Raw genomic sequence first — 72,089 nt, 5'->3', positions numbered from 1 at the left:
TGAAAAGCATTTTTGCGTTGCTCTTTTCTCAACTCTGTTAATCGCCTCATCACAAGACATTGTAAGTGTAAAGTTACAACATTAAACAAGCTGCAGAGTATTGAGCTAAGAAGTATTTTTTAATAACAAAAAACTAAAATATATTAAAATAATAAATATATATACATATATGTATATATATATATATATATATATATATATATATATATATATATATATATATATATATATATATGTGTATATATGTATATATATATATATGTGTATATATGTATATATATATAAATGTGTATATATGTATATATATATAAATGTGTATATATGTATATATATATAAATGTGTATATATGTATATATATATAAATGTGTATATATGTATATATATATAAATGTGTATATATGTATATATATATATATGTGTATATATGTATATATATATATATATATATATATATATATATATATATGTATATATATATATATATATATATATATATATATATATATATATATATATATATATATATATATATATATATATATATATATATATATATATATATATATATATATACACTGCTCAAAAAAATAAAGGGAACACTTAAACAACACAATGTAACTCCAAGTCAATCACACTTCTGTGAAATCAAACTGTCCACTTAGGAAGCAACACTGATTGACAATAAATTTCACATGATGTTGTGCAAATGGAATAGACAGGTGGAAATTATAGGCAATTAGCAAGACACCCCCAATAAAGGAGTGGTTCTGTAGGTGGTAACCACAGACCAATTCTCAGTTCCTATGCTTCCTGGCTGATGTTTTGGTCACTTTTGAATGCTGGCGGTGCTTTCACGCTAGTGGTAGCATGAGACGGAGTCTACAACCCACACAAGTGGCTCAGGTAGTGCAGCTCATCAATGCGGTAGATGGCACATCAATGCGAGCTGTGGCAAGAAGGTTTGCTGTGTCTGTCAGCGTAGTCTCCAGAGCATGGAGGCGCTACCAGGAGACAGGCCAGTACATCAGGAGATGTGGAGGAGGCCGTAGGAGGGCAACAACCCAGCAGCAGGACCGCTACCTCTGCCTTTGTGCAAGGAGGAGCAGGAGGAGCACTGCCAGAGCCCTGCAAAATTACATTCAGCAGGCCACAAATGTGCATGTGTCTGCTCAAACGGTCATAAACAGACTCCATGAGGGTGGTATGAGGGCCCGACGTCCACAGGTGGGGGTTGTACTTACAGCCCAACACCGTGCAGGACGTTTGGCATTTGCCAGAGAACACCAACATCGGCAAATTCACCACTGGCGCCCTGTGCTCTTCACAGATGAAAGCAGGTTCACACTGAGCACATGACAGACGTGACAGAGTCTGGAGACGCCGTGGAGAACGTTCTGCTGCCTGCAACATCCTCCAGCATGACCGGTTTGGCAGTGGGTCAGTCATGGTGTTGGGTGGCATTTCTTTGGGGGGCCGCACAGCCCTCCATGTGCTCGCCAGAGGTAGCCTGACTGCCATTAGGTACCGAGATGAGATCCTCAGACCCCTTGTGAGACCATATGCTTTTGCGGTTGGCCCTGGGTTCTTCCTAATGCAAGACAATGCTAGACCTCATGTGGCTGGAGTGTGTCAGCAGTTCCTGCAAGAGGAAGGCATTGATGCTATGGACTGGCCCTCCAATTCCCCAGACCTGAATCCAATTGAGCACATCTGGGACATCATGTCTCACTCCATCCACCAACGCTACGTTGCACCACAGACTGTCCAGGAGTTGGCGCCTCATCAGGAGCATGCCCAGGCGATGTAGGGAGGTCATACATGCACGTGGAGGCCACACTGAGCCCCATTTGACTTGTTTTAAGGACATTACATCAAAGTTGGATCAGCCTGTAGTGTGGTTTTCCACTTTAATTTTGAGTGTCATTCCAAATCCAGACCTCCATGAGTTGATACATTTGATTTCCATTGATCATTTTTGTGTGATTTTGTTGTCAGCACATTCAACTATGTAAAGAAAAAAGTATTTAATAAGAACATTTCATTCATTCAGATCTAGGATGTGTTATTTTAGTGTTCCCTTTATTTTTTTAGCAGTGTATATACAGTTGAAGTCAGAAGTTTTACAGTGGGGCAAAAAAGTATTTAGTCAGCCACCAATTGTGCAAGTACTCCCGCTTAAAAAGATGAGAGAGGCCTGTAATTTTCATCATAGGTACACTTCAACTATGACAGACAAAATTAGAAAAAAATATATCCAGAAAATCACACTGTAGGATATTTAATGAATTTATTTGCAAATTATGGTGGAAAATAAGTATTTGGTCAATAACAAAAGTTTCTCTCAATACTTTGTTATATACCCTTGGTTGGCAATGACAGGGGTCAAATGTTTTCTGTAAGTCTTCACAAGGTTTTCACACACTGTTGCTGGTATTTTGGCCCATTCCTCCATGCAGATCTCCTCTAGAGCAGTGATGTTTTGGGGCTGTTGCTGGGCAACACGGACTTTCAACTCCCTCCAAAGATTTTCTATGGGGTTGAGATCTGGAGACTGGCTAGGCCACTCCAGGACCTTGAAATGCTTCTTACGAAGCCACTCCTTCGTTGCCCGGGCGGTGTGTTTGGGATCATTGTCATGCTGAAAGACCAAGCCACATTTCATCTTCAATGCCTCCTTGCAAGGAGGTTTTCACTCAAAATCTAATACATGGCCCCATTCATTCTTTCCTTTACACGGATCAGTCGTCATGGTCCCTTTGCAAAAAAAAACAGCCCCAAAGCATGATGTTTCCACCCCCATGCTTCACAGTAGGTATGGTGTTCTTTGGATGCAACTCAGCATTCTTTGTCCTCCAAACACGACGAGTTGAGTTTTTACCAAAAAGTTATATTTTGGTGTTCTTTGGATGCAACTCAGCATTCTTTGTCCTCCAAACACGACGAGTTGAGTTTTTACCAAAAAGTTATATTTTGGTTTCATCTGACCATATGACATTCTCCCAATCTTCTTCTGGATCATCCAAATGCTCTCTAGCAAACTTCAGATGGGCCTGGACATGTACTGGCTTAAGCAGGGGGACACGTCTGGCACTGCAGGATTTGAGTCCCTGGCGGCGTAGTGTGTTACTGATGGTAGGCTTTGTTACTTTGGTCCCAGCTCTCTGCAGGTCATTCACTAGGTCCCCCCGTGTGGTTCTGGGATTTTTGCTCACCGTTCTTGTGATCATTTTGACCCCACGGGGTGAGATCTTGCGTGGAGCCCCAGATCGAGGGAGATTATCAGTGGTCTTGTATGTCTTCCATTTCCTAATAATTGCTCCCACAGTTGATTTCTTCAAACCAAGCTGCTTACCTATTGCAGATTCAGTCCTCCCAGCCTGGTGCAGGTCTACAATTTTGTTTCTGGTGTCCTTTGACAGCTCTTTGGTCTTGGCCATAGTGGAGTTTGGAGTGTGACTGTTTGAGGTTGTGGACAGGTGTCTTTTATACTGATAACAAGTTCAAACAGGTGCCATTAATACAGGTAACGAGTGGAGGACAGAGGAGCCTCTTAAAGAAGAAGTTACAGATCTGTGAGAGCCAGAAATCGTGCTTGTTTGTAGGTAACCAAATACTTATTTTCCACCATAATTTGCAAATAAATTCATTAAAAATCTTACAATGTGATTTTCTGGATTTTTTTTCTCATTTTGTCTGTCATAGTTGAAGTGTACATATGATGAAAATTACAGGCCTCTCTAATCTTTTTAAGTGGGAGAACTTGCACAATTGATGGTTGACTAAATACTTTTTTGCCCCACTGTACATACACCTTAGCCAAATACATTTCAACTCAGTTTTTCACAACTACTGACATTTAATCCTCGTAAAAATTCTTTGTCTAATGTCAGGTAGGATCACCACTTCATTTTAAGAATGTGAAATATCAGAATAATAGAGATAATTATTTCTTTCAGCTTTTATTTCTTTCATCACAGTCCCAGTAGGTCAAAAGTTTACATACACTCAATTCGTATTTGGTAGCATTGCCTTTAAATTGATTAACCTTGGTCAAACATTTCGGGTAGCCTTCCACAAGTTTCCCACAATAATTTGGGTGAATTTTTGGTCCATTCCTCCTGACTGAGCTGGTGTAAATGAGTCAGGTCTGTAGGCCTCCATGCTCGCACACACTTTCTTTAGTTCTACCCACAAATTGTCTATGGGATTGAGGTCAGGGCTTTGAGATGGCCACTCCAATACCTTGACTTTGTTGTCCTTAAGCCATTTTGCCACAGCTTTGGAAATACGCTTGGGAACATTGTCCATTTGGAAGACCCATTTCTGACCAAGCTTTAACTTCTTGACTGATGTCTTGAGATGTTGCTTCAATATATCCACATAATTTTCTTTCCTCATGACACCATCTATTTTGTGAAGTGCACCAGTCCCTCTTGCAGCAAAGCACCCATCCAACATGATGCTGCCATCCCCTTGTTTCACGGTTGGGATGGTGTTCTTCGGCTTGCAAGCCTCCTCCATTTTCCTCCAAACATAACGATGGTTATTATGGCCAAACAGTTCTATTTTTGTTTCATCAGATCAGAGCACATTTCTCCAAAAAGTACGATATTTGTCCCCGTGTGTAGTTTCACACAGTGGCTTCTTCCTTGGTGAGCGGCCTTTCAGGTTATGTTGATATAGGACTCGTTTTACTGTGGATATAGATACTTTTGTACCTGTTTCTTCTTCACACACCTTTGATTTGCACTTTTCGCGCCAAAGTACGTTCATCTTTAGGAGACAGAACGGGGTATGATGGCTGCATGGTCCCATGGTGTTTATACTTGCATACTATTGTTTGTACAGATGCACGTGGTACCTTCAGGCATTTAGAAATTGCTCCCAAGATTGAACCAGACTTGTGGAGGTCTACAATTGTTTTTATGAGGTCTTGGCTGATTTGTGGGTTTTTGTTTGTCCACCCGCCTCTTGAGGAATGACCACAAGTTCTCATTGGGATTAAGGTCTGGGGAGTTTCCTGGCCATGGACCCAAAATATCAATGTTTTCTTCCCCGAGCCACTTAGTTATCACTTTTGCCTTATGGCAAGGTGATCCATCATGCTGTAAAAGGTATTGTACATCACCAAACTGTTCCTGGATGGTTGGGAGAAGTTGCTCTCGTAGGATGTGTTTGTACCATTCTGTATTCATGGCTGTGTTCTTAGGCAAAATTGTGAGTGAGCCCACTCCCTTGGCTGAGAAGAAACCCCACACATGAATGGTCTCAGGATGCTTTACTGTTGGCATGACACAGGACTGATTGTAGTGCTCACCTTATCTTCTCCGGATAAGCTTTTTTTCCGGATGACCCAAACAATCGGAAAGGGGATTCATCAGAGAAAATTACTTTACCCCAGTCCTCAGCAGTCCAATCCCTGTACCTTTTTCAGAACATCAGTCTGTCCCTGATGTTTTTCCTGGAGTGAAGTGGCTTCTTTGCTGCCCTTCTTGAAACCAGGCCATCCTCCAAAAGTCTTCGCCTCACTGTGTGTGTAGATGCACTCACACCTGCCTGCTGTCTCTCCTGAGCAAGCTCTGTACTGTTGGTGCCCCGATCCCGCAGCTGAATCAACTTTAGGAGACGGTCCTGGCGCTTGCTGGACTTTCTTTGGCACCCTGAATCCTTCTTCACAACAATTGAACTGCTCCCCTTGAAGTTCTTGATGATCTGATAAATGGTTGATTGAGGTACAATCTTACTGGCAGCAATATCCTTGCCTGTGAAGCCCTTTTTATGCAAAGCAATGATGACGGCACGTGTTTCCTTGCAGGTAACCATGGTTGACAGAGGAAGAACAATGATTCCAAGCACCACCCTCCTTTTGAAACTTCCAGTCTGTTATTCGAACTCAATCAGTATGACAGAGTGATCTCCAGCCCTGTCCTCGTTAACACTCACACCTGTGTTAACGAGAGAATCATTGACATGATGTCAGCTGGTCCTTTTGTGACAGGGCTGAAATGCCTTAGAAATGTTTTTTGGGGATTCAGTTTATTTTCATGGCAAAGAGGGACGGTGCAATTAATTGCAATTCATCTGATCACTCTTCATAACATTCTGGAGTATATGCAAATTGCCATCATACAAACTGAGGCAGCAGATGTTGTGAAAATGTATATTTGTGTCATTCTCAAACCTTTTGGCCACTACTGTACACAAAGCACTAGTCAAAGGTTTGGACACACCTACTCATTCAACGGTTTTGTAGAATAGTAGTGATGACATCAAAACTATGAAATAACACATATGGAATCATGTAGTATCCAAAAAAGTGTTAAGACCTGAAGGTTAGTCTCGCCAGAAAATGTCAAGAACTTTTAAGGTTTCTTCAAGTGAAGTCGCAGAAACTATCAAGCATTATGATGAAACTAGCTCTCAATATGAATTTGTTCTTAACTGACTTGCCCAGTTAAATAAAGGTTAAATAATAAATAAAAATAAAGAGCTTCACAGAGTTCAAGTAACAGACATGTTTCAACGTCAACTGTTCAGAGGAGACTTCGTGAATCAGGCCTTCATGGTCGAATTTCTGCTAAGGAACCACTACTAAAAGACACCAATAAGAAGAAGAGACTTGCTTGGGCCAAGAAACACAAGCAATATACATTAGATGGGTAGAAATATGTCCTTTGGATTAATGAGTGAACATTTGAGATTTTTGGTTCCAACCACTGTGTCTTTGTAAGACGCAGAGTAGGTGAACGGATGATCTCCGCATGTGTGGTTTCCACCATGAAGCATGGAGGAGGAGATGTGAAGGTGTGGGGTGCTTTGCTGGTGACACTGTCAGTGATTTATATAGAATTCAAGGCACACTTAACCAGCATGGCTACCACATCGATACGCCATCCCATCTGGTTTGCGCTTTGTGGGACTATCATTTGTTTTTCAACAGGACAATGACCAAACACACCTCCAGGCTGTGTAAGTGCTATTTGATCAAGAAGTACAGTGATGAAGTGCTGCATCAGATGACCTGGCCTGCACAATCACCCAAACTCAACCCAATTGAGATATTTTGTATTTGTTTAACAATATTTGGGTTACTACATGATTCCATATGTTTCATTTCATAGTTTTTATGTCTTCACCATCATTCCACAATGTAGAGAAAGTAAAAAGAACATTAAAAATGTACCAAATAATGTACCAAATAATATATGCGGAATTGGAAATTACATTGTTGGAAACCACATTCTATCTACAATATTTACTGTATATACCAAAAACCTATTTGGGTTAATGGAGATTACATTACTTTTTTTTCACCGTTCAGTGCTGTTTTATGAGTGGAAAATGTTTAAACAAAAAATATCTTGCAATGTTTTAAAATATCGCTTTGCTCTGTAATTGTTCAACTTAGCACTTTTAGCAGTGAGCCTGCCTTCCCTGCGATGACATGATTTAAAGCTAGGGATGATTGCTGTTGGTTGTTGCTCCCCAAGAGGAAATAAAACGACTTGATCCAAATTGCCTCAAAAAACTATTCAGATGAGTGATTGACAGTGGGGCCAATTCATCAAAATGAGATAGTCTCAGATATATGACACTGAGAAAACATTGGAAAATAGACAGACATTCACACACTCGCACACAGACACAAACAATCACAAAAGCAGCAAAGTGGAAAAAAATAATAATTCAATAGCCATTAACGTTACATTGTACCTTTATAGAAATTCTGAGGCGAATGATTTGTTGCGAGAGTGGTTGTGCAGCAGGAAAATAAGGAAGGGAGGGAGTAGCAGTTGTATGAGCATGTGTGGAGCCCTACTCTCTCTCTCTCTCCTCTCCTCTCCTCCTCCTTTCTTCACGTCTGTGGCCATTAGCGAGGCGGCCGTTGAGGCTGGCGGGTTTTGACAGATGCTCTCTCTGTCCAAATGCATCTCTGAGGACGTTATGGTGCTTGTCACGCTCCTCCTCCTTCCTGTCTTGTCCCGCTCTTGTTTTATTTTCTCTTTCGCTCTCTCTCTCTTTCTCTTGCTCTCTCTCTCGTGCTCTCTCTCTCTCTCTCTCTCTCTGAGCTTGCATGCATTACTCTCAGGGTTTCTCATGCCATGGCACAAACAAGCACAATGCCATGGAATAAACACACACACACACACCAGCAGTTAGGAGGATGGGAGACCCACGGTACAGACATGGACGGCATGGAGTCTACAAAGCATGTTTCAAAAATCATCAAGATAAATAATCTTTACCTAAAACATTTAATAAAGTCTTATGGGTAATGGGAATGAGGGGGCTACTTACACAGTGTAGGGAAGGGATCACAGCAGTGATTGAATGAGGGTGTAAGGCATGAGTTGAGGTGTTCAGAGGCTTGAATTCCGTGCAGAACAGGGATCGAGGTGTTCAGAGCCTTCACTGCAGGTCACACAGAACCCAAACTGGCTGCGCGTGTGCGCCATCGTGCATTAATTTATTTTGTCCCCCCACACCAATCCCGATCACGATACGACACATGTTTTCAAATGTCAAAACAAACTCTGAACCATTTACATTAATTTGGGGACAGGTCGAAAAACATGAAACATTTATGGCAATTTAGCTAGATAGCTTGCACTTGCTAGCTAATTTGTCCTATTTAGCTATCTTGTTGTTGCTAGCTAATTTGTCCTGGGATATAACATTGAGTTTTTATTTTCCCTGAAATGTACAAGGTCCTCTACACCGACAGTTAATCCACACATAAAACGGTCAACCAAATCGTTTCTAGTCATCTCTCCTCCTTCTAGGCTTTTTCTTCTCTTGACTTTATATTGCGATTGGCAACTTTCATAAATTAGGTGCATTACCGCGGTGCAAATGTGTAGTCAGCCTGTCAGGCTCTTCATAGATGGATGGTGTTGGAGAAGTGCTCAACTCTTCTACTGAGGGCAGGACAGGATTGGACTGGGAAAACAATACCACAACACAATTAAACAGAATGAGTCAGTCCAAGCAAGGATTACAATCACATTGATGTGGAATAATTTGAAAAATGAAGGTAATGTGATTGTGTTTGTGTCTCCTCAAAAAGTTATACAACAGTATCATCGAGAGCATCTTGACTGGCTGGATCACCGCTTGGTATGTCAAATGCACCGCCCTTGACCTCAAAGCGCTACAGAGGGTGGTGCGGACAGCCCAGTACATTACTGAGGCCGAGCTCCCTGCGATCCAGGACCTCTATATCAAGTGGTGTCAGAGGAATGCCCCATAAATTGCCAAAGACTCCAGCCACCCAAGCCATAGACTGCTCACTCTGCTTCCATCCAGAAAGAGTTACTGGAATATCGGCTCTCGGACCAAAAGGCTCCGAGACAGCTTCTACCCCAAGCCATTCGACTGCTAAATAGCCAGACACCTAAATCGTCAATAAAATGGTATCCAAACTATCTGCCCTGACTATATCTTGCACTGACCCTAGCCACACTCACTAGACAATATACAATACCAGTCAAAAGTTTGGACACACCTACTCATTCAAGGGTTTATCTTTATTTTACTATTTTCTACATTGCAGAAAATTGTGGAAAACATTAAATCTATGAAGTAACACATATGGAATCATGTAGTAACCAAAAAAACATTAAATACATCAAAATATATGATCTATTTGAGATTCTTCAAAGTAGACACCTTTTGCCTTGATGACAGCTTTGCACACTCTTGGCATTCTCTCAAACAGCTTCACCCAGAATGTTTTTCCAACAGTCTTGATGGAGTTCCCACATATGCTGAGCACTTGCTGGCTTGCTTTCCCTTCACTCTTTGGTCCAATTCATCCCAAACCATCTCAATTGGGTTGAGGTTGGGGCATTCTGGAGGCCAGGTCATCTGATGCAGCACTCCATCATTCTCCTTTTTAATCAAACAGCCCTTGCACATCCTGGAGGTGTGTTAGGTCATTGTCCTGTTGGAAAACAAATGATAGTACCACTAAGCGCAAACAACACAGGAATGCATATCTCTGAAGAATGCTGTGGTAGCCATGCTGGTTAAGTGTGCCTTGATTTCTAAATAAATCATCTCAACATCAACTGACTGTCACCAGCAACATCCACTGAGTGTCCCCAGCAATGCACCCCCACACCATCACACCACCTCCTCCATGCCTCATGGAGTGAACCGGGAATCTGTTCACCTACTCTGCATCTCCCCAAAATCTCAAATTTGGACTCATCAGACCAAAGAACAGTTTTCCATTGGTCTAATGTCCATTGCTCATATTTATTGACCCAAGCAAGTCTCTTTTTATTATTGGTGTCCTTTAGTATTGGTTTCTTGGCAACAATTTGACCATGAAGGCCTGATTCACGCGGTCTCCTCTGAACAGTTGATGTTGAGATGTGTCTGTTACTTGAACTGTGAAGCATTTATTTGGGCTGCAAGTTGAGGTGCAGTTATTAACTTATCCTCTGCAGCAGAGGTAACTCTGGGTCTTCCTTTCCTGTGGCGGTCCCCATGGGAGCCAGTTTCATCATAGAGATTTATGGTTTTTGCGATTGCACTTGAAGAAACTTCTTGAAATTTTCCAGATTGACTGACCATCATGTCTTTAAAAGTATTGATGGAGTGTCGTTTGTCATTGCTTATTTGAGCTGTTCTTGCCATAATATGGACTTGGTCTTTTACCAAATAGGGCTATAATCTGTATATACCACCCCTACCTTGTCACAACACAACTGATTGGCTAAAACGCCTTAAGAAATGTACTTTTAACAAGGCACACCTGTTAATTGAAATGCCTTGCAGGTGGCTACCTCATGAAGCTGGTTGAGAGAATGCCAAGAGTGTGCAAAGCTGTCATCAAGGCAAAGGACAGTTATTTTGAAGAATCTCAAATATAAAATATATTTTTTATTTGTTTTACACTTTTTTGGTTACTACATAATTTCAAATGTGTTATTTCAAAGTTTTGATGTCTTCACCATTATTCTACAATGTAGAACATAGTACAAATAAATAAAAGGGTTTGTCCAAGCTTTTGACTGGTACAGTATATAGTCACTTTACCCTGCCTTCATATACGCACAGTATCTACCCTTAAATACCTCTTATCTCTGCACATTCATCTGGTAATGGTTCTCCCTATATATAGCTCCATTCTTGCGTATTTTATTTGATTCCTTGTGTTACTATTTTAGTTGTATTAATATCTTTAAGCTTTGCACCATTGGAAAGGGCTCGTAAGCAAGCATTTCACAGTAAAGTCGGCATCAATTGTATTCGGCGCATGTGACAAATAAAATGTTATTTGATTTGTATTTGACTATACAGACAGTAATGAGAGAACATTGACAGGGCTACTTACAGTGCTTGAAATGGAGATATTCAATGTGCCAGTGGATAAGAGGATACATTAGACATGGCTTCAGTTCACATCAGGTTGAGAGTTGGCACTGGTAGTGGTGTGGAGGGGTCATCCCCTCTTAATCAGGGCACAGGAGGGGATTTAGATGTAAATACAAATAGTAGATGCATTCTATTACAGCAGCGCCATCAGAGGTTTGGGCAATATCCCTGAAGTTAAACTCAGACATCTCAGAATTCACAAAGTCAAACACAGACTACACATCTCACCCACTTGATACGTCAAAGTAGCCCAAGAAACATTCCTGAATAAAGCCCTGATCATCCACATACCTGACGTTAACTGACAACTGTGAGCGACAGCTGATGTCTGTGGTTTCATCCATTTGCCATGCGAAAGAATGTGCTGCATCAACGTCTATTTTAATCTAATTTTAATTGATGATGTGATGGAAGCTCTCAAATCACTCTGAAATGATGATCACAGAGAAGGCAGTAGAAACTTCCATATGCATAGAAAGTAAAGCATTCCATACTCCTCTCATCCCCTCCCTCACCTCCCTTCCCTCTGACCATCTCCTCCAATTGGTTCTGAGAAAGAGGCGAGGAGAGAGGACGCGAGGAGTATGCAATTGAGATTCTCCCACTGTTGAGACTACTGTAGTCCATTGCAAAACAGTGGGTTTAAACAGGCATTTGGTGATATGTGAGTATACTGTAATTAGTATAGTTTTATCTAAAAGGGATAATTTTTTAGCTTTTCATTACTTTGTATTATTCTGAAATTTACTGAGTAGGATGGTCCTCCCCTTCCCCCTCTGATAAGCTTTCACTGACACACACACGCACACACAGTTAAAGTTCAGAACAGTTGACCTGTTTGCATGTGTCCTCACACGCAAATGACAGGATTCACATGGTCTGCTCAATGCAGGTGCCTTAGAAGGACACGCCAGCGTAGAGGGACATGAGCACAGAGTATGTCTGGAGGTCACCCCAGGTGTCTGTCACAACTGATACATCATGGAGACGCTAACTTACCTGGACACAATGGGGCCAACTGTAGAAGGTTATGTAGTTCACATACCATGATGTGCCTTGTGAGGACATAAGATGGATATGACCTACTGCCAGATCTTTATAAATTGAGATAATGGAATTGTTGGCTAAGTAGATCCTCTTAATGTTTGACTTTTCAACTGTTTTTGTATTCCAGGTGAAATCATGCTACAATGCCCGTTATAATATTAAGCATAACAGGCATTATCTAACTTATCAACATCATGTTGTCAAAGTAGCTAATACTTGTAGTAATTTATCAAAGTATTGTTCAATTATGTTTCCTGTTGCAAGATTTAGGCCATGATTCAATCTTATTGCGGGTTATCAGCAATGCAGCTTTTAAAGGCACTATTACCGCATTCGCAGCGAATACATTCACAGTAAAATGCTGCAGATGTCAGCTCAATCTAAATAGAATCCTGTACACAGAAGGTTACCAACTTAGTATTGATGTTATGCCACAGACAGCAATAACATTGATATGTAATCACACTGAAATTGTAGTCTTGGGACACATTGTTACATCGGAATTACGACGTATACCTGTTTGCTGCATTACTGCAATACGCAGATTTCCTAATACGCCTCCATCATATACAACACCAAGGTTGTAATTCTGTACTTATACATGACCACGACTCTTGCATAAATCATGCATGCATATGTTTAAAAAGGTTGGAGTTACATACACGTATCTCAATATAGAACTTGACCCTGAAGGAACAACCCCTTTTCCTGTGAAGTTTGACAGGAGTACGAATAACCCTTAATCCCCACCCCTCACCCTCTACGCTCACCACCCCTTCACCCTTCACACCCCTTCCCATGGCCCTCCTGGATGGTACATGCCAGGCTAAGGTCACCTTGCCCTGGGTTTGAGCACCAGAGAGCCCCCCCCGACACACATACACCATCTCCACCACTACAGACCACCCTGCCCTCCTCCTGTGTGGTCTCACTGGGGTGACGAGAGAGAGAGAGAGAGAGAGAGAGAGAGAGAGAGAGAGAGAGAGAGAGAGAGAGAGAGAGAGAGAGAGAGAGAGAGAGAGATGGATAGAAGGGCAGAGTGAGTGAATTAATGAGTGATAGGGGAAAGAGAGATAGAGAAAAAGGGAGAGTGTATGTGTGTGTGCGAGGGGCAGAGAGAGTGAGCGAGAGTTGGCTGGGCTTCAGAAGAGCTGAATCACACCGTCTGGACTACCGTTGGACGGACGGGGCCTGTCCAGGGGCGCAGAGGGTCCTTTACACCTCAACACACACTCATACCCACCCCTCCTTATACTCATCTGTATCTCCAGTCCACAAACTCCTCTATATCTCCAGTCTACACACTCCTGTATATATCCAGTCCACACACTCTTCAATATCTCCGGTCACACACTCCTCAATATCTCCAGTCCACACACTCCGCAATATCTCCAGTCCACACACACCTCAATATCTCCAGTCCACACACTCCTCTATATCTCCAGTCCACACACTCCTCTATATCTCCAGTCCACACACTCCTCTATATCTCCAGTCCACATACTTGTCAATATCTCCAGTCTACACACTCCTCAATATCTCCAGTCCACACACTCCTCTATATCTCCAGTCCACACACTCCTCTATATCTCCAGTCCACACACTCCTCTATATCTCCAGTCCACACACTCCTCTATATCTCCAGTCCACACACTCCTCTATATCTCCAGTCCACACACTTCTTTCTATCTCCAGTCCACACACTCGTCTATATCTCCAGCCTCCAAATGTCAGTAGAGAGTTTAAGGCCTGCCAAGACATCCGAGAATTGGACATTGACAGATAGAGAGAGAGAAAGTTGCAGGAAAGATGAGTGGGTGTGAATAAAAAGAAAGATGGGAGTTTTCCACAGTTAAGTACATTTTCTTCTCTGCCATAGAAGTGGATGTTAGATTGGGAGGGGGTGGTGGGGAGGGGAAGGTTGTGGTGGGTAGGGAAGGGGAGGGGAGGGACAAAAAAGAAAAGGTTGAGGTCAACTTCATCTCTCTGTTCATATTCCAACTGCATCTCGGTTCAATCTGGTTCCAATTCCGACTCGGACCGCCGAGAAAGTTCCATTCAAATTCTAAAAACCAATTGTGAACTCCATTTCCGTTTGAAACAGCTGACCACCAATAGCTCTCTAGGTCAGACTAGATCAAACGTGTAGACACCACATCAATGCATTGTTTGTGAAAGACTGAGCACTGTGAAAATAAACAAGACCTTTTCAAAGATTTCCTATATGAACTCCATCATGTCAGTAACAATATAGTTATGCTGTCTATCACTGTGTTCAGAAGCATTTAATATCAAACCCACCTCCAAGAAGATGATCATTGTGAACAGGTCTCAGTTTGGGTACAATGACACGTATATGAATTCCTTATTTTTCTCTTCCCTTCTTTTTACCGAAGGGCCTTTTTACCCAGCATGCTCTGCTCCGATGGGTATATTATTATATTATTACTTAAGCCCTGTTCAAATCTCTGCACTCCCCCCTAGGAGGAGAATATGGGAAAAAAATATATATTTGAAATGGGAGTGAGGAAAGAGGGAAAGAGCCAGAGGATAAGGTGGAGGGAGATAAGGGATAAAGGGCAGGCAGAGTGGTGGAATGATATTCACATTATGTAACTCAGCTTTGGAATGATTTAGACAATTCTGCCACTGACATGAACATCATTTCTCATTACCTGAGCTCAGTGTGTACCCAGTGCCTGCTCGTCCCACGAGTCATCTCACACTCGTCTCTCTGAGAGGAGGTGAGAAAAAAAAGGTGGATGAACAGCCAAATACACAGTATCGCACTCACGCACGCACGCACACACACACACACACACACACACACACACACACACACACACACACACACACACACACACACACACACACACACACACACACACACACACACACACACACACACACACACACACACACACACACACACACACACACACAGATTGTTCACACACAACGGTGTACTCATATATACGTACAGTACCAGTCAATAGTTAGGACACACCTACTCATTAAAGGGTTTTCTTCATTTTAATTTTTCTCTACATTGTAGAATAATAGTGAAAATGTCAACACAATGAAATAACACATATGGAATCATGTAGTAACCAAAAAAGTGTTAATCTCTTGGTGTTGGGGGGCAGTATTTTCATTTTTGGAAGAAAAAAAACGTTCCTGTTTCAAACTGATATTTTGTCAGGAAAAGATGCTAGAATATGCATATAATTGACAGCTTAGGATAGAAAACACTCTAACTCTTTCCAAAACTGTAAAGATATTGTCTGTGAATATAACAGAACTGATGTTGCAGGCGAAAGCCTGAGAAAAATCCAACCCGGAAGTGCCCCAGGTTTTGAAAGCGCTGCGTTCCAATGACTCCCTATTCAGCTGTGAATGTACCATCAACGAGCTTACGCTTTCTACGTATTCCCCAAGGTGTCTCCAGCATTGTGACATAGTTTTACACATTTCTGTTGAATAATAGCCGTAGGCGGCCACATTGCGTAAGTGGTCACATGGTGGCTCCGAGAGAGATTCTCGCGTAAAATACAGAGGTAGCCATTACTCCAATCGGTCCTAGTGAAAAACAAATTGTCCTGACGGATATATTATCGAATAGATATTAGAAAAACACCTTGAGGATGGATTCTAAACAATGTTTAACATGTTTCTGTCGATATTATGGAGCTAATTTCTAATATTTTTCGGCGTTGTGGTGACCGCAATTTCCGGGCGATTTCTCAGCCAAACGTGAAGAACAAACGGAGCTATTTCGCCTACAAAAATAATATTTTGGAAAAAATGAACTTTGGCTGTCTACCTGGGAGTCTCGTGAGTGAAAACACCCAAAGTTCATCAAGGGTAAACGATTTAATTTGATTGCTTTTCTGATTTCCGTGACAAGGTTGCCTGCTGCTAGCAAGGCATAATGCTATGCTAGGCTATGATAAACTTACACAAATGCTTGTCTGGCGTTGGCTGTAAAGCATATTTTGAAAATCTGAGATGACAGGGTGATTAACAAAATGCTAAGCTGTGTTCCAATATATTTCACTTGATTTCACACTTATATTTCATGAATAGGAATATATTCTAGGAAGATTTATGTCCGTTGCGTTATGCTAATTAGTGTCAGATGATGACAACGGTCCCGTTCACGGGATGGGGTGTCACTACAGGTTGAACAAATGCCTTGCCTTGATGACAGCTTTGCACACTCTTGGCATTCTCTCAACCAGCATCACCCGGAATGCTTTACAAACAGTCTTGAAGGAGTTCCCACATATGCACTTGTTGGCTGCTTTTCCTTCACTCTGCAGTCCAACTTATTCCAACCCATCTCAACTGTCTAAACTACTGGCACATAGCTCGGACACCCATGCAAACCCCACAAGACATGCCACAAGACATGCCAGAACAGGCTATGGGAGGCACACATAGAGCCATGACATCATGGAACTCTATTCCACATCAAGTAACTGATGCAAGCAATAAAATTATATTTAAAAAACAGATAAAAATACACCTTATGGAACAGTGGGGACTGTGAAGCAACACAAACATTGGCACAGACACATGCACACACACACACACACACACACACACACACACACACACACACACACACACACACACACACACACACACACACACACACACACACACACACACACACACACACACACACACACACACACACACACACACACACACACACACACACACACACACATAGATTTAGTACTGTGGATGTGGTAGTGGTGAAGTAGGGGCCTGAAGGCACACAGTGTGTTCTGAAATATGTGAATGTAGCAGCAGCAGCTAGCAGGGATCCATAAAAAATACAAATACAAAATATAAAATTGGGTTGAGGTCACGTGAGAGTGGAGGCCAGGTCATCTGATGCAGCACTCCATCAATCTCATTCTTGGTCAAATAGCCCTTACACAGCCTAGAGTTGTATTGGGTCATTGTTTTATTGAAAAATCAAGGATTGTGGGACAAAGCACAAACCAGATGGGATGGCGTATCACTGCAGAATGCTGTGGTAGCCATGCTGGTTAAGTGTGGCTTGAATTCTAAATAAATCACAGACAGTGTCACCAGCAAAGCACCACCACATCATCACACCTCCTCCTCCATGGTGGGAACCACACATCATCCGTTCACCTACTCTGTATCTCCCAAAGACACGATGGTTAAAACCAAAAATCTCAAATTTGCACTCATCAGACCAAAGGACAGATTTCCACCCGTCTAATGTCCATTGCTCATGTCTCTTGGCCCAAGCAAGTATCTTCTTATTATTGGTGTCCTTTTTAGTATTGGTTTCTTTGCAGCAATTTGACCATGAAGGCCTGATTCACACAGTCTCCTCTGAACAGTTGATGTTGAGATGTCTGTTACTTGAACTCTGTGAAGCATTTATTTGGGCTGCAATTTCTGAGGCTGGTAATTCTAATGAACTTATCCTCTGCAGCAGAGGTAACTCTGGGTCTTCCTTTCCTCTGGCGGTCCTCATGAGAGCCAGTTTCTTCATAGCGCTTGTTGGTTTTCGAGACTGCACTTGAAAACACTTTCAAAGTTATTGACATTTTCCGGATTGACTGACCTTCATCTCTTAAAGTAATTTGACATTGCTTATTTAAGCTGTTCTTGCCATAATATGGACTTGGTTTTCTACCAAATAGGGCTATGGCCTGTATACCACCACTACCTAGTCACAATACAACTGATTGGCTTAAACACATTAACAAAGAAAGAAATTCCACAAATTAACTTTTATCAAGGCACATCTGTTAATTGAAATGCCTTCCAGGTGACTGCCTCATGAAGCTGGTTGAGAGAATGGCAAGAGTGTTTAAAACTTTCATCAAGCCAAAGGGTGGCTACTTTGAAGAATCTCAAATATAAAACAGGCTCCACTCCTGGAAAAGCTCATTGAAATGCATTCCAAGTGACTACCTCATGAAGTTGGTTGAGAGAATGCCAAGTGTGTGCAAAGCTGTCATCAAGGCAAAGGATGACTACTTTGAAGAGTCTCAAATATAAAATACATTTTGATTTTTTTTAAACACTTTTTTGGTTACGACATGATTCCATATGTGTTATTTCATAGTTTGAATGTCTTCACTATTATTGTATAATGTGGAAAATAGTTTAAAAAATAAAGAAAAACTCTTGAATGAGTAGGTGTGTCCAAACATTTGACTGGAACACTACATATTGCACACATACTGTATGTTGACAAACATGTCGATAAACATCCTGGTTCCACTGTGTGTAAAACGTCAATATTGTGTTTTTCAAAGACTACTTGAATTCATGTGCAATCCATGCTGAATCAATAACTTTACTTTGCACAGCACACACTGTGCAATACTACAATGCTTCAGACTAAGCTTAGCTTCACAACACATTTTCTGAGATTAATTCTACCAGCAAGGTATAATTAGCTTTTCCACATGCACTATAGCTTATCGTATCACGTTTCAGGCACCTAGATATTCACCATTAGTCGAGGAAACAGATGAAGAATAATTTGGCTATGCATAATCAGAGTTGCTTAATTTCTTCCTCAATGTCTCTGTGCTCGATGGCATTTCAAGGAGACGCCGCCAACCCCAATCTCACAACATTGCAGACTCCAGCAGCGAGATACAAATTCTGCTTTCAGATACAGCGCATTCGATAAACTTTTGCAGACATTGCACATTTTAAAATTTGAGTCATTAAGCAGATGCTCTTATCCAGAGCGACTTACAAGAGCAATTAGAGTTAAGTGCCTTGTCAAGGGCACATCAACAGATTTTTCACCTAGTTTGCTCATGGATTCCAATCAGCAAACTTTTGTTTACTGGCCCAACGTTCTTAAACGCTAGGCTACCTGAACCTTTGCTTTTGATGGACTGTGCTACTGAAGGTGGTAGTAAGGATGGACGAAGATAAGGGGGGTGGAGGGGGGGTTGAAACCCTCCCCCTGAAATGCATGAGATGTGCCAATTTCTCCCTGCACTGTGTGGGTGGATGATGCATGGCAGAGCATTGCTTATTAAAATAGACCTCTTTTCCCTCTAGGAAAACATAGACAATGGTGAGAACAGACAGGGAGGGAAAGAAAGAAAGAAAAGGGTGAAGAAAACATCTCACACTGAACCGGGTTCAAAGGAAAAAAACAACAAGAGTGATTTGAAATTGAGATGTGGGTGGGAGTAAATATTTTAAGGCCTGGGAATGAGGTAGTTCAGAAGAAATGAACAAGGACAAGGAGCCGACAGGAAGCCTGGAATATGGCATCCATTGTAGGAAGTCCCTTAGTTGTAAGACGGAAGTTGTCAACTGACAACTGAGGGAGTTTCATCTGACAACTGAGACACTTCCTAATATGGATGCCGTAATGGAACTCAGTGTGAATGACAATGGTAGAAGACAATGGTAAATGACAGCTAGGATATTGGAGTGAAGAAATGTTTTAGTCTTGGAACAGAGATTTTGAAATAGTATCCGAAACAAGCTGTTCCATTTTCAAGTGTGTCTTGGAACCAGCTTAGTATACTAAGATTTCTTTTAAGGATGCAGACAGCCAATAAAATAAGATGAAGACTAATCACCTAAATACTCTGGGGTTATAAGGGCTCATTTACTGTATTCGTTTTTGAGATACTCCTAACTTTAAATGATTATAAATATACTCATAACGTGGTGAAAATAATTAATTCCTCACATGGAATTGATGTTAGCACATGCCGTCATTGTTAATCTAGCCTCACCGATGCCTAAAGTTGAGCAGTCAGCAAAATGGAGCATGGATCTCTGTCATCCAGCCCCCTCCTTCCATCCTCCTCCTCATCCCTCCATCCCCAGCCCACATCGTTCCAGTGACTAAGATAAGTGACAAGACATCAGAGCCAAAGAAGTTCTTTAATGCCAGATGAGAACTCTGAGCTTGAATGTGGGTGGATAGCTGTATGTGTGTTCGTGTTCTTGTGTTCCGTGTGTGGGTGACCGTCTCTGCGTGTAAGGTTATACATCACTCCAAGCAGCATATGACATCACCATGTCAGACTCCCTTCCCCTCTCCTCTCCTCTCCACTCCCCCCTCCCTCCACCCCTCTCGCTCTCACACACTGACTCTCTCTTGTTGGTGAGCTGGGTGCCAGCTCAAGTGCTAAATACTGTAGATCTCCTCTGTTCCTCCACGGCCCTATTATTAAGGCCCACTATAGCATATTTGCTGAGTCATCAGGAGGCCGCAGCAAACAGGCTTGACAGAGACCATGCAGGGCAGGGAGTGTAGGGGGAGCGGGATGGAACAGAGCGAGTTGGGGTGGAGCGGGGTTGGTAAAGGTGGGGTGGTCAAGAGAATAGTGGGGGAGGGTGAAGAGAGGTGTTGGTAATGGTGGGGTGGTGTTGGTAGGGTGGGGGACTGAGCAACTCCCAATTAATAACATTCCCCCCACCACCCCAGGCTTCTAGAGCCATGCTGGAGGTTAATGAACTGTGATCCGCCAGGCTAAATTACGATAAGTGCTAACTTTCTTATGAAATTCCACAACATACGGTGATTGCTACATAAATAGTCATATTATATAGTTTGTTCTGTTAGGTGACCTAAACTGGGATATGCTTAACACCCCGGCAGTCCTACAATCTAAGCCAGATGCCCTCAATCTCATACAAATCATCAAGGAACCCACCAGGTGCAACCCTAAATCTGTAAACAAGGGCACCCTCATAGACGTCATCCTGACCAACTGGCCCTCCAAATACACCTCCGATGTCTTCAACCAGGATCTCAGCGATCACTGCCTCATTGCCTGCATCCGCTATGGAGCCGCAGTCAAACGACCACCCCTCATCACTGTCAAACGCTCCCTAAAACACTTCTGTGAGCAGGCCTTTCTAATCGACCTGGCCCGGGTATCCTGGAAGGACATTGACCTCATCCCGTCAGTTGAGGATGCCTGGTCATTCTTTAAAAGTAACTTCCTCACCATTTTAGATAAGCATGCTCCGTTCAAAAAATGCAGAACTAAGAACAGATATAGGTTCACTCCAGACCTGACTGCCCTCGACGAGCACAAAAACATCCTGTGGCGGACTGCAATAGCATCGAATAGCCCCCGCGATATGCAACTGTTCAGGGAAGTCAGGAACCAATACACGCAGTCAGTCAGGAAAGCTAAGGCCAGCTTCTTCAGGCAGAAGTTTGCATCCTGTAGCTCCAACTCCAAAAAGTTCTGGGACACTGTGAAGTCCATGGAGAACAAGAGCACCTCCTCCCAGCTGCCCACTGCACTGAGGCTAGGTAACACTGTCACCACCGATAAATCCATGATTATCGAAAACTTCAACAAGCATTTCTCAACGGCTGGCCATGCCTTCCGCCTGGCTACTCCAACCTCGGCCAACAGCTCCACCCCCCCCGCAGCTACTCGCCCAAGCCGCTCCAGGTTCTCCTTTACCCAAATCCAGATAGCAGATGTTCTGAAAGAGCTGCAAAACCTGGACCCGTACAAATCAGCTGGGCTTGACAATCTGGACCCTTTATTTCTGAAACTATCCGCCGCCATTGTCGCAACCCCTATTACCAGCCTGTTCAACCTCTCTTTCATATCGTCTGAGATCCCCAAGGACTGGAAAGCTGCCGCAGTCATCCCCCTCTTCAAAGGGGGAGACACCCTGGACCCAAACTGTTACAGACCTATATCCATCCTGCCCTGCCTATCTAAGGTCTTCGAAAGCCAAGTCAACAAACAGGTCACTGACCATCTCGAATCCCACAGTACCCTCTCCGCTGTGCAATCTGGTTTCCGAGCCGGTCACGGGTGCACCTCAGCCACGCTCAAGGTACTAAACGATATCATAACCGCCATCGATAAAAGACAGTACTGTGCAGCCGTCTTCATCGACCTTGCCAAGGCTTTCGACTCGGTCAATCACCATACTCTTATCGGCAGACTCAGTAGCCTCGGTTTTTCGGATGACTGCCTTGCCTGGTTCACCAATTACTTTGCAGACAGGGTTCAGTGTGTCAAATCGGAGGGCATGCTGTCCGGTCCTCTGGAAGTCTCTATGGGGGTGCCACAGGGTTCAATCCTCGGGCCGACTCTTTTTTCTGTATATATCAATGATGTTGCTCTTGCTGCGGGCGATTCCCTGATCCACCTCTATGCAGACGACACCATTCTATATACTTCTGGCCCGTCCTTGGACACTGTGCTATCTAACCTCCAAACGAGCTTCAATGTCATACAACACTCCTTCCGTGGCCTCCAACTGCTCTTAAACGCTAGTAAAACCAAATGCATGCTTTTCAACCGTTCGCTGCCTGCACCCGCACGCCTGACCAGCATCACCACCCTGGATGGTTCCAACCTTGAATATGTGGACATCTATAAGTACCTAGGTGTCTGGCTAGACTGTAAACTCTCCTTCCAGACTCATATCAAACATCTCCAATCGAAAATCAAATCAAGAGTCGGCTTTCTATTCCGCAACAAAGCCTCCTTCACTCATGCCGCCAAACTTACCCTCGTAAAACTGACTATCCTACCGATCCTCGACTTCGACGATGTCATCTACAAAATTGCTTCCAACACTCTACTCAGCAAACTGGATGCAGTTTATCACAGTGCCATCCGTTTTGTCACTAAAGCACCTTATACCACCCACCACTGCGACTTGTATGCTCTAGTCGGCTGGCCCTCGCTACATATTCGTCGCCAGACCCACTGGCTCCAGGTCATCTACAAGTCCATGCTAGGTAAAGCTCCGCCTTATCTCAGTTCACTGGTCACGATGGCAACACCGTAGCACGCGCTCCAGCAGGTGGTATCTCACTGATCATCCCTAAAGCCAACACCTCATTTGGCCACCTTTCGTTCCAGTTCTCTGCTGCCTGTGACTGGAACGAATTGCAAAAATCGCTGAAGTTGGAGACTTTTATCTCCCTCACCAACTTCAAACATCTGCTATCTGAGCAGCTAACCGATCGCTGCAGATGGAAACATAGTCTATCGGCAAATAGCCCACCCATTTTTACCTACCTCAACCCCATACTGTTTTTATTTATTTACTTTTCTGCTATTTTGCACACCAATATCTTTACCTGTACATGACCATCTGATCATTTATCACTCCAGTGTTAATCTGCAAAATTGTAATTATTCGCCTACCTCATGCCTTTTGCACACAATGTATATAGACTCCCCCCTTTTTTTCTTTCTATTGTGTTATTGACTTGTTAATTGTTTACTCCATGTGTAACTCTTTGTTGTCTGCTCACACTGCTATGCTTTATCTTGGCCAGGTCGCAGTTGCAAATGAGAACTTGTTCTCAACTAGCCTACCTGGTTAAATAAAGGTGAAATAAAATAAAAATTCAACATTCATGAAAATACAATTGTCTCACATGTATCGAAAGCCTAGAATCTTGCTAATCCAACTGCATTGTCAGATTTAAAAAAGGATTTACTGCGAAAAAATACGATGCGAGTATCTGATGATAGAGCACCATAAAAAAAACTATTTCAACCAGCACAGGCTAACAAGATCACAAACTGTATTAAAATAAATAGTTTACTTTTGACGATCTTCGTCTATTTGCAATCCCAATGCTCATTGTTACACAATGAATTATCTTTTGTTTGATAAAATCAGTTTTTATAGCCTAACACGTAACATTTTGTGAACCGCTTGTGTCGTCAATTCCATCTCATTCGATTTTCAACGACACATTCGAGGTAAATACACACACAAAACGTGACTTTTCCAGTCACGTTTGGTTTCATTGCAATCAACTGGTTTGTTTGTAACACAACCAAACCTTATGGGCCATTTCGTGGGAGGTATTGACTGAAAGAAACCGATTTGAAGACAACAAGTAATGACATCACTGTGCACCAATGATATGACCACTGTTTCGTTGATTGACTGTATTTTAACCCAATGACCACTGATCGTCTTGAAATCTAGCTGGGTAGATAGCCAATGAGCTGAGGTAAACGGCAATATGCAATGGTTATGTGTTGGAAGACCAACCCATGTAGTAAACTCCAGCGTAAAGAGAGTCATTCGCTATTGAAGTTTTATACCGGAAGGAGCTACGCATATTACACACAGCATTGTTTGGTAAACGCGCAGATTCAGCTGTTTATATATCAATCAGTATGGCGACTAAGTCAGGGAAAGCTAAATCTAAGTCTAGATATACAGGTGTACACACAATTTTTGAAGAAATTGATCGGAAAAGTGAGACAGAGATTGTTGTAGGACGATTCATTTAGCGATTCCCAAGTGGAGGAATATTTTTTGAACGGAGAGGACATGTTTTGGACTGGTAAGTTCTTCTCATGCTTATGCCCTTGTTTGAAATTAATAATCTAAAATATTATTTGTCATTTTTTTAAATTTTGGAAGCAATATATAAAAATGTAATGTAGATTAAATGTGAGATGCGTGTGTCTGCCTCCCCACCCCAACCAACATGAAATAGTAAATTTAAGGCTGTTGAGGGGAGAGCAGGCCCACAACAATGGCCAAAGTGAATTGGAGACAGTAGATACAGCTGGTCTGTTGTAATATAATAAAGACAGTAGATCTAGCTGGTCTGTCATAATATAATAGAGACAGTAGATCTAGCTGAAATGTCATAATATAAAAGAGACAGTAGATCTAGTAGGTCTATAATAATATATTCAACCTTATGTTCCCTGTACTCTATATATATATCTGTTTATTATACCTGTTGATACTCACTTTACAGCCGAAAGAGACTGCTATGGCACCTGGCATCAGCAGCACAATATTGTGTAGAGCTTTGGCAAAGTGGGTGGGGTTATATCCTTCCTGTTTGGCCCTGTCCGGGGGTCTCATCGGATGGGGCCACAGTGTTTCCTGACCCCTCCTGTCTCAGCCTCCAGTATTTATGCTGCAGTAGTTTGTGTCGGGCGGCTAGGGTCAGTTTGTTATATCTGGAGTACTTCTTCTGTCTTATCCGGTGTCCTGTGTGAATTTAAGTATGCTCTCTCCAATTCTCTCTTTCTCTCTCGGAGGAGGACGTGAGCCCTAGGACCATGCGTCAGGACTACCTGGCATGATGACTCCTTGATGTTCCCAGTCCACCTGGCCTTGCTGCTGTTCCAGTTTCAACTGTTCTGCCTGCGGCTATGGAACGCTAAACTGATCATATTTACTCTAGAGGTGCTGTCCTGTTGCATCCTCCACAACCACTGTGATTATTATTATTTGACCCTGCTGGTCATCTATGAACGTTTGAAAATCTCGGCCATGTTCTGTTGAAATCTCCACCCGGCACAGCCAGAAGAGGACTGGCCACCCCTCATAGCCTGGTTCCTCTCTAGGTTTCTTCCTAGGTTTTGGCCTTTCTAGGGAGTTTTTCCTAGCCACCGTGCTTCTACACCTGCATTGCTTGCTGTTTAGGGTTTTAGGCTGGGTTTCTGTACAGCACTTTGAGATATTAGCTGATGTACAGGGGTGAAGGGCTATATAAATTAATTAGATTTGATAGAGGACTGAGGGTGTTCCAAATATTAAAAGTGTGTAAATAGTTACCCATGTAACTATTTTGTAAATGTATATATTTTTTTCTTCATATTTTGTTTTCCATATTTTTTTCTCTATTTTTTGGGGGTGTGAGTTAGAATACCATTTTGTATATACAGTGGGGCAAAAAAGTATTTAGTCAGCCACCAATTGTGCAAGTTCTCCCACTAAAAAGATGAGAGAGGCCTGTAATTTTCATCAAAGGTACACTTCCACTATGACAGACAAAATGAGAAAAAAAAATCCAGACAATCACATTGTAGGATTTTTAATGAATTTATTTGCAAATTATGGTGGAAAATAAGTATTTGGTCAATAACAAAAGTTTCTCTCAATACTTTGTTATATACCCTTTGTTGGCAATGACAGAGGTCAAACGTTTTCTGTAAGTCTTCACAAGGTTTTCACACACTGTTGCTGGTATTTTGGCCTATTCCTCCATGCAGATCTCCTCTGGAGCAGTAATGTTTTGGGGCTGTTGCTGGGCAATACGGACTTTCAGCTCCCTCCAAAGATTTTCTATTGGGTTCAGGTCTGGAGACTGGCGAGGCCACTCCAGGACCTTGAGATGCTTCTTACGGAGCCACTCCTTAGTTGCTCTGGCTGTGTGTTTCGGCTCGTTGTCATGCTGGAAGACCCAGCCACAGCCCATCTTCAATGCTCTTACTGAGGGAAGGAGGTTGTTGGCCAAGATCTCGCGATACATGGCCCCATCCATCCTCCCCTCAATACGGTGCAGTCTTCCTGTCCCCTTTGCATAAAAGCATCCCCAAAGAATGATGTTTCCACCTCCATGCTTCACGGATTGGGATGGTGTTCTTGGGGTTGTACTCATCCTTCTTCTTCCTCCAAACACGGTGAGTGGAGTTTAGACCAATAAGCTCTATTTTTGTCTCATCAGACCACATGACCTTCTGCCATTCCTCCTCTGGGTCATCCGGATGGTCATTGGCAAACTTCAGACGGGGCTGGACATGCGCTGGCTTGAGCAGGGGGACCTTACGTGCGCTGCAGGATTTTAATCCATGACGGCGTAGTGTGTTACTAATGGTTTTATTTGAGACTGTGGTCCCAGCTCTCTTCAGGTCATTGACCAGGTCCTGCCATGTAGTTTTGGCCTGATCCTTCACCTTCCTCATGATCATTGATGCCCCACGAGGTGAGATCTTGCATGGAGCCCCAGACTGAGGGTGATTGACCGTCATCTTGAACTTCTTCCATTTTCTAATAATTCCACCAACAGTTGTTGCCTTCTCACCAAGCTGCTTGCCTATTGTCCTGTTGCCCATCCCAGCCTTGTGCAGGTCTACAATTTTATCCCTGATGTCCTTACACAGCTCTTTGGCCATTGTGGAGAGGTTGGAGTCTGTTTGATTGAGTGTGTGGACAGGTGTCTTTTATACGTACAGGTAACGAGTTCAAACAGCTGCAGTTAATACAGGTAATGAGTGGAGAACAGGAGGGCTTCTTAAAGAAAAACTAACAGGTCTGTGAGAGCCGGAATTGTTACTGGTTGGTAGGTGATCAAATACTTATGTCATGCAATAAAATGCAAATTAATTACTTAATAATCATACAATGTGATTTTCTAGATTTTTGTTTTAGATTCTGTCTCTCACAGTTGAAGTGTACCTATGATAAAAATTATAGACCTCTACATGTGTATCAAATACTTGTTCTCCCCACTGTATTTCAAGGCCTACCTTCAAACTCAATGCCTCTTCGCTTGACAACATGGGAAAATCTAAATAAATCAGCCAAGACCTCAGAAAAAAAAACGTGGACCCCCACAAGTCTGGTTCATCCTTGGGAGCAATTTCCAAATGCCTGAAAGTACCACATACAAACTATACCATCTGTACAAACAATAGTACGCAAGTATAAACACCATGGGACCATGCAGCCTCATACCGCTAAGGAAGGAGACACGTTCTGTCTCCTAGAGATGAACGTACGATGCAAAAAATGCAAATCAATCCCGGAACAACAGCAAAGGACCCTGTGACGATGCTGGAGGAAACAGGTACAAAGGTATCGATATCACAGTAAAATGAGTCCTATACTGACATAACATGAAAGGCAAGGAAGAAGCCACTCCTCCAAAACTGACATAAAAAAGCCAAACTTGATTTTGTCACAAATTAAAATGTGTCACTGATTTGCGCATGGATTGATGTTTCAGCATTGTCTCAATGAAGAGTTCGGGGTTCGACTAGCCATGTGTGACATAGGCGCAATTACAAGCCTGCTAGAGTTAGCAGCAGGCGGACTCGCAATATCCACCATCGTAGTATGGATGAAGCCTGAGATGGAATGTGAAGATATCTGAAGCTGTTTACCTTGCCTTGTAGGATTCCCCTCAGGGCTACAAGAGGAAGGTCAATGGATTGTGGCCCAGCTGTTGGTGTGCAGGTCAGAGGTTTATGAGCACTCCTCACTCTGCAACTGCTTGCTGAGAACTGAACCCAGACTGGACTGGACTGTGCTCTTGTATTTGCCCCGGTCCAACCTACCTATTGGACGGATGCCCTGAGGAGATGCAGGTAGGGAGGGTCAAAGGTGGTGATGAGCGGTCAAGTGTCACAATCAGAGGTCATTGGGAGTGGAATGTAACTGGAGAGTTCCAGAGTTTCAAACAGAGTTGCCTGTAATCAAAAAACTACAATTTACATGGGTGCCTATACTTGTCCTATTTCACCCATGTACACGTGTGTAATTATATGCATGTGTGAATTGGAAATTTATATTTGTCATGTCTGAAACCTCGGAGAGTGGGGTCACAACCAGGGTCAGCCATTATGAACAGCGCCCCTGGAGCAATTAGGGTTACATGCCTTGCTCAAGGGCATATTGACAGATTGTTTATACATTTTTTCACCTTGTCGGCTCAGGGATTCAAACCAGTAACTGTATTAATGTGTGCTGAGAGTCGGGAAGCAAGTTCAGGGAGTGAGTGTTTTACTAAATAAACGCAACATACAACAAAACACGAGCAACGCACTCGAACTTAACACTGGAACAGAAACAATAACGCCTGGGGAAGAAACCAAAGGGAGTGACATATATAGGGAAGGTAATCAGGGAAGTGATGGAGTCCAGGTCAGTCTGATGACGCGCAGTTGCGCGTAACGATGGTGACAAGTGTGTGCCATATCAAGCAGCCTGATGGTGACAGTAACCTTTCAGCTACTCGCCCAACACTAACCGCTAGGCTACCTGCCACTAACAGTGAGTACCCATCACCCGCCTCTGCTCTCTGCAGGGTGAGGGAGTCAGGCAGAGTTGGGGGAAGTTAGGGTACTTGTTCCAAGAGTTAGAGAAGGCTGTTAGTTACTGTTCAGGAGAGGGACTGTAAGGGCATTTCGACAATGTCTTTAGGAATATTATGTCATGAAGCAAGATACTGAGAATGTTATTCTGTAATTCATGTCAATGTTATGATTGTCCTTAACCTTGAGATGTTATGAGTAGTTCATGTCACACAGCATGTGATTATGAGATTTTCCAGATACTCTAAAATGCTATACAGGTGCTGATCACATGAGATCTACACATGAATGAAGGGCAGCATTAAGAGGACTCTTTAGCTTTAATTCAACTGATTTGAGGGTCATATTGTATCTTCTCTCACATTGGCCTTCTTATCTTCTTTGTCTCTATTTCAAATCACACCCTATTTGTTATTTAGTGCACAACATTTGACCAGGACTCATAGGGATCAGGTAAAAAAAATAGTGCACTTTATAGCGAATAGGGTGCCATTTAGCGCCTATCTCCAAATTACAAGAAATGTTACAAAATACAAAACATTTTTATTTGAACACAATATGTGACTGTCTCCCTTTCAGGTGGAATATTAATAAGCTTTTGCATTTTTTTCACAAATAGCGTTTAGGATTTCAAAAATGTAAATAGATATACCAACGTTTTAGCTGTTAGAGAGTCCTTTTCATTAGTCAACAGATGTGAACATTTCATGTATTTTATCCATATCTAATGTCTAAGTGTCACGTTCGTTATAAGGATCGGACCAAGGTGCAGGGTGGTATACATAAATTCTTATTTATTTATTTACACTGAACAAAATAACAAAACGAAACGTGAAGCTATACAAACAAGTGCTGACAGGCAACTACACATAGACAAGATCCCACAAACACCAAAGGGAAATGGCTACCTAAATATGATCTCCAATCAGAGACAACGATAAACCGCTGCCTCTGATTGGGAACCATATCAGGCCACCATAGACATACAAATCACCTAGACCTACAAAAACTCTAGACATACAGAAAACCCTAGACAATACAAAAACTACCGTACCCACCCTAGTCACACCCTGACCTAACCAAAATATAATGAAAACAGAGATATCTCAGGTCAGGGCGTGACACTAAAGCTCTTTGCTTTTAACAAATAGCCTACCAAGTAAATGCATTTTTCATAGTATGAAGTAGAACACAGTTCCCGTCTTGAAATAAAAATAGAGATGTTAAGTGGGGCTGGAATACTGAAGAATATGACATTTAAATTTAACCAGGGATTTTATTTTAGATTTTTGGCATTCAGAATGATTTTCTGAACATTCTCATCACACAGTTTCACATGTTCACATATAATAAAGACACAAAACATTGAGGTTTCATCAATGTGTGATGAGAATTACGACTATAGTTACATATTATGAGGATGATGATATTGATGATGATCATGATATTGATGATTAAAAAAAGAATAAAGGTTAAATAAAATGATGATGATGGTAATAGCTTTTGCACATGGAAACCTTCACACCTGTGACTTTTGAGGGGAATTGTCACATGAATAGCGATCCTTTAACCCTTACTCATTTGACATTTGATTCATTATGGACATTATCCAACCAACAAAAAAAGGAAACAGTGATATTGAGCCTGAAGTTGATTTGTTTATTTCAGTGTTTATTTTTCCAGTGCATTACCACATAATCTGTTTTGTGAAATCTTCTAGAAGCAAAACAATTTGTGAAGAACAATTTGTGAAGAAGTTCATAACTTAATGAGCCATATCATTGATTTACTCACACATCGAAATGTTTTCTTATGGTTCATGATGACAGTAGAACATGATTTCACAAGAAACAGAAAAATACCACTGAATTTGTGTGTGTGTGTGTGTGTGTGTGTGTGTGTGTGTGTGTGTGTGTGTGTGTGTGTGTGTGTGTGTGTGTGTGTGTGTGTGTGTGTGTGTGTGTGTGCCGTATATGTATATCTGTATGTACGCCCCTGCCTGACCGCCTGTGTGTCAAGTTACCTCCCTCCCCTCCGCCACCCTTGCAGCGTATAAGGTCTGGTCAGACAGAACGACCCAGACACAGAGCCAGTCTGGGCATGCCTTCATGGGCAGAACAGAACAGATGTGACCATGTCTGGCCTAGTTCTTCTGAGGAGACATATGTAGGCCTGACTGGCCAAGCTGTTCTGGAGTCAGCTGTTCCAGCATGGGCCACTCATTAGGTCAGAGCCATACAAGCACAGCAGCCTCTGCATCCCAAATTACACCCTATTCTCTATATACTATATAGATTTTTCTATTGTGCTATTGACTGTACTTTTGATTATCCTATGTGTAACACTGTGTTGTTTTTTGTTGCTCTGCTTTGCTTATCTTGGCCAGGTCGCAGTAGTAATTGAGAACTTGTTCTCAACTGGCCGACCTGGTTAAATAAAGGTGAAATAAAAAATAAATACAAAATAATTGTAGTGCGCTACTTTTCACCAAATCCCTTAGGGGCCCTCATAAAAGTAGCACACTGTTCACAAGAGGGTGCCATTGGGATCCAGCCAGCTCAATATGCCTCCATATACAGTGCATTCAGAAAGGAACCCCTTGACTTTTTCTGCATTTTGTTACGTTACAGCCTTATTCTAAAATTGAAAAAAAAAAAAAAAAAAGTTTACATTTTTCCCCCCTCATCAATCGACAGTGGTTCCTCCTTTAAAAGTTGCATCATACTGCGGCACACCTTGCGGGCCGTTGCAGCATTCTTTGGCATGTTATCAATTTGTCAGGCATTTTTTCAGTTAATGCAAGTTATTGCTAGTCTGACCACCGGAGGACATCTTTGAGAAGCAGTTGATAGTCTTCCGTATTGGCATTAGCAGAGAATTTAAAACCTTTTTTTATAATAACATAGTATACGGGATTGATTTTAAGAAATTTGGCTCTATTAATTTGGTTTTTATATGACCAATCACATTGAGTGGTTCCAATGACGAATTTGACGCGAGCCACCCGTCCCTGGGTGAAGATAGCTGACAAAACATAGTAGTTAGTAGTTATATAACAAGTAGTTATAACATCATAACGAGTCAAGCAAAACATTTACAATTGAGAGGAATATGTTAGTTAATGTAGAGACAAACATTTGTGCATATTTTTTTGTCACAAAATGTATTGACAAAAATTGCTATTTAGCAAGTTAACTTACTAGCTAACATTAGCCAGCTAGTTGGCTAGTGTTATGACATGACAATGAATTTGTAATTCGTGTTGTTTAATGTTTTAGGGATTCCTGAGAGAGCCATCAAACCAGGCTGCCATCTTGTGAAACAGTGGACGTAAAGAATCTAGCTAGCTAAAGCATTTACTGCAAATTGGTGCATCAAAGCAGGGACTGAGAGACTGAAAAACAGCTTCTACCTCAAGACCATCAGACTGTTAAACAGCCATCACTAACATTGAGTGGCTGCTGCCAACATACTGACTCAACTCCAGCTCACTTTAATAATGGAAATTGATGGAAATTGATGTAAAAAAATGTATCACTAGCCACTTTAAACAATGCCACTTAATATAATGTTTACATACCCTACATTACTCATCGCATATGTATATGTATATACTGTACTCTATATCATCTACTGCATCTTTATTTAATACATGTATCACTAGCCATTTTAAACTATGCCACTTTGTTTACATACCCTACATTACTAATTTCATATGTATATACTGTACTCGATACCATCTACTGCATCTTGCCTATGCCGTTCTGTACCATCACTCATTCACATATCTTTATGTACATATTCTTTATCCCTTTACACTTGTGTGTATAAGGTAGTAGTTGTGGAATTGTTAGGGTTAGATTACTCGTTGGATATTACTGCATTGTCGGAACTAGAAGCACAAGCATTTCGCTACACTCGCATTAACATCTGCTAACCATGTGTATGTGACAAATAAAATTAGATTTGAATGTACAATTGTGTAAGCTTGCCTTGTAATGCAGCTGAAGTAAAATAGCTAGCTAACTATTTACTTGCTTATTGTGTAGTGAGGATTAAAAAATTGTATGCCTATGGATGTGTAGCTAGCTACAGTATGTAGCCGATATGTGTATGGACCCTAAAACGTTAGATTCTGAACTAATATTCATACCAATCTATGAACCTCAGCTATCATAGTCGTTGTATCAAGTCTGAATGGCATTAATGAAGCCTATGGATAGAGTAGAATATAATAACTTTATTGTGCCAAGGATGCAAGTCCTATATACATGTACTGTAGTTATTACCACGCATGAGATCCCCACATTGTAGCCTGTACATTGAATATATTCGCTGATCATGTACTCTTCCTTGGCAAATAAAAGTGCGGTTCAGGTATGAATCTCTGAGGCATTATTTTTTTAGTCATTTCAAACTCCATTCTTTGAATTACAATTATACACTTCAACAGTGTTTACCACTCCTGCTTCTGAGGCATCAATGATTACACATTGTAACTACGTATTAGATGAGAAACATGATTTAAGTGAAGGCTGATTTGTAACTCATATATACAGAAAAAAAAACGATGTACATCTAACTCCCTTCATCTGCATTAATCTGAGGACACAGGATATTATTTCAATGAGATACCTAATTTCCAGTGAAGAATGTAAAACGCTTTATAGAAAGTAGTTCATTATCTAGGTGTTATTAATACATGCATTATAATTAAGATAATTGTAATATTATATTATGAATACAAGTTAAATTTATACTTTAATGCACATATGGGTGTGCATTATAAAACAAGGAAGAAATATGAGGTGGGTGAGAGGTGTAGAAGACAGAAAGGGAAGAGGTAAGAACAGAGGCATATGATTAATGAATTACAGTGCTACCCTAATATTCTCTCAGTTCATGACAATTACAGTGACTCTAGTGGTGTCTCCTAACCAGCCTTGGGCCCCCAGTTGGCCCGAAGGTTATCTTAAGAGCGGGTGAGGTGGCGATGACTGGACTGGCTTTCTCTCTCATATCAAGACATACCTGCAGATGAGAGACAGATAGATAGAGAGATTATGATTAAGCCTTGTTTTTTTATTATAACACGGTCAGACATCATAATCATCAGGAGGTGAAATGCAAAACTGATCTTGGATCATTAACTCTGGGACTACTACATCTCAATGTAAAGCATCTCTTCAATAATACTTCCTGTTGGCACGACCAGGTGACCGCTCACCTATGGTTACGCTGTGCCCTCTGTGTCAGCCAGTTCAGATGCGGGAGGTGTTCACCAACACAGCTGATATAACCAAGAGGATTTAGGGAGAAGGGGAGAGGGATGAAGTGAAGGAGAGAGACTGTTATTGTGTGTGTGTGGTCTCACCTGGTGTCCACATTAAGTGGCTACAGAGAACTTTATGCTGAAAACAGACACAAGGACAAACAATAGATGTCAATGTCAATAGAAGATACTGTAGCTGACACAGACACCTATCGGAGTGTACCTGAAACATTTAAATATGGAGGGCTACGTGTCTCACCACTTGGTTATTGCAGGAAAATCATGACTTGGCAGCAACAGATAGTCCAGTGAAAATGGCTGTGTTTATGTGGTGTAAATCTGAATATTAGCAGCTGACATCTTAAGTTTTTATTTATTTATGCATGTGAGACAGGTTCCATGTACAACAAGACAGGCAGAGAGGAAGAAAGAAAAAGAACACAGAACAGTTTAATTACCTCTGGTTATGGACACTTTTGTCAGCAATAAAGCTTCCAAGGCCTGTTCCTCGGACAGTGGACATCTGGCAATATCTACATTTTCGAACCCTTGATCAGCTCGCTCTCTGAAAGTAAAGAAAATAGCTTATTTTTTGTAGATACAGAAACAATAATTGAGATATGTCCATTCAATCTAAAGCAGCAGATGTCATTTTCAGGATATGTCAATACAGCACAGAAAGCTTAACACCAGACTGGTATTGTGGTTGTTCATTAGGTGATGGTGCAGGTATCATTGCATATTTGCCATCTACACGCTGCAAAGACTCCCTAACTCTTCGCCATTGTACACGATGGCCTATTCCTCTGAGACTTCCTTTGACCATTCTAAAGCCCGCATGGGCCATCCTTGCCTTAATGACGCTGACTTTGTGGTCTAACTCTTCATCTGACATATCAAAATAGCATTCCCTGTCAGACATATTGTGTTCTTTCATTCTTCTGTAAAAAAAAGCTAACCATTGTCATGAAATATAATTATATATCGACTATGAAACAAATATGACATGGTCTGCTTATGAGTTGCCATGAAGGAAAGTTTGACTAATTCAACTGAAAATGGCGAGAATAGGCATTCGTGCTAAATGTTTTTGGTTAGCTTGAGAATAATAATTGCATGATTTATCATTCTAGTATATTATGAACCGACACTGAATTGTAGGAGCTCTGTAAAAGTTGGACGGAAGAACGCCCAGTGCTGCTTACCTGAGATGACATCATCACACAGTCCTTTTTCGTAGACTTCCTTTGTGTCTGAAAAAAGTTGCTTTCAGAACAATTTCTTTTGATTGAAAATAAAAAAAGTTTTGCTCTCGACAAAAAGACACACATGTACCTCCATAGCATATAACAATTTGCCCGTGAATAACTACACCTTAATATAAACATGCTACTGTTTGCAGAATTATTGACGCACAACTGAAGATGCTGCCATATCCTGCCAGCACGCCCACAAGCGAGCCACTCAGGCGCAGAATAATGATGCATGGAAGAGGGAAAAGAACGAGATGGGAACAACAACAATTTGTTGCAAGTTGGGGAGGTGGGCTAATAGTTGAATAACCGAGCTAGGTGTGAACCCCCCCCCCTCCTATCACAAATCAGATTTGCCCTAACGACCAAGCGATAGAGGAATTCTAAATTCCTGTATGTTTTATTGCCAAAATCAATTCGCACTTCTATTCATTAATGAGTTGTAAGTTCATTAATTATGCATGAAGTAGATTGAGACCAGTCTTAAAAGCCAAAGGTAAACAGCGTTTATTACAAGAGAGTACTAAACGCATACACATTTTTCCACAGGTTATAAACTGAACATGACATCATCAGTTTCCCACCCTCTCTCCGATTCTCACAAGAGCCCATTGTTTTTAGGTCTGGAACTATCTTTCTGCTCCTCCCATAAAACTACATTCCAAACTGTCTGAAAAGCTATAGCATCTCTCCCCCTTAAACCGCCCGAGAGGCACAGACAATTAATTTGTTTTTCTTGTTTTCAGTAACAGCCAAGTACCAAGAACCCATGCATTTCATATCATAACATAATAGTATTAGAATAAATGGTTATAATCAATAATGTATACATAATTAATCATTTCAACAATCATTTCCTCTAACCCCAAGGGGTAGCTTGCTGCTCAACGCAATAAAGTAGTGACTTTTCAAATAAGTTACCTTACACGTTATGTTCACTGACAATTTGTTAGCTACGCTGTCCTTACGAACCACATACCAGCACATACTCCTGTAATGATATGCTATGTTAGCAAGCTACCTAAAGTTAGTAGTTATACATCAAACTTGCCAGTATATGAACTATAGGCTATCTAACTACCCATCGTTTATTGACTTGATTATTCCCGTCATTCTGAGCTTAGCTAAATGGTATAGTCATAGTGCGTTCTCAATGGACATTCGGGTGCTTTCGTAAATTTGCTCTGGCACTCTCGTCTGAGTGTACCAGAGCGCAGATTAATACAATTATGAGTGCTCACCACCCGTTGAATATAGCCGGTGTCAGTAAACATCGGTAAAAAAACATAATTAAATTGTTTCCAGCAGCACAGTTACAGCCACCAACGCTCTGGTTAACAGTAAAATGGTCAGAGTGGTCTCATTTATGTCTGGAAGTAGCTAGCAAGCTAGCCAACATTAGCTTGGGTGCTTGACTGCCGTTGTAAGGCCAGAACGCTCAAATCAATCCTCCTCCTTGGCCCAAACATCCAGTGTGCACTCAGAGCAAAACAAGCATACTTCCAAAGTTGTGGCAAAATGGCTTAAGGACAACAAAGTCAAGGTATTGGAGTGGCCATCTCAAAGCCCTGACCTCAATTCCATAGAAGATATGTGGGCAGAATTGAAAAAGCGTGTGCGAGCCTGGAGGCCTTCAAACTTGACTCAGTTACAGCAGCTCTGTCAGGTGAAAATGGGCCAAAATTCACCCAACTTATTGTGTGAAGCTTGTGGAAGGCTACCCGAAATGTTTGACCCACGTTAAACATTTAAAGGCAATGCTACCAAATACCAATTGAGTGTATGTAAACTTGTGACCCACTGAGAATGTGATGAAAGAAATTAAAGCTGAAATAATCATTCTCTCTACTATTATTCTGACATTTCACATTCTTAAAGTGGTGGTCCTAACTGACCTAAAAAAAGGGAATTTTTACTAGGATTAAATGTTATTAATAGTGAAAAACTGAGTTTTCTATTTGGCTAAGGTGTATGGTAACTTCAGACTTCAACTGTATGATGGAGAGAACCAGTAGCGTAAAAGAGAGGTTTGCGGGTGGTGGGTGGCGGGACACAATGCAGATTTCCTGGGTATCCAATGTGCGGGGAAACCAGTTGGTTGGGCTAATTGAGGTAGTGTGTACATGAATGTATAGTTAAAGTGACTATGTATATATGATAAACGGAGAGTAGCAGCAGCATAAAAGAGGGGTTGGGGGGGTGGCACCCAATGCAAATAGTCCGGGTAGTCATTTGAATACCTGTTCAGGAGTCTTGTCCTCTTGCTCAGTTGTGCACCGGGGCCTCCCACTCCTCTTTCTATTCTGGTTGGGGCCAGTTTGCGTTGTTCTTTGAAGGGAGTAGTACACAGCGCTGTACGAGATCTTCAGTTTCTTGGCAATTTCTCACATGGAATAGCCTTCATTTCCCAAACTTTGAACGGTAGTGTATATAGTACCACACCAAATTTTGGACACACCTACATTACTCATTCAAGGGTTTTTCTTGATTTTTACTATTTTCTACATTGTAGAACAATCGTGAAGACATCAAAACTATGAAATAACACATATGGAATCATGTCGTGAACAAAAAATGTGTTAAACAAATCAAAATATATTTTAGATTTGAGATTCTTCAAAGTAGCCACCATTTGCCTTGATGACAGCACACTCTTGGCATTCACTCAAACTGCTTCACCTGGAATGCTTTTCCAACAGTCTTGAAGGAGTTCCCACATATGCTGAGCACTTGTTGGCTGTTTCTCCTTCACTCTGTGGTCCAACTCATCCCTAACCATCTCAATTGGGTTGAGGACAGGTGATTGTGGAGGCCAGGTCATCTGATGCAGCCCTCCATCACTCTCCTTCTTGGTCAAATAGCCCTTACACACCCTGGATGTGTGTTAGGTCATTGTCCTGATGAAAAATAAATGATATTGTGATTAAGCGGAAACCAGATTCGATGGCGTATAGCTGCAGAATGCTGTGGTAGCCAAGCTGGTTAAGTGTGCCTTGAATTCTAAATAAATCACTGACACTGTCACCAGCAAAGCACCCCCACAAGATCACACCTCCTCCTCCATGCATCATGGTGGGAACCACACATGCGGAGATCATCAGTTCACCTACTCTGTATCTCACAAAGACACTGCTCTTGGAACCAAAAATCTCAAATTTGGATTCATCAGACCAAATTACAGATTTCCACCCACCTAATGTCTATTGCTCATGTTCCTTGGCCCAAGCAAGTCTCTTCTTCTTATTGATGTCCTTTAGTTGTGGTTTCTTTGCAGAAATTCAACCATGAAGGCCGGATTCACACAGTCTCCTCTGAACAGTTGATGTTGAGATGTGTCTGTTACTTGAACTCTGTGAAGCATTTATTTGGGCTGCAATTTCTGAAGCTGATAATTCTAAAGACTTATCCTCTGCAGCAGAGGTAACTCTGGGTATTCCTTTCCTCTGGCGGTCTTCAGGAGAACCAGTTTGATCATAGCGCTTGATGGTTTTTGTGACTGCACTTGAAGAAACTTTCAAAATTCTTGAAATGTTCCGTATTGACTGACCGTGTCTTAAAGTAATGATCGACTGTCATTTGTCTTTGCTTGATTGAGCTGTTCTTACCATAATATGGACTTGGTTTTTTACCAAATAGGGCTATCTTCTGTATACCACCCCTACCTTATCACAACACAACTGATTTTCTTAAACACATTAAGAAGGATAGAAATTCCACAAATTAACTTTTATCAAGGCACACTAGTTAATTGAAATGCATTCCACCTCATGAAGCTGGTTGAGAGTGTGCAAAGCTGTCATAAAGGCAAAGGGTGGCTACTTTGAATAATCTCAAATATAAAACAGCCTCCACTCTTCTGGAAATGCTTTCCACTAGATGTTGGAAAATTTAAGGGGGGACTTCCATTCAGCCACAAGAACTTTAGTGAGGTTAGGCACTGATGTTGGACGATTAGGCCTGGCTCGCAGTCGGCAAGCCAATTCATTGGTGCGGCTGGCTTCCGGGTTGGATGCGCGCTGTGTTAAGAAGCAGTACGGCTGGTTGGGTTGTGTATCGGAGGACGCATGACTTTCAACCTTCGTCTCTCCCGAGCCCGTATGGGAGTTGTAGCGATGAGACAAGATAGTAGCTACTACAACAATTGGATACCACGAAATTGGGGAGAAAAAAGAAAAAAGAAAAAAAGAAAAAGAAAAAAAAGAAAAAAAGAAAAAAACACAGTCACATCAAACAGTGCAGCCATAATAACACCAAAGTAGCTGCACTTGTGTTTGTTGAAGCTGTTTTCTAGGGATATTTTTGGTGATACATCCATAACAATAAGCTAATGATGTGCGATTTTGCCTGGCATAGAACATTTGCTCTTTTGCAAGGCCACAGTTCAGAAGAGATAGCCAACTACACAGCTAACACGATCACTTTAAACAGAAGCTGGAAAGATAGCGAACTAGCTGCATTTTGTGTTTTTCTATAGACATTTCTTTGTATATCCATAAAGATGCTGATTCATGATTTCAACTGGCTGAAAAAACCTGCCAGTCTGTCTAGTCCTGACTTCCAACACGTTCATTACCATAGGACAGCTGGAGATCGAATTTCAATATTGAAACAATGTTGCAAATGTCGGAGAGAGGTTATTACAAATCTTTGCTGTTGAAAACCAAATGCTAGTCTAAATGACATGGGAGATAATGTCTAGATGCTTTTCAAAGTGTAGATCTAGTATATAAATTGCCTGGCTGAGCTGATGAGACAGTGGATTGCACTGTCAGATGGAACAGAGTAAAGATTTAGCCAGTGGTAACTTGTGGAATAGATATCGGCTGGAATGCGGTTTTAACCAATCAGCATCCAGGATTAGACCCACCCGTTGTATAAAGTATGTTATAAACTGGGTGGTTTAAGCCCTGAATGCTGATTGGCTGAAAGCCGTGGTATATCAGACCTTATACCATGGGTATGACAAAAACATATTTTTTTTCTAATGACGTTGTTAACCACTTTATAATAGCAATAAGGCACCTCAGGGGTTTGTGGTATACAGTATAGCCAATATACCACAGCTAATGGCTGTATCTAGGCACTCTGCGTTGTGTCATTCATAAGAACAGCCCTTAGCCTGTGTATGTTTGCCAAATACCACACCTCCTCAGGCCTTATTACTTAAGTATAGTATAGCATAGTTTAATATACTACTCTGGAACAAGATACACCAGTAGAAGTCCCTCTTTCTATCCCCGCTCCCACATTTCACACCGACAAAGCAAAAAAGAAAAGGAGAGCGGATAGAAAGAAAATAACATTGCACAAAATAGACCCTGTGACGCACCCCTTTACATCCTGGGCCTTGTTGGCTGTCTTAAATGATTAGAGAAAAATGAAAACATACAGGAGGGATTTATAGGTGTATGGCTTGACCCCCCTCCCCCATCCATTCTACCTACCACTGGGCTCCATTGTGAATCTAAAATTGCCAATATTGATGCTCAGTGGGGTGAATAGGACGGGGGGGGGGTGAAGACTAGATAGCCAGAGCTTGTATTCTCTCCTCCTCGGCCCTCATAGAGAGAAAAATATATATCACACTGTCTGATGTGGGCTTAAATGCTCGTTTGCTTTGCCGATCACGTCGCGGCTCCCATCATCTTTCTCCCACGACTCAAAGACAAATATAGGCCGCTGTGCGCACGCCAACGCCAGCTCAAATGTGATGAATGATGCTCCCATCCTGATGGGTCCCTGTTGATGCATGTTCAAGTGGAAGGGATTTAATTTAACCATAGAAATGACAGACCATTCTTTTGGTTATTGGCAACGGACAACGACGACGAGTGGAGTCACTGATTTATTGAAGTGCAAGGAATTGGGTAAGGGAAAAAAGAAAAGGGAAGGCCACCTCTGTCATGAATGCAATAATTTGGTGAATCGACTCCTGGTCCCCATTCTTCCTTTCCTTATCCTCTTCGCCAGTTGATGCCCCAGTTGGATTAGCCAATCCCTACCTTCCCCTCCCCATCCCAAGGGTACATTTCCATCACACACACTTTCTTCATCAATGTTTGACAGTGTTGGTCAAAGAGCCACACCTGAATCAAGCCCATGATACAGTAGTTGACTCTCAAGTGCATAAGTAAGGAAAAATAAGCTTAAAAATGTGGGCATAAAAAACATAGAACCTACCCCAAAACCAACAGAGCAGCTCAAAGTCGACTTGGCATGCCAGCTCCCGGTCTGTGTTGCGCTGCCGAGGAAAAAGGAAACTGGAGCCTCATGAACAATGGGGGTTGAGAGTGCCAGACACACGGGGGGGATTAAGATCTTGTTCTCCACTATCTCCACTTCAGCAGGCATCTCCCCAGACATCCACCAGGCCACGCACCAGACCCAAGTCAGCTTGGCTTCCAATCAATCCACTCTACTCAAGTTTTGTATGGACCAACGATTAACATGAGGACTTTCTCCCTCGCCAGTTCCAAATCAGACAGGATAGGCTCCGTCGATACCTCACCTCCTCAGTCTTCTCCTCCTCCTCTTTCCCCCCCATTTCCCTCCTCTCCCACTCTCTCGCTAATTCGTTGAGACCATTGTAGTGGAGAAGAATGCAATTAAATCTCTCAACAATTAAGCCAGATCCCACCCCCAAACTGCGTCTCTGTTGATTACATAACAGGCCATTACGAGGGCGACCATGAATATTCACAAATTATGAATGGTCTTTACATGGTAGTCATTGTCTTCTTTAGGGGGGGTGCATATTTTTGGGGGAGTTGGGGAAAATTAAGTCCCAATATCAACTTCAAAGTAAAGTGATTTTTCCACTAATCAACACATTGTTGCTGCGTCTTTGTAGTAGCGAGCTACACTCTGTAAGCTATTTGTTTGTATCTGAGCCATTTTGTGTTTGCCTTGGATGTCTGTTTTTATTATTGACAATCTAGTTGGTTGACACTGTCTTGTCATCATGACATCCTCTGTCAATGCAAACTTGTGAGAGCGAATTTGTCAGTTCAGGTTATTTTCATCAAGAGAATGCTTATATTAAAGATGACTAAAGCTCTACAGAACATTACACCTGAGAAAGTAATTCTGTCTTGGAGAGGTCACTTTGTCTTACACCATCATAGATATAACTTTGTTTTTAACCTGAGACGTTTATTAGTTCACACTGTAAAAAGAAAACACACACACAGAGAAGTAAGCAATATCTTTGGAGAACTTAAATGTTTTGGGAGACGGGCCCCAGTAGATCATCAAATAAGGGAAGATAATCAATCTTGTGTGTTGTGACCACATTGTGTCAATGCTGAGATCTCTCAAAAGGACTTCACAGATGCAGCAAACAGAGCAGAATGGAGATAGAGAAACAGAGAGAGGGTGAATAAAGAGAAGACCAAGAGAGACAAATAAATGAGAGAGACAGAAAGGAGAGAGAGTAAACCTTTAATGATAAGAACTGCCCGCTCACAGTGCGATACATTGCAAGATGACACAAGTCACAGCACAACAAAAAGGGGGGACATTGGATGGGGACCCTTCACTGAGAAATGAATGAGTTCATACTGGGAAGAATTGTCTCCATAAGACAATCCTGTGCAGTTACCCAAGCACATCAGGACTAAGCAGAAACACCATTTCAGGGTGGAAGCAGTCTCAAGATATGAGTACACCAAGCAATTATTGTGTCCCTTTCTCAGTGTTTTGATGACCTTATGTAACCAATCTTCCACCTCCTATTTCAACATAAACCTTGTACAAAAGAAAATAAATGACAGTATTACAAAACACCTCCCATATTACCATTTCTATTATTTTGATTGTATTGTTACTGAAAACCCTGAATAAAGAGGAGGTGATTTCTCCTCTATTCTACTTCTCCTCATCCCCACTCATTTCCTTCGTAATTGTGTGAATGTCAGGCTTGTCATCAGAGTACTCTGGGTTTATGATTTAGCTCTCCCATGGTGAGGGATCGACATATTGAACGGCTCGTCGAACAAATCAAATGCTCCCCCGTCCGATATAACGTTTGATCTCTTGAGGGAGATCAGCTCCCACTAACAGCCCGGCACAGACACATTGACAGTGAAAGGCTTCTCTCGGCGTGTGTGCACTCTCGTTTCATTTCCCTTTCATCTGTTAAAAAACACATATTTTGTATGCAGGGAATCAAAAACGTGATATCAAATAATGACATTTCCTTTAATGTTTAATGTGTTCTGCCCTATCATCTTAATAGCATGCTGATGAACCTGTATGTCATCGCCCTCACTAAACTGGGATGTAAATGACAATGGTGACAGCAGTGTTGTCGACACTGTTTCAAAATAATTAAATTAATTTCAAAACTGTTTGACTTTTGTCTTCATTTAATTGTGTTACAAAGGCTTGGAGTTGTTATTAGTGCAGCTTGAGATAACACTGAGGCCTTAGATTTTCTAAATCCATTGTTTTCAAGAAAATTAGGAAATGGAAAGAAACCTACAGTAATATTGTCTGGAACAAAACACATCGCAATAGATTGAAATCTAATGACATCAGATACAGTTACAGTATTTCACCCTTAAGAAAATAACCCGCACATCTTTTGCTTGTTGCAGATGACTTACAGAATTGTGATGATATGTTAGAGGAAAATAAAAACCTGCACACTGTTGTTGCCAGTATCACTTTAGTTTATTAAGCTTACATACAGTATCAGAACATGTGACATAACCGACTGTAAATTAACAAAAGCTGTGCTTTATTAACTTGTTAGGGATTAGCTCCCTCTGTGGGGATCAAATCAGCGGAAATTTCAAGAGCGCCACGTATAGTTTTTGATAAAAATCAAACTTTCATTAAAACACACATGCAAGGTACTGAATTAAAGCTACACTCGTTGTGAATCCAGCCACCAAGTCAGATTTGTAAAATATAAAACATTCATTACCTTTGACAAGCTTCTTTCTTGGCACTCCTATATATCCCATAAACATCACAATTGGGTCTTTTTCTTGATTAAATCCGTCATTGTATAGCCAAAATGTCGTTTTCTGAAGACCGGTCTGATCCAGGAATATTCCCTTTTACAAGACGCAACGTCACTTTTTAAAATTACAAAAGTTGCCTATAAACTTTTACAAAACAATTCAAACTACTTTTCTAAACCAACTTTAGGTATTAATAAACGTTAATAATCTATACAATTAATCACGGGGCGATCTGTATTCGATAGCAGCTCGTCTTGAAATCAGCGGCCATCTTTTCCATTTTAACAACATCCTGTTGAGAGACTAAAACAGGAAAGGCCAAAACGTAATACAACCAAGGATTAAGTCTGCTAGAAATGCCAGCACTGGCGACATCGTGTGGAAGCTGTAGGCGTTTACAGGGCATCTTCATGTATTTGCAGTCGCCTTAAACAATACATTGACTGGCGGATTAATATATATTTTGTGTTTTTGGAGAACAGTTTTTCGAGGGATTTTTACTCCTAAACACGTTGTGTTATAGCCACAGACACGATTTAACCAGTTTCAGAGACTTCAGAGTGTTTTCTATACACACATACTTATCATTTGCATATACTATATTCCTGGCATGAGTAGCAGGACTTTGAAATGTTGCGCGATTTTTAACAAAAAGCTGCGAAAATTCGCATCACCATTTAGTTGGACTGGAGGATTTTCTATTAGCAAAAGTGAAATTTCAGTGCATCAATGTGCCGCCTGTTCAAATACATAAAAAGATGATTGTAGACACATTAAAAAACACAATTAAATGGAAGGAATCATCGTCTATCTAGATGTTCTTATTTAATTTATACGTCAGTCAAATTAATCCGCTGAAAATGACACTTTCTAAAACGCGGCATTGTTTAGATCTCATTGTTGACTGACAGTTTGGAGAAGGTAGATTAATTATTTTGTCAAAGATATGATGGGGTCTTGATGTCATTTGAGAGGGAAATGAGGATGTCAAGGCCTATTTGTCAACCTGATAAAATAGCTCTCAGTTCATGTTTCTGCTCTCCGCTCACTCATTTTACCGCTGTCTGTCCTCTTCTCTGAGTCTGATAACAATCTCTCATGTTGAAATAGAGTCAAGCTGATTTCAGGTTTGTTAAATAAATATTAGGTCCATCCAGAGATGAACCTAACACTGTACTTTTATAAGGCCATAACAACACCATAATAAGCACAGTGCCTTTAACAAATAAGTGCCAGGTGAAGAAAAATTTAACTCTGAATCATCATTAAATGGCTAACTTCAGAATTCATAAATATGTCTGTATTGCTTATGAACTGTTGAATGTTTGAATTTTCCAGGAAATTCATTGACAGAAGAGCAAACAGAGAAACCAAGGACTCCTAAACCTCCTAAACACTCTCTATTCCAACCGCTACTCAGTCACCTCCTCTCCTCTGCATAGCCCAGCTACCTCCTTCACCTCTCCCTTCACCTCTCCTCTGATTTATCTAGCTGTGTTGAGGAGGAGGATTTACACTCTCCCTCCTACACCGTCGGGCTCTGTACGCCAATTATGGCCCGGGGGAGGTTCACCTTGCCAGTGAATGAGCTCAGATGAAAAGCTAAAAGAACACATTAACTCATCAATAAGAGGCCACAGAGATGAATACGCTTGTCAACACCCAGGAAATAACAGATAGTGTAATGTGGTAGCAGGAAATAACAGATAGTATAATGTGGTTGCTCCATTATATGATAGTGAGGTCAAAGTCTCAGTATGGTTGAGTGCAGTCGAGACCTTGAGGTTGGGAAGTGTATAGGGTCAGGGCCCTAGTTGATCAAGCTGCATGTTAACTCTGCTATACCATTGCATTTTCCACTCATCACTGTATGTGTAATAAATCACTGTGTTTATTTAATGAAAATAATTAAAAAATATAGTTTTTATCATTCATTTCCCTGAGCCTCCTATGGCCCTTGATATGCTCAGTCTCATCATTTGGGCGTAAGGAAACAAATGTGATGATATTTACATACATAGCCCTGATTGGCTAATAGGATGTTATTGAGCCCACCTCCTTACCAGGATGAACAGTCATTGGTTTATCATAATCCGATCACATTGTGACATCATGATGTGGGCCAAAAGTTCCATCCCTCCTGAACAGGCTGAAATTCCAGGCATTTTTTTCAAACAGCTCTTACACAAAAAGGGCATCACCATTTTCACAATTTCATTGTTAATTTGACTGCATAGTGTGGAAAAAGCGATAAAAAAAGTAAAATCAAGTTTGAACTGCACTGCTCCTTTATTAAATACGATTTGTGAATCATCCGTATGTTAATAATTGGTGTGGTTTATTTTAATAATGTTATTTGACAATGTCCTGCAGCCCTATTCTATCAAAAAACAAATTCTGATAATTATTTTAGGACAAGATAAAGTAATGTTCTTTCTCTGCTATAAATAAAAAATGCAATGATTGTTTCAAATAATGTTTTATGTATAGGCATTGATTGAGGCTCAATGTTAAATTCAAATCTCCTTACCATCATATCTAAGCTAATATGACACCAATCTTGATGAAAATTTGCAAATCATCTTAATTGAAGGTACACAACACACTCTCTGCCTCTCATCATGAGCCCTCTCTGTTATCAAGAACCACAAAGCAAATGTTTAATAGGGTCGTTAGCATTAGTCGTCAGAATGTTTTTGGCCCAGAACTAGCTCATTGTCTAGGCGTCGGATAAAAAGAGATTACAGCGTCCATAGAGTGACAATTAGACTTGTCACCTTTCAGACTGAAAACATTTGTAGAGGCATCAGTTTTGATTGAATATACAATTTATCGCTCTCACATTCTAACTTATGTCCATTAAGAAACCAACGATGTGCTACCTTTTTGTAGCATTTCTGACAATGCAAACATTATTTTTATCTGAAGCTCAGAGTTCTAACACCGGGTTAGTTGCTCAGCAACAACACAGCTGCTTGCACCATGCTGCCTGTCATAGGAACAAACCTAGGCTACTGTGTATAGCTAGCTATATGATACTTTGATTAGCTAGGTAGCTAGTGATGATGAATAGATACGTGAGAAATGAGACCAAGTTGAGACTCTGGACAAGGCGGATAAGGTATAGTAAAGGCCGTTTATTCAAGCGTAATGATATCTGGCAAAGCGTGCTGCACGGACTCGTTCGTCTAGCTCTTAGGGAACTGTCGGAAGAAGCCCCGAAACATGATGTGCAGTTCCCTTTTATACATTGAAATGAGGTAGGTAGATTCTGGTAGTCCTGGCTTCTGGTAGGTTGCTTGTAGGTGATAGACAGTCCCCTCCAGCCTGGTGTCAGTATCCCATTGGTTCTCGACAGAGTTGTTTGTCTTTGGAGCCCATCCCGAAGGGGGGTTGAGTGTGTGTGTTTTAGGAATTTCAGTGTATACGTTATCTTAGTCAGCCACCCGCACGGGGTTGTACCAGTGCGGTTAGTATCTGCTGGAGAACAGGGGGAGGGGAAGGTTATGACACAGTGTTCAAGCTATAATTGCATGGTTATGCCACAGGCAGACAACAGTCAGTGAATGCGTTATTACATGTGTTAATATGTTTATTACACTAGCTAAATTTATGTTGCTTCCCAGCTAGCACAGTGGATCTGGGCCGATTCCGTCTGAGAGTCATACTTGTTGACGTCATGTGGCCCGAGTCTGGGCCGCCGTCGGCAGTATTACTTATGGCTAGGATGCGGGGATTGAGCTCGGGCCAATTCCTGTGTGAGTTATCTGGCCAAAATGTTTTACTTGGGGCACGGGCCGATTGGGGCTACTCTCTGGCAAATGATTACACGGGCTGCTTTATATAATTAACAGTTCATTATTTATTTTTCCATATTTTTTCATTGTTTCTGTGATCAAAAAAATGTTGTTGTCTCATCGCCCTGTAGCGACTCTTGTGGCGGGCCAGATACATGCACGCTGACACGGTCACCAGGTGTACGGTGCTTCCTCCAACACAAAATGTTTTTTTTTTGTTGTGGATGGGTATAATTTGTATGTATGAAATAGTAATATTTAAAATTACTATATCGGGTCATTTTGTATAAATGTATTTAAATTTGCATTGGGCCACTTTGGGGGGATTCTGGTAAGAAGCAGGCAAAGTCGACTGAATTCCAGTAGACGGAAACAGCCCGATGTACTTGGGCGGAGTCTGGGCAGTCATTCATTTTGATTCCGGGCTGAGTCCAACACCCACTTCTGGGCCGATTCCTCATTGCTAGCTGGGATGTTCAAGTCCAGCAGCTAGCCTCTGTAGCTTGCTAACACCAGTCAGATGAAATCTAGCTAGCTGACAAACATGCAAAAAAGGTAGCTAGCCAATTACTTTTATTTTGTTTTGATTAGCTAGGGAGCTAGCAAGTCGTAACGTTATTGAAGTCAGATGAGAGCTAACGTTGGCTAGGTAGCTAACCAACAAGCGAGGAAAGCTCGCTATATTTAGCCAAATAAAGTTTTTATTATAAGTCTGAATTCATCATGTGTAAACTGCTGACCTAAAAACTTGCGTGTAATCAGAGCACAATAAGATAGCGGACAGCCCTGGCTACTATGATAGCCTGTTAATGTTGCTGTTTGGGGTTTTAGGCTGTATTTCTGTATAGCACTTTGGTCGATGTAAAAAGGGATAAATTAATACATTTGATTGATTGAGCTAGGAAACATTATTCAATGTAAGACTGCAACGTTAGCTAAAGCGTATGACCAGTTATTTCACAACAATATATCATACTCATACTTATATTATACAAAACATAGCTAGCTAACATTAGGTAGCTAGCTAGCTAACATTAGTTATGTTAAGTTTAAAACCTCCAAACTTTGGGAAACTGTCACGCTGCTCAAGTTCATCTACATTGCTAGCTATAATCAATGAGATGCGTTACTACCGACCTAGCTAGTTAGGTAGCCAATGTTACACCAACAAGACTGTACGACAACTCAATGTTCATAATATATCATAGCGGCATTCTTCCACAAAATATAGCTAGCTAGCAAAATAGGTTCAAAACAGGATCAAAGCCAACACCACACTTTGGGCTACTGTCACATTGCTAGCTAACTACCTTACAATGAATGCAATGGGCATTGCAAAACTAGCTAGGTAAGACAAGGTAGCCAGATTTCAGACAGAAAACACAGTGCAGTTAGCTATGCTACATTTCCTAGACTAAAAACAACCAAGACCATAACACAAACCATAGCTGAGAAAATAAATAATTTTGTTAACAAACAGTAAGCTAGTTATTAATCGCATATAGTGAACGATTATACCCCAAATGCGCATGTAAACAGAGCCTCAGTTCAGTTGTGCACCGCAAGTGTGCAAATGCATGCTTGCATCAGACAATTTACAAGGCTCGACTGACAGCATAGTTGTTTCAAACATGTTTGTCGAATAAATTAAAAACACAGTGTCAAGTTACTTTTCAGTGCTTTCCCCAAAAATCTGAAGTCGCTTCCAATTGTCTCATTAATCTCCCTTCTCTCCCCTGTATAATGTTACATAATAAAGTTGCATAATCACTCTCCGGTGGAATTTTTTTTTAAAAACCTCTTGCTCCTACCTGGCACGCAGGCGTCCCATCTAGACATCTGGAAATGCAAATGTGCTACGCTAAATGCTAATAGCACTCGTTAAAACTCAAACGTTCATTAAAATACACATGCAGGGTATTGAATTAAAGCTACACTCGTTGTGAATCCAGGCAACGAGTCAGATTTTTAAAATGCTTTTCGGCGAAAGCATGAGAAGCTATTATCTGATAGCATGTAACACCCCAAAAGACCCGCAGGGGATGTAAACAAAATAATTAGCATCGTCGGCGCTACACAAACCGCACAAATAAAATATAAAACATTCATTACCTTTGACCATCTTCTTTGTTGGCACTCCTAGATGTCCCATAATCACTATTGGGTCTTTTTTTTTATTAAATCGGTCCATATATAGCCTAGATATCGATCTATGAAGACTGTGTGATCAACGAAAAAAATAGCGTCTTATAACGTAACGTCATTTTTTTAAATTAAAAAAGTCGACGATAAACTTTCACAAAACACTTCGAAATACTTTTGTAATGCATTTTTAGGTATTAGTAAACGTTAATAAGCGACCAAATTGATCACGAGGCGATGTGTATTCTATAGCTGTGCGTCTGGAAATAATGTCCGGGTAAATCTCAACCAAAATATCCGGTCAGAGACCTGAAGAAATCGGCTGTCTCTTCTTCGTTTGACCAAGAAACAAAGCCTAGGCAAATGACAAGACTGTTGACATCGTGTGGAAGCTGTAGGAATTGCAATCTCGGCTCCAGGAAATTTGCTTTGCTTTCCCATAGACAATACATGCAAGTGGCGCATTGATATATTTTCCAATTTTCAGTGATCAGATTTTCCTGCGCTTTTCGATGAAACGCACATTCTGTTATAGTCACAGCCGTGATTTAACCAGTTTTATAAACGTCTGAGTGTTTTCTATCCTATTCTAGGGGGCGCTCTTTTAATTTATGGATAAAAAAACGTTCCCGTTTTAAACAAGATATTTTGTCACGAAAAGATGCTCGACTATGCATATAATTGACAGCTTTGGAAAGAAAACACTCTGACGTTTCCAAAACTGCAAAGATATTATCTGTGAGTGCCACAGAACTGATGCTACAGGTGAAACCAAGATGAAATTTCAAACAGGAAATGCCCCAGATTTTGAAGGCGCTGTGTTCTAATGTCTCCTTATATGGCTGTGATTGCGCAAGGAATGAGCCTACACTTTCTGTCGTTTCCCCAAGGTGTCTGCAGCATTGTGACGTATTTGTAGGCATATCATTGGAAGATTGACCATAAGAGACCACATTTACCAGGTGCTCGCTTGGTGTCCTCCGTTGCAATTATTGCGTAATCTCCAGCTGCGTGTATTTTTCCATTTGCGTCAGAGGAGAAACCCAACTGCCACGAATGACTTATCATCGAATAGATATGTGAAAAAAACCTTGAGGATTGATTCTAAACAACGTTTGCCATGTTTCTGTCGATATTATGGAGTTAATTTGGAAAAAAGTTCGGCATTGTAATGACTGAATTTTCAGGTTTTTTTTCTTAGCCAAACGTGGTGAACAAAACGGAGCGATTTCTCCTACACAAATAATATTTTTGGAAAAACTGAACATTTGCTATCTAACTGAGTCTCCTCATTGAAAACATCCGAAGTTCTTCAAAGGTAAATTATTTTATTTGAATGCTTTTCTTGTTTTTGTGAAAATGTTGCCTGCTGATTGCTAGGCTTAATGCTATGCTAGCTATCAATACTCTTACACAAATGCTTGTGTAGCTATGGTTGAAAAACATATTTTGAAAATCTGAGATGACAGTGTTGTTAACAAAAGGCTAAGCTTGTGAGCCAATATATTTATTTCATTTCATTTGCGATTTTCATGAATAGTTAATGTTGTGTTATGGTAATGAGCTTGAGGCTATGATTATGCTCCCGGATACGGGATTGCTCAACGCAAGAAGTTAATGTCGACACGGAGCCCCGCCGATCCATCACGACTGGTCTGACGACTTTATCGCCCGATGTGGTGTCATGACGTTGCCCTCTTTGAGCACAACGAGCACCATCCCCCGCTCTCTGCTTCTACAACCAGACTGCTGTGGTCAGAGGTCATAAATTCCTGAGAAGACCTCATGGACACACAGTATTAGGGAAAGGGTAAACTTTCACAGAGAACAAAGGAAATCCTTCCACCTCACAGAACTTGAGGTACTAACAAATTTCATGTTCCAGAGAAAGTGTAAAAGATCGGTGAAGAATCCAGCTATGAACTGGTGCGTTTGTCACAACTTGGGAAGCTCAAGAGAGACGGTGTGGCCACATTACCATAACGCTGTTTATATAATAGCCTCAGATATGAGCTTTACATCTAATTGTTGTATAAGATGAATGAGTGAATGGTGTAATATGATTGTGGACTGTTTAATGAAGAAAAATACAATTCCCTTTTGATTTGAAGTAAATCAGAGGACCGCCCCTGAGCCCAGTTAGGGTCAGACATCCCGAGACAGCCCTCTTCTGCCATTCTGAATAAAACTCAACTTTGAGAAATTATCACTAGACCAAGCTTACCTCAATTACGAGAGGGCTAAAGGTGTAGACCATTGCTGAATCTTTTTAACCATACCGCGTGGTTAATTAAACTCTTAGACTATCGATACTGACAGAATGAGAACAAGTCTTTGATACTAATTACTAGTCTGCAGCTAGGAATTCGGCATCATTGAAGGCGAAGAACGACAACCGCCGAAACATCCATTCTATAACAAATGTCACTTTGAACTATCCCCTCTAACCAAGACAGACAGAGAGCGAGAGGGAGGGGAGACGGACAATTCTACAAAAGAAAGACTTTTCACCAGCGATCAAGACGACACACTGAGCGTAAATATATATATTGATTGCAATTGTTCCCGAATGAGTGAGCGTTCATGTGTAAGGGATTAGCATTTTAATTGTTATAATTAACTCTGTAGGGACTTCTTAGTCGACCCCCCATTGCCCCTTTGTCTAACAAGCTGCCATGCCGGTTCAGCCCACGAGGGCACATTCTATCATTTCATGTAAACATATTTACGGCTTGTTTATGCATTTCTGTGAAATACTTAGTTAGTAATAACTAAATGATTTAAGACAATTGATGTATGGATGACTCATAGTGAAGACTGGATTCGTGCAGATAACCAACAATTTACGACGTTTGGAATGAGACTAACGTGAGGTAAAATAAATAAATCATTCATCAGAAGACTATTGATCAGATATGAAGATATCTGAAAGGTTATATTGGGTAATTATAACTTTGTAATCTGAATACTTTCCTTGGTGCCTCAACTTCCTAGTTAATTACAGCTACATGATTATTCAGTTTAATTGAGTAACTAATTACAGAGAATCTTTAATATAAACAAAGTATTCAGTTTACTGACAATAAAGACACGACGGTGGTTTCAACAGGCTTTTCCATTGTGATGTCGCCGAAGACCGATATGCTAGCCCCAGCCCACTAGCTTTCTGAACGCCGTGTCTCTCGCTCGCCTAGCGTAGTTGCGACTACCGAACGTCTCCGTAACTCACCTATTGCTGCTCATTGGTCCCTATGATAATTCGGCTACACAGCTGATGCTTGTTGGAGTGTTCATTAATAATACTGTACCTCATTTTGTTTATCTGTTGGTCCCAGCCTCAAACTCAGGTCCAATGTGTGCCTGCCTAACTGACCCTCTCTGCCCATTCATTGGAATTTACCCATTGTAGTCTTAGCTCTCCCGACCAACACCGGTGATTGCTTTATGCCTCTCTCTAATGTCAATATGCCATGTCTACTGCTGTTTCAGTTAGTTCTTATTGTTTTTTTTTCACTGTATAGCCCCCCAGTCCAACTCAACATGCCTTAGATAGCTCTTTTGTCCCACCCCCCACGCATGCGGAGACCTCACCTGACTTAACTGGTGCCTCCAGAGATTAAACCTCTCTCATCGTCTCTCAATAACTAGGTTTACCTCCACTGTACTCACATCCTACCATGCCCTTGTCTGTACATTACAACCTTGAATCTATTTGTCCGCTCCCAGAATTCTGCTCCTTTAATTCTCTGTTCCCAACGCACTAGATGACCAGTTTTTATAATAGCCTTTAGCCGTACCCTTATCATACTCCTCCTCTGTTGCTCTGGTGATGTAGAAGTTAACCAAGGCCCTGTAACCACCAGTACTACACCTATTCCCCAGGCGCTCTTATTTGATGTCTTCTGTAACCATAAAAGCCTTGGTTTCATGCACGTTAACATCCGAAGTCTCCTCCATAAGATTGTTTTGTTCACTGCTTTAGCACACTCTGCCAACCCTGATGACCTAGCCGTGTCTGAATTCTGGCTTAGGAAGGCCACCAAAAACCTGGAAATTTCCATCCCCAACTACTACATTTTTCGTTAAGATAGAACTACCAAAGTGGCGGAGATGCAATCTACTGCATATATAGCCTGCAGAGTTCGGGCTTACTGTCCAGGTCTCTACCCAAACAGTTTGAGTTTTTGCTTTTAAAAACCAACCTTTCCAGAAATAAGTCTCTCACTGTTGACACTTGTTATAGACCCCCCTCAGCCCCCAGCTTTGCCATGGACACCATATGGGAATTGATTGCCCCCTATTTATCTTCAGAGTTCGTACTGTTAGGTGACCTCAACTGTGATATGCTCAACACCCCGGCCGCCCTACAATGTAAGCTAGATGCCCTCAATCTCACACAAACGATCAAGGAACCTACCAGGTACAACCCCAAATCCGTAAACATGGGCACCCTCATAGATATAATCCTGACCAACTTGCCCTCCAAATACACCTCTGCTGTCTTCAACCAGGATTTCAGCGATCACTGCCTCATTGCCTGCGTCTGTAATGGGTTCACGGTTAAACGACCACCCCTCATCACAGGCAAACTCTCCCTAAATCACTTCAGCGAGCAAGACTTTGTAATTGACATGGCCAGGATATCCTGGAAGGATTTTGACCTAATCCCGTCAGTAGAGGATGCCTGGTTGTTCTTTAAAAGTGCTTTCCTCACCATCTTAATAAGCATGCCCCATTCAAAAAATGTAGAACTAAGAACAGATACAGCCCCTGGTTCACTCCTGACTTGACTGCCTTTGACCAGCACAAAAACATCCTGTGGCGTTCTGCTTTAGCATCGAATAGCCCCGCGATATGCAACTTTTCAGGGAAGTCAGGAACCATTATACAGTCCGTTTGAAAAAGGTAGCTTTTGCTTTCCTAAAGGAAATTTGCCTCCTGTAGCACTAATTCCAAAAAGCTTTGGGACACTATGACATCCAAGGAGAATAAGAGCACCTCCTCCCAGCTGTCCACTGCACTGAGGCTAGGAAACACAATCACCACCGATAAATCTACGATAATCGAGAAGTTCAATAAGCACTTCCCCCCCACTTCTCCTTCACCAAAATCCAGATAGCTGATGTTCTGAAAGAGCTTCAAAATCTGGACCCCTACGAATCAGCTTGGATTGACAATCTGAACCCTCTGATTCTAAAATGATCCGCCGCAATTGTTGCAACCCCTATTACTAGCCTGTTCAACTTCTCTTTCGTATCGTCTGAGATCCCTAAAGTTTGGAATGCTGCCGCGGCCATCCCATACTTTTTTTTGCTCTTCTGCACCCCAGTATCTCTACTTGCACATCATCATCTGCACATCTATTTCTCCAGTGTTAATGCTAAATTGTAATTATTTTGCTACTGTGGCCTATTTATTGCCTTTACCTCCCTAATCTTACTACATTTGCACACACTCTATATAGATTTTTATATTGTGTTATTGACTGTACGTTTGTTTAACCCATGTGTAACTCTGTGTTATTGTTTTGGTTGCACCGCTTTGCTTTATCTTGGTCAGGTCGCAGTTGTAATTGAGAAGTTGTTCTCATCTGGCCTACCTGGTTAAATAAATGTGAAATTAAGTTTCAAAAGGAGGTAGTCACCTGGAATGCATTTCAATTAACAAGTGTACCTTGATAAAAGTTTATTTATGGAATTTCTTTCTTTCTTATTGCGTTTGAGCCAATAAGTTGTGTTGTGACAAGGTAGGGGTGCTATACAGACAATTGCCCTATTTGTTAAAATACCAAGTCCATATTATGGCAAGAACAGTTCAAATAAGCAAATAGAAACGATAGTCCATCATTACTTTAAAACATGAAGGCCAGTCAATCCGTGAAATTTCAAGAACTATGTGCAGTCGCAAAAACCATGTAGCGCTATGATGAAACTGGCTCTCATGAGTACCGCCAGAGGAAAGGAAGACCCAGGTATACCTCTGCTGCAGAGGATAAGTTCATTAGAGTTACCGGCCTCAGAAATTGCTGCCCAAATAAATGCTTCACAGAGTTCAAATAACAGACACATCTCAACAGCAACTGTTCAGAGGAGACTGTGTGAATTCTGCCTTCATGGTCGAATTGCTGCAAAGAAACCACTACTAAAGGACACCAATAATAAGAAGAGACTTGCTTGGGCCAAGAAACGCAAGCAATGGACATTAGACTGGTGGAAATCTGTCCTTTGGTCTCATGTGTCCAAATTTGAGATTTTTTGGTTCCAACTGCCGTGTCTTTGTATGTGTGGATGTGTGGCTCCCACCTCTTATAATTCAAGACACATGTAACCAGCATGGCTACCACAGCATTCTGCAGCGATACACAATAAAGAAAAACCCTTGAATGAGTAGGTGCGTCCAAACGTTTGACTTGTCATAACTATTATATATATATATGTGTGTGTGTGTATACATGTGTGTATATATATATGTATATATAGTATATAATGTATATATGTATATGTGTGTGTATATGTGTGTGTGTATATATATATATATATATATATATATATATATATATATATATATATGTATGTATATATGTATGTATATATAGTATATATAGTATATAATTTGGCTGTATGTATATATAGTATATAATTTGGCTGTATGTATCTTTAGATATTGGCCTATTGTACATGTGTTTTATGTTACTTTGCAGTTAACATTGAATTGAGAAGGTTTTGGGGAAAGTATTTCTGTCAACCCAACAGACAGTTATCACATCAACTGGCTACACATGGAGTGATAGACAAATGTGCAAACCACACAGACAGACAGGGTGTCACGCCCTGGCCTTATCTTTGTTTTCTTTATTATTTTGTTTAGGTCAGGGTGTGACATGGGGGATTTATGTGTTTTGTTTATGGGGCTGTTTCCTTTCTAGGTAGTTTATAGGTCTATGGTTGCCTAGATTGGATCTCAATTAGAGGCAGCTGTCTATCGTTGTCTCTGATTGGGAACCATATTTAGGCAGCCATATTCTGTGGGTACTTTGTGGGTGATTGTTCCTGTCTCTGTGTCGTTTCACCAGATAGGCTAGGTCACTTTGGTTTTTCCTTTTTACTAGCTTTGGAAGAGAAGAGAACGAGCGCCATTCCCTTGCGGAGATGGTGCTAAATACATCAACACGGGCGGTCCCTGGGATTGGGCTGGCCAACACGATTCGGTTTGCTTGGAAGGAAAAGGAGTTGGAGCCTTTAGGACGGGAATCTTTTGGAAGGATAATATTGATGGGGATTCTAAAGCTGACGATGAAGGACGTGTTTTGTTTCCAAGGCAACTCGTTGGAGGGAGCATACGACGTGGCACTATATACAGAGGAAAAACACGATGATATCCTGAGAAGGGCAAGAGCAGTGGGAGGTGAGAGGCCGATGTGCCACTACGAAATAACAAGCCTGGCGAAGAATAACTTTAGGGTTGTAACTGTCAACATTTACAACCCTTACGTTAAGGATGAAGAGGTGAGGGCTTTTCTGGGGAGATACATGGATAACGTCTCCTCAGCAAGGCACCTCAAAGACTCCCTTGGGTTTGGAATGGGAGGAGAGGCTTCCAGGCCCTCCTCAGAGAGGACCCAAAGGGACATGGTGGCTACCTCCATCCTCCTGCTATGTTCTCCCTAAGGGCTGACAGGGGGACGTTGTTTTATGCACGTCAGCACCCATTTTGCAGGCGCTGTATGGCCTACGGTCACATATTCGCCTCGTGCAGTACAAGAAAATGCAGATTTTGTGCATCTGAGGATCACGAGGCGAGGGATTGTGACAAGCCTAAGACGTGCCATGGGTGTGGCTCGTCAGCACACGTGTGGCGGGGGTGCCCGGCCCGTCAGAGGTCATATGCGTCTGCGGCTGGGGGGGGAGCAGGAGCGGGGGATGGGGGAAGAAGAGGAGGGGAAGGAAGCACGCCTCATGACCAGAGTACAGGTCCAGAGGGGAAGGCCACAAGGAAGGAGGAGCAAGAAGCGGCGGATGGAAGAGAGAAGGAAACGGAAGGCACGGGAGTAGGAGAACCAGGAAAAGCGGCGGAAGAAGGCAACCGAGTGGAGGAGCATGAGAGAGAAGAAAGCGAGGGAGGAGTGGTGGAGAAGGAGACGGTGGAAGATCGAGTGGACTGGGGGGAAAGTGCCCTGGTGGAAGAGATGAGGGGTATGGTGGAGGAGCTGGCGGGGGGGGGGGGTTTATCTCTCCACTGCCGCCATCACCAAAGAAGAGAATGAAGAGGAGGGTGCGATTGTCTGACAGTGAGGGGGAGGGGATGGCCAAGAGAGTGATGGGGGTGGGAGAAACCTCTGGGTTGCTGCTGGTTTCCCCAGGCCCTCAACTTCTGTTGAGCCTAACACACCTAACAAGACTCAGGACTGGGTACAGGAGGAGGTGGGGAGTTTTTTGTTTGGGGACTCAGCCTCCCCAATTTTTTTCCAAACCAGCTGCAACACTGGGGAGGGGGAGGATTGTGGGGGTAGACCCAGGGTGCAGGGCACCCCGGAGTCAAACACTATTCCTGCATCCTGGGATGGTGTGATGGAGGAAGAGGGGGGGATGTCAGGATTACGGATGGTGTTCTCACCGGTAGATATGGAGAAGGGGAGCATCGGGTGAGTCTCCTGTTTTTTTTTTCTGTCTGGGTTTAGATTGAGTGTATTACATGTTTTTATTTTTTCATGGAGTCTAATTTTACTTTTGTTCGTTTAAATGTAAGGGGTTTAAGGGATTTTGTTAAGAGGAGGGCGGTTTTTAGTTATTTGGAGGGTGTGGGGTTTGATTTTTGATTTTTACAGGAGGATCACCTGAGGGATGGAGGGGATGTTAGTAGGTTTAAGAGGGAGTGGGACAAGGGGGAGTCGGTTTGGGGTGTTGGGGGGGTGCACTCATCGGGGGTAGGGATTTTGTGTGGGCACAGGGAGATAAAAGTGGAGGATTCTTTTGTGGTAATGCAGGGGAGTGTTATAGGGGTGGATGTCACGATAAGGGATTGTAAATTTAGATTAGTGGTGGTGTATGGGCCACAGGTGGTGGCAGACAGGAGGGAGATGGTGGACTGTCTGACGCCCTGTGTGTCACAAATAGTAAATTAGTGATAGGGGGATTTTAATACAGATTTAGGAAGAGGGGGGATAGCAGTGCAGGCGCCATTGCCAGGCTAATGGCTTGCCATGGTCTGGTAGATGGTGGTCTGCACACTACTCGGAAAATGGACGGTCCTACATGGCGCAACTCCAGTGGGGTTGAGCGGAGACTCGAATATATTTTTGTACCCAGGTCTTTGGGTAAGTTGTCTGGGCGGCTGTTGCCTGTTTTCTTTTCGGATCACGACGGGGTGCTCCTGCAGGTGGGGTCGCCAGTCTGCCTCTTTGGTAGGGGGTACTGGAAGCTAGATCGGGATGTGCTGGAGGAGCAGGCTTTTGTTGACGGGTTTTATGGTTTCTTTTGGAGGCTTGAGGGCCTCCGGTCCATGTGCGAGGGGGTGTTAGAGTGGTGGGAATTTGGGGAGAAGTTAAGTTAAGGTGAGGATTAGGGTTTTTATAATAGGGTATTGCAAGAGGAAAAAAAGGGAGGAGAGGAGGGAGGTGGATCGTATCCAAAGGTTAATTGAACTCGAATACGAGGCAGGCAACCTCGGCGGGTTGTTTGACTGGGAGAGATCCGCAACCCTACAGTTAATCAGGGACTCCATCGCTTGGGTTGAAGATAGAGGACTGCCTTTAATGGTAGCAGCGCTAGATCAGGCGAAAGCCTTCGATCGCGTGAATAGATCCTTTTTATTCAGAGTGTTAGGTCGATTAGGATTTGGGGAGAAGTTTATAGGATGGATTCGTACATTATATGTCGGAGCGGGGTGCCGAGTTAGTGTAAATAGTCACTTGGGTGACGTTTTTGACCTCTCGTCTGGGGTTAGGCAGGGGTGCCCACTCTCGGCTCTCCTCTTCGTTCTGTACATGGAGCCTCTGGGGGCTGCCATTAGGGCAGACACAGGGGTGGAAGGTTTGCTGATCCCTGGAAGTGGTGGGCTGCGTGTAAAGATGACGCAGTACGCCGACGACACTTCCTTGCTGTTGTGCAAGGACTCGTGCCTGACAAGGTCCCTTGCCATCTTTGGGGATTTCACCCGAGCGTCGGGAGCAGTTCTGAACCATGCAAAGTCTTCCGTCAAGTTTTTCGGAAGATGGCACGGTAGAACGGATGTGCCTGGGGGGTTATCTCTCTGTGAGGGGGCCCTGAGGATTCTTGGGGTCCATTTTGAGACCTCTGGCTCAGCGACGCTAAACTGGAACATGCGTATCGCAGTAGTACAGAGGAAGCTAGCAATGTGGAAAGCTAGGTATTTGTCTTTTATGGGCAAAGTCCTGGTCCTAAAGGTGGATGTGTTGCCGTCTCTTTTGTATTTGGCATACATCTACCCATTGCCGGCTTGTCTGAGGAGGCCTCTAGTGAGGCTTGTGTTTCAGTTTATGTGGAGTGGCAGGTGCGAGTGGGTCGCCAGGGCACGCATGATCTGTCCCATTGGGGAGGGAGGTAGGGTACCACATTTCCCCCTCAAGCTGGACACAATTTTTGTTTCTTTCTTGTTAACGGAGCTTGCTCAGCCAGTGATACACCCGTCCGGTTACCTCCTGCGGGTGCTTTTCTCGTATCAGGCGAGAAGCATAATGGTGTGGTCTAACATGGGTCCTCGGGCAGAACAGCTGCCGTGGCACTTTGGTCATGCGGCCAAGTGGCTGCGTGCGCACCCTGAGGTTGAAGTTGCCCGAATAGGTTTAGATCATAGGCACCTGTACGAGGAGGTCAGAAAGGCAGGGAGTCCGGCGCCTGTAGCGGGCATCTCGGAAGTGGTCTGGGAGGGAGTGCAGGCGCGGGGTCTGGACAACAGGCTCAAGGACCTGAATTGGTTGAGCCTTCATAAGTGTTTGCCGGTACGTTCCATCTTGTACCGGTATAGTTTGGTACAATCCCCCACCTGTCCAAGATCCTCTTGTGGCAGGGAGCAGACTGTGCGCCATGTCTTTTGGGACTGTGCCTTTGCCGGAGTAGTATGGGCTAGGGCACGGGTGTTGTTCGGTTTGGTAAAGGGGGATTTTGTATTGACGTGGGCCAGGTTAGAGAGGGGTGTAGGGAGAGAGAGAGGGACGGAGAGGGACAGGTTTCTGCTCTGGCTTCTCATGAGTCTCTTTAAACGGGGGCTGTGGGAAGCAAGGCAGAACATGGTGAAGACAGGGAGAGATTGGGGGGTGGAAGGGATAGTGAGGAGGGTGGAAGGAGATTTGAGGGGGAGGATGAAGAGGGAGGAGAGGAAGTGGGGGCAGCATGCTGCTCGGGAGAGGTGGAAGGGGGGTTTAGGGCTGGGTGTCATTTAGATTTGTAAGAGGATAGATTAGGGACGGGGAGATAGGGAAAGGTATTTGTAGGGTGACGGGGAGGGAAGATGCTCCCCTGAGGTTTTGTTTGGGGTTTATGTTTAGTTTAATTAGTTTAATTAAAATACCATTATTTGAGTATGTATGTAAATTATGAGTTGTAAAGAATGAATGGTATTGAAGATAATAAATTATTTTTTATTTACATTTTTTTTTAAATAGGACTGTTTCGGTTTTCACATTATTGTTTTGTATTTTGTAGTGTTCTCGTTTATCGTCATTATGAAAGATGTTGAACACTAACCACGCTGCATTTTGGTCCTCCTGTCCTTCAACTGAAGAAAACCGTTACATTAATTGGCAGATATTGTGTTAGGTGTGGCTTTTTAAGCCAACCCTCTCGAATCTAAGCCGGGGGGAGGGTTCTACTAAGCTAACATATGGAATTGTTTTATGATGGTCATACCACGGATCATTTAGCTATTTGATGTTGAGTTTTAGGACCCCTTAAGGTATAACATTTTTGGGGTGATGAATCGTTGAACTTGGCCTTACTGTTATTAACCCATAGCAATGCATTGTTCAGGAAACTATTAATCTGTTGTTGATGTATTTAACACCTTATTTTAGGAACGATCTCCATATATACTTCCATAAAACATTTTAACTGGTACCTGGCTACATTCAGACTAGTCTTGTGAGGCTTGTGCAAAATAGCCAACCTGTACATGTTCGTGAGAGACTCACCTTTCTGTAGAGGTGTGTAGCCCAAAACTGTTCAGAAGCTACAAACAGAAGTTGGCCGATCGGATGTGCTAACTTCAGATGAGTCTCGTGATGCTTGCAAAACGGAGAACACCATCATGTTCATGAGAGTCGTAAAAGTTTGAAGGCCAAACCATTCAGATGCTACAGACGTTTTCGGGATGTCTCATGGAATGACAAACCCTGCTCTAGCTCTGCTACCTTTCACTGCAGATATGAAAGGGCAACATCGGCGGATGCAGTGGATTGAGACCTAGTCCATGCAAAAAAACGAATATCTCTTTCTTAAACTGACAGATTTGATATAATTGTTGTATTATGCTAATTAGATTCCCTTAGTGCTGCGGACATCAACTCTAGTACCAATAGTGGCTAATCAGGGGTGGTATAATGTCAATGTTGCGTTGATTCAATAGTAGATGAGAGCTTGTGGTGTCTGATACTTGTGATATTTGTTTATGACATTTTACGATGGAACACTTGCATGTACTTTCAGAATTGTTTGACTCATAGGTGGGCTGTGAGCTACTGGGAGCTTGCAATTGACCTGTTGGAAACCATTGACACAGGGTGAATCTGCTTTCAACCAAGAATGTTTCTGGTCATCCCTTCACAAATCAACATTGCTTTCCAAAAGGTCCTAACTGACATGTTTTCACATGTAATTTCAGTTTATTTCACACTATCATGTTCCTCTCGTTATCAATTCAGCTGAAAGCAACCGGTGCATCAATCAGTTAAGTTAATTGAGCTTCAATTCGAAGGCTTACAGGGATATTATCTGTAATACATTAAATTACATTTTCCACCAGAACAAATTAAGTTCCATTAAATTTAGTTGCAATTAGGTGTGCATCGTTGGGCAACAAAATCCTGCTAATTTAGGTAAAAATTGTTTTTTCAGCATTTATTTGTACTTTCAGTGTCTCATTCACTTCATTTGATTGTTGAAAACCCTAAGGACACTGGCCCATTTAACTGTTCTAGGATTTTTTCAGTGGTGTGTAGGGCTACTGCAGGAAAATGTGCCAAATTGGCTTGGACAAACTGTAGCATTGGTGTAAAGTAATCCTGAATATTAATCACTATAGAAAAATATGATTTTGCACAGGCAGTTATGAACGTGACATCAATATTTTATTCAAATGATTTTATTTTTTATTGAACCTTTGTTTTGACAGGGAAGTCATATTGAGACTAGGGTCTATTTTACAGATATGCCCTGCATACATACATCAAACACATACAAAATACAAAATTACAAAACATATTAAGAAAAACAGTCACATTTATCAACATAGTAGTCTCTGATCATTACTCTGAACTGACTAAGGGGGACCAGAACATCTAATTTCAGAGAGCTCTCTAAATTGTTCCACATAAAGTGCACAAAAAAAGTAGCTTTGCCTAACTCTGTAGTGACGGAAGGGGCCTCCAGTGTTATTTGTAAGTCTAAATTTAATTAATGATGATAGATATATAGGAGGTTTCTGTATGAGTGCTTTGTAGATGAACACAACAAAAATGCTTTCTCCTTACATACAAAGAGGCCCAACCCACTTTTTTTGTACAAAACAAAATGATGAGTTCTATTAACATCACCAGCAATAAACTTAAAGACAAAATGGAAAACAACATCTAGTGGTTTAAGTGCTAATGCTGCTGCATGCATATAGATAATATCCCCATCCTCTAAAAGAGACCTAAAAGTGCTCTTGGACAATTTCCTTCCTGTACACACAAGTCAGACCATGCTTTGTTTTTGTAAAAGAAACCAAGCTTGAACTTCAACTTCTTCACCAACTCAGTGACATGTTTTTCAAATGACAGTTTGACATCAAGTCAGATGCCAAGATATTTATAGGAAATGCTTGAAAATTAGACTTCACATGTGAAAAGGCTTGGCCAACCAATGGAGCAATGGAATACAACACTGTATCATCTGCATACAAATTATTATTATTATTTTTACAGCATGATCAATGTTATTTATATAGATTGTAAACAGTGGTGGTTTGAGTATCGAACCTTGGGTCACCCCTTTATGTAACTCAAGGAACTCAGATTTGACCCCATCTACCTTGATTGCCTGAGTTCAGTCACCGAGATAATTATAAAACCATCGACAAGCATCAGTTTCCAACACTATAGAGGACAACTTATTCAACAGAATAACATGGTCTATAGTATCAAAAACCTTTGAAAAGTCTACAAACATGGCAGCACAATCCTTTCTATCATCTAAGGCATTTGTAATATCATACAACAAGCATAGCAGCCGTAGTGGTGCTATGTTTAGGTCTGAATCTGTATTGATTAACATTAAGAATAACATTTACGATAGAAAAATAACATAGCTGTTTGTTTACCAATGTTTCTAGTATTTTCGCGAGACAATGGATCCTGGAAATGAGTCGATAATTGTTGAGATCATCATCTCTGCCCTTATGGAGTGGTAGCACAATGAGGGGCACTGCATACTTAATAATACTTAAGCAAAGATGGGTCCAAATTGTCAGCCTCAAATGACTTCTTGGTGTCAATAGCTAATAAGGCAGCAAGAATGTCTGTCTGTTTCTGTGAGTTGCCAAAAATAAAATAAAAACCTGACTACCATGACTACCCAAGTCAAATGTGGTTGACTGAACATCTATTGAGGCAACTAGAGGCTGTATCTGGGAAGAACAGACTGGCTAAGACCAGTATGACCACATTTCTTTCAAATAGGAAACCAGCTGAGGTAAAAGGCTGATTAAAAGCATCACAAATCTCTTTTCAGTAATGATGCAGGAGTCTGACTTAATAAGGCAGGGAAGTAGAGGAATTAGCCAGCTTCGGTGAATATTTTTTTCCTCCAGAATAGAGGGATCACTAACAGAATCTGCCATAGCGCTAAGGAAGTAGTTTGATTTTGCCTGTTTAACCGAGGCACTGCATCTATTTCTAAATTGCCGAAATAGCTGCCAATCAGCTAATGAGCCCTTGGCCCAGGCTTGATTTTCTTATCAAGAGGAGGTCTGAGAGTGCCGGAGAGTACCATGGGTTAGTTCAGTTTTTGACTCTTGAAAGGGGCGTGTTTATCAGCCAGAGAGGTAAAATGGAAGAGAAAAATGAAAGTGCCAAAACTGGGTCTGGTATGCAGCTAGTAGAAAAAAATGAACACCTAGGGCTATACTTTTTCACAATTTCTCTTCACAATTATACGAGGGTCAAAGTTTTCAATTTGGTATCTCTAATGCAAACTGTGGCGGCAGGGTAGCCTAGTGGTTAGAGCGTTGGACTAGTAACCGAAAGGTTGCAAGTTCAAATCCCCGAGCTGACAAGGTACAAATCTGTCCTTGAAAATAAGAAGTTGTTCTTGACTGACTTGCCTAGTAAAATAAAGGTAAAATTAAAAACTATAGGGCAGTGGTCCCTGATATATATTTGCAAAAACACCACTAGCCAAATACTTATGAGGATGGTTAGCCAGGATCATTGAGGAGTTTGCTAGGTTATTTACATTCATCCGTGTGGGTTTTGTTATCAGTTGAACTAAAGACAGATATTCTTAAACTGATCTGAGGCATATGTAAGCCAATCAAGATTTAGATCTCCTAACACAACCAGTTCAGATAACAGAAACCGTTTTGAAAAATCAGAAATAATACCAAACAGCCTCTGCAGAAGCGTCTCGGGGTGGTTGACAACAGCAAAAAATAAATGCATATTTTTGCTTATGGACACTTTTTTAACCAACAACTCACACATTTTGGGGACAGAGATGCTAAGAGAGCATGATGCCATAAGAGAAGATCTTACATAAATAGCCAGCCCTCCCCCATTGTTTGTCTATCACATCTGAAATTGTTGTAGTACGCAATGGCAACTTCCTTATCCATAATCAAATTATTCAGTCAGGTCTCTAGAGTCATGCACCTAGACATCCAGAAAATGTTTAGACATCAAGCTTCAAACATGTATATGTAACAGTCAAAGCCCTCTGCGAGATTTGAAAGCAGCAGTATCCATGGTGACACAAGAGTCAATAGAACTTGATGAGATTGGATTGGATTCAACGTTTGAGAGCTAATAGTAGAATTCAGGTAAATGTGCACAAGATTACTATTGACAATACCGCTTTGCTTATGAGCACATGTAGAAAAACGATAGCTTGATATAAAACTGTTAATGGCATAGGTGGAGCTAACAACAGTGGGTTCCTTAAGTGAGCTAACAGAGTTATGAAAGGAAATTAAATGAACAGGTACGGAATTACTATTTACAATACCCAAATCAACATGGGAAGCTGTGGCGGAATAATATTGCTGCAATTTAATGGGAGCACATACCTTTGAGGAGCTTGATTTGATCAGTCAATGCCTCAGCGCTGCCTTGTAGTGTTTGGACAGGATCCAGGCACTGAAATGATTTGGGTGGTCTCAAATCCTCTGCTCCCAAAGGTGTCAAAGTTGTCTTCAAAAGTTACACCCAAGAAGCTGCAGTAGTCACGTAGCCGGTTGTGAAGTGCTAGTAGCCTGCTAAAACGTTCACTACCTCAACCAAGCGAGGGCACAGGGCCAGAAATGATAGGACGTTTTTTGGTGTCCAGCAGAGACCCAATCAATTCTTCAAAATCCTGTTTCAGCTGTTCCGAGCTACCGTTCCTAATGTAATTAAATCCTACATGGATTACAACAGCATCAAACTTTGTGTGCTGACATAGAACTATTGGGAGAAGCCTAGTACTATCCTGTACTTGAGCCCAGGGGTAGCACAGGGTTTTTTCTCCCGAAACCATGACGTCTCTTACCATGGAGTGGCCATTGTGCCAGGACCATGAATATGCTGTATCCATTTGTCTTCTTTCTTAATATTACATTCAAAATATCATCAAACCTGTTTTCATTATACTTGACTGAGAAGACATTTGCGCACTCCAAAAATGGGATTGAGGTTGCATTTTCTGAATGTATAATGGCCAGCGTTGCCTTTGGAATAATTATGTTAAATGTTCTTAAGAAGTTTTGATAAGAGACTTCTTGAGAGTTAAAGGGTATTTGGGGTATCTCTTCCTCCAACGTTGAGTGGTGGTGGGGGGGGCCTCAGAAAAGATGTGATGGGAGGGAAGGGGAATCGTAATGAATTGATAAATAAATGAGCAAGAGAGAGACAGAGAGAGCAAGTGAGGGAGGGAGGGAGGCAGAAGAGCGAGAGAGAGCCTGAGGCGAGGAATCCTCTTGACAAATTAGACCTTTTAACCGTGTCCTGTATTCTGTCAACATGATTATTTTACACTCTTAGACCATTTCCATCTGGGGTTTGGTCTGGGGGTTGGGAGTGTCACTACGACTCCCACAAGTGTCACGGGACTCGTCGGAAAGCAATTGTGGCCTACCACAACCACACATTTATAAGGACCCTACTTTATTACTCACAATGTGCTCTTTTCAACCACATTTTCATCTCTTCAGCATATTGTCCTTAGAAGGCATTCTGTTTCCTTGACACAGCTTTGGTAGGGTGATTGTAATTTATACGTTACAAATTGGTTTCCAACTCAAAGAAGACCATTTTAATGCTTAAATAATTTTCTTTGCTTTCAAAGCTATAGCTATTGCATCCTTGGCCCGAACTAGTCTACTGGTGTCTGTTTGAAAAGCAGAAAGAGAGGTGAAGTCTGGCAATGTTTGCTAAAGCTCTGTAACAGTAATAATACCATTTTCAGAAAGCTCATTAATTGAGAGTCTGGGAGTAATTGCCACGTATCCTGCAGGCTGACGATGTTATTAATGCTGACAACTGACAAACAACAAGTCGTGTAATATGGATTTTCTTCCTTGTGGGTGTTAATAACCGCAATCGGAGAAATGCCAAAGGAAACTGTCAAGATGGCATCAGTGATAAAATGTTAACATATGACAAAAAGCACCTGCCCGGGAGAACAACAATTCAATTTAAAATTGAATTTGTAAGACTTTCACAAACCTTTTTCTTAAGCTCGGCCGGAAGGAAAGTAATATTGATTAAGGAAAGAAGAACAGGTTCAAAGTTTTTCTTTACTTCTTCTTCATTGTGGGCCACACACAGATTTGTATCAGAGGTTTAGGAGTCTCTCACTGCTGCACATAACTTGATTTGTTAGACTGAGCAAAAACACCTTCAATGAACTGCCTACGGATGTAGGATCTTAATCTGAGATAGTTTGATACAGCATGAAAATAATCTTGCCACAACAGGAAATGTGAATTATATGGATTATAATTCATTCACATTGTTGTAGGGTTTGATACATTTTCATGAAGGGAAATCAAGTCTGAAATGTCAAACTTAAATTACAAACTTCAGAAAACTTTTGAAACCTCAAATGCACTACACATTTTTCTCGCAGCATCAAGGCAAAATGTGTGGAATAGCAGGAAATTAGCTTTAAAATCCTAAATTCTCCGAACCTCATTGCAAGCTGTATACAGTGCATTCGGAAAGTATTCAGACCACTGGACTTTTCCACATTTTGTTACGTTACAGCCTTATTCTTCAATGAAAAGAACAATTCTCATCAATCTACACAAAATACCCCATAAAAAATAAACAGAAATACCTTATTTAAATAAGTATTCAGACCCTTTGCTATGAGACTCAAAATTGAGCTCAGGTGTATCCTGTTTCCATTGATCATCCTTGAGTTGTTTCTACAAATTGATTGGAGTCCACCAATTGATTGAATTTTTTGACATGATTTGGAAAGGCACACACATGACTATATAAGGTCCCACAGTTGACAGTTGTCGTGACTTGACTTTAACATCAATTTGAAGACTGTTATTTATCTAATTACCTAAATATGTTTAATTGTTACCCAATTAAATTAATAATGTAACAATTAACTCATGATCTGGGACACCACAGTGATTCTTTAAAGAGTTACCATCTCCCGAATTAAACTCCAAGTTTTTTTTTTACCAATCACATCTATAAACAGGGAACTTATTAATCAGAACCTCGTATCATATCATCATTCTGAACAGTCGTAACCTCCTTGCATCTGCAAAAACCAGAGCCTTACTTATGATTCAGTACTACACAAATTGGTTTAATTATTTATTTACTAGCTAACTGAATGGTAACACAGGATAAACATACACACTTAATACATTCAAAACAAGTCCCTAGCAGACTGACAACAATATGGCTGCTTGTTACAAAAGACAAGGAAGAGAGAGAGAGAGGGACAGAAACACTTACCATTGGTACATTTAAAAACTACTCTCACTGTGAGTACTCCTATACTTTTCCCACGAACTGCCGCCCGCTTGGAGTAAGAAATCATGAATGTATTTACCTGAAATTCCTCAGTGAAATTCCTCGGTTTGCCGTGTCTCTCTCAGAACCGGGGGTTGTAAAGGCTTTGATTGTTCAGAATGGTTCCACTTAAATTAGCTTTTCTAGATATTTTACTTAGGACAACTAATTAGCCGTACCAGGGATTAGTCGGAAGGTGAGTTTATCGTCTCTACCTTATGTTGAGATTCGGAGGTTTAACCACTTTAGTCATGAGCTGCAGTGCTACATCTCTCTAGTCTGATGTCTTAATTCTTAACCCATCATTTAATACAGTTTCTTAGAGATGGATGGTTACATCAGGCTGAAAGGCTCTCTAACCTCACTCGCAAAAACTTGTACAAAGTTACGTAAAACTATAATCTCTTATAGTTTCTCAAATCACATCAAATCAAATCGTATTTGTCACATGCGCAAAATACAACAAGAGTAGACCTTACAGTGTAATGCTTACTTACAAGCCCTTAACCAACAATTCTTTAAGGAGTTAAGAAGAAAAATATGTTAAGTAAAAAATAAATAAATAAATAAATAAGAGAAACAAATCATTCAGCAGCAGTAAAATAACAATAGCAAGGCTATATACAGGGGGTACTGGTACAGAGTCAATGTGCGGGGGCACCGGTTTGTCGAGGTAATTTCTTATTTTTGTATAACATTTTTTCACCTTTATTTAACCAGGTAGGCCAATTGAGAACAAGTTCTCATTTACAACTGCAACCTGGCCAAGATAAAGCAAAGCAGTGTGACAAAAACAACAACATAGAGTTACACATGGGATAAACAAATGTACCGTCAATAACACAATAGAAAAATCTATGTAAAGTGTGTGCAAATGTAGAAAGGTTAGGGAGGTAAGGAAATAAATAAGCCGTAGTGTTGAAATAATTACAATTTAGCATTAACACGAGTGATGGATGTGCAGATGAGGATGTGCAAGTAGAGATATTGGGTTGCAAAAGAGCAACAACAACAAAAATAACAATATGGGGATGAGGTAGTTTGGTGGGCTATTAACAGGTGGGCTGTGTACCGGTACAGTGATCGGTAAGCTGCTGTGACAGCTGATGCTTAAAGTTAGTGAGGGAGATATGTCTTCAGCTTCAGTGATTTTTGCAGTTCGTTACAATATTTGCAGCATAGAACTGGAAGGAAGGAAGGCAGCCAAAGTATGTGTTGGCTTTGGGGATGACCAGTAAAATATACCTGCTGGAGCGCATGCTACAGGTGGGTGTTGCTATGGAGACCAGTAAGCTGAGATAAGGTGGGGCTTTACCTAACAAAGACTTATAGATGACCTGAAGCCAGTGGATTTGGCGACGAATATGAAGCGACAGCCAGCCATCGAGAGCATACAGGTCACAGTGGTGGGTAGTATATATGGCTTTGGTGACAAAACGGATGGCACTGTGTTAGACTGCATCCAATTTGCTAGTGTTGGAGGCTATTTTGTAAATGACATCGCCGAAGTCAATGATCGGTAGGATGGTCAGTTTTACAAGGGTATGTTTGGCAGCGTGAGTGAAGGAGGCTTTGTAGCGAAAAATGAATCCTATTCTAGATTTAATTTTGGATTGGAGATGCTTAACGCGAGTCTGGAAGGAGAGTTTACAGTCTAACCAGACACCTAGTTATTTATAGTTGTCCACATATTCTAAGTTAGAACCATCCAGAGGAGTGATACTAGGTGGGCGGTCAGGTGTGGGCAGCAATTGGTTGAATAGCATGCATTTAGTTTTACTAGCATTTAAGAGCAGTTGGAGGCCACAGAAGGAGTGTTGTATGGCATTGAAGCTCGTTTGAAGGTTTGTTAAAATACCTCTCTGGGATAGGCGGGACGCAAATGTCCCACCTGGCCAATTGCCAGGGAAAATGCAGAGCACCAAATTCAAATAAAATACT

The sequence above is a fragment of the Oncorhynchus keta genome, chromosome 21, assembly GCF_023373465.1.
Source record: "Oncorhynchus keta strain PuntledgeMale-10-30-2019 chromosome 21, Oket_V2, whole genome shotgun sequence".
NCBI classification, from domain to species: domain Eukaryota; kingdom Metazoa; phylum Chordata; class Actinopteri; order Salmoniformes; family Salmonidae; genus Oncorhynchus; species Oncorhynchus keta.
The sequence above is the reverse complement of the archived record's forward strand: the minus strand, read 5'-3'. Positions refer to the sequence as shown.